This window comes from Polypterus senegalus, chromosome 1 (genome assembly GCF_016835505.1).
Source record: "Polypterus senegalus isolate Bchr_013 chromosome 1, ASM1683550v1, whole genome shotgun sequence".
Taxonomy (NCBI): domain Eukaryota; kingdom Metazoa; phylum Chordata; class Cladistia; order Polypteriformes; family Polypteridae; genus Polypterus; species Polypterus senegalus.
The window spans coordinates 279,650,715-279,722,803 of record NC_053154.1 but is presented as its reverse complement, the minus strand read 5'-3'; the positions used below and the strand labels follow the sequence as shown (position 1 = coordinate 279,722,803).

The window sequence follows — 72,089 nt, the reverse complement described above, 5'->3', positions numbered from 1 at the left end:
TGCAGGGCCTTTGATCACAGTTTATGTTTATGTCTTTGTCAAAATTTTAATAATAAAACAATAGAAGTAATCTTTATTTTTTGCACTTAATACTTTTGACTAACAGATGATTGTTAGGCTTTAAGAACTATTAGTATATCTGCTGGTTTCAAGACTTTATTCACAATGTTCATATGAAAAGGTGCCAGAAATAATTGGCATTGCATTATCCCACTTGTCTATTTTATACTTTTATAGCCTTTTGTTTCCAATAACAACATAAAAATAAGTCATAAAGGAAGACACTGCTGATGCCAAACTTCCATTTCCTTGCAGGAAGCCACCTGTCACAGACTGGAGCAGATCTTCCCTGCTTCTAGTAGCACTTGACTTTACTTTTACACAGTACACAATTGCATTAGCACTGGTCACCTCTTTGAGTCCATGATGTGACAGGCAGGTCTGCTGGGCCTTTGAAGCCTTGCTGTTGAGAAGATTAGATTGAGATATGCAATCTGAGCAAACCACTGGAGTAAACTGAAGTTACTGCCATTTTCATATAACCAGTGTGAGGTGGAGTGTGCTTATGACAAGGCATATCGTCTTGCTTGAAGTATCCATTTTAAAAACTGTGGCTATAAAGGTATGCAAATGGTTAGCAGTAAGGCTTAGGTACATGGTCGCATTATAATGATGCTCATTTGGTGTTAGCAGGCTAAAAGTGTGCCAAAAAACACTTGTCTCACCATCGTATTCCCTGAATCAGCCTTCATTCTTGACACAGGGTATCATGGATCCATGGGTTTGTGCCATTTATTCCAGAGAATTTGATCATGCTGCCTAGACGTCACAGCTAAAGTTAAGAATTCTCAGGCAAGGTGACATTCTCCTATTCTTCATTCATCCAATTTTGGTCAGCTTGTACCCACTGTAGCCTCATTTTTCCTATTCCTAGCTAGCAGACATAAGTCTTCTGTTGCTGTAGTGTAACCACTTCAAGTGATATCCTTCTGTGTACATCTGAGCTGCTATTTGAGGATCTGTGGCCTTCCTCTTAACTTGAGTGAGTCTGGTGGCCATTCTCTTCTACACTTGCTCTTTAACAGACTGCTTTTACTTACACCAGATGTTTGTCTTTATATTTGTACTCTTTAAAGGTTGTACTGTGTGAGTGTCCTATGCTACCAGCTATTTTTGAGTTGCTGGCTCCATCCTTAATGCCACAGTCTAAAGATACTTAAATAGCATGTCCTGCCTACTGCAGTATTTGATGGAACAACAACTAAACCTTCTGACATGTCTGCCCGCATGATTGGCCTTTTGGAAGAGCAGTCAGTGTGTTAAGGAGCTAGCCCACCTAGTGAAGGTGGCCAAAGAGGATAAAATCTCCTAACACCTTACACCAAAGTACAAGGCGGTAGCAATGTTATCAAAGGACAGACGAGTTAATTCAAAGGAAGCTGTGTGTCTAAAGGAGGTCAAGTGTCCATCTTAAATGTGATGAAACCCTTGCCAGTTCAAATATTTCTTTGTTTTACGCTATGATAATCCTAAAATGTGTGTCATACAGCAAGAATCTATGTGAGGCATCTCTAAAGGATAAAAGGAGAAAAAAAATAAAGTATTAAAGTAAAGAAATAAGGAGACACGGATTTGTGTTACAATGTTAGAAAGTAGTTAGCAGACCTGCAGAAAATATTCTTGATCGAATCTCCAAAATACTAAAGAAAATGGAGAAGCACATTGATGAAGAAAGCATTTATTTACATTTTTATAAAATCTAAAATGGCTTTGGCTTTAAGAAAGGAATTGATTGAAAAATCTAAAGCAATTTGCAATAATTTGCAATATAGAATATATTGCAAATTGCTGCAAATACAACTAGATGAAACAGTGGGAAATGCTGCTGTCCAAGTAAGGCAAAAGTAAATTGAATTCCAGAAACCTACTAAAAGCTTTTTTTTTTTTTGCTGTTTATTTCTTAAAATGTGTTTTTTTTTTTCTTTGTTAAAGCCAAATAGTTAAACACATGAAGGGTGGCGCAGTGGTAGTGCTGCTGCCTCGCAGTTAGGAGACCCAGGTTCGAACGGGGTCATGTTCTCCCCATGTCTGCGTGGGTTTCCTCCCACAGTCCAAAGATATGCAGGTTAGGTGCATTGGTGATTCTAAATTGTTCCTAGTGTGTGCTTGGTGTGTGGGTGTGTGCGCGCCCTGCGGTGGGCTGACGCCCTGCCTGGGGTTTGTTTCCTGCCTTGCGCCCTGTGTTGGCCATGACCCTGTAGTTCGGATATAGCGGGTTGGATAATGAATGGATGGATAAACACATGAAATGATGATAGTTAGGGAAAGTGAGCCATTACTTAGAAAGGAAAGGAAACGGCCATTGAACTAAATGATCTGAAGGAATGTTGCTGTCACCAACCTGGACCCATCCTGGTGGAGCTATTGAGAGTGCCTGAACTCAAAGACAACCAAGTGTGACTGAAAGAATACAATTATGAGGGTTTATAACATAGGGAAAGGTAAACAGAAAATGGTGAACGTAAAAGACAACATGAAATGACCTATCTGTACACTTCAGTGCCTCTGCTATTATGTCTGGTGGACCAGCCATATAGCCATGTAAACACAATCCTCTCGCCTCCCATGGCACTCCTGTCCACACTCTGGCCTCTCATCTCCTCTGGCCAGTTTAGTGTGTGCCGGGCCGTCCATCCAGGGTGTGAATCACTTCTTTATGGTCGGCTTCTCAATCCAAAAACTCCGTTACAATGGAGCCTTCATAAAACACGCTATGGTGCATCTGCAAATTCAACTACTAGTTTGCTAGATCTCCTTGCTGTCGTTGTCATTGTGCTGACTGTTATTGATATTGTGTGTGCTATGGAACGCAAAGTTATTACAAGTGAGTGCTTGGTTATTTACCGTATACTGTTGTTATATTCATATTTTTATAAAGTAAAAAATATACTTTCCCCAGTATGTCACAAAAACAAAAAAATGATATATTCAGGAAATAAAATGCAGATTATAAAGCAGGTTAAAACTGAAAATTCCACATAGCAGAATCATTATTTGTTTTAGCACCAGGTCATGACAAGAGCCATCTGAGTGCTGACAGAGAGATCTTACCTGCAGGCTCAATGCTGTCTTCACGTCACCTTAAGGGCTGTGTTTCTCCACCTTTTTTGTAGTTGCGACCCACCTTAGTGAATTGAACGTTTCTCCTCGGATTAAATGCATTGGTCTGGGTGCACGGCCTCTGGCAAATCTCTGTACGGGTTAATTGGATCATCTCCCAGAGTTGCAGAAAGTGAGGCAGGTGGTGTTGCCTCTGAGCCCACATTTGTGAGGAGCAGCTGGGACAGTGTGGAATTGCAGGGAAGAACTCAAGTAAAATTGGGTAGTCGGTAGTGGTGTTGTATGGCAGCCAAAGGAGGACACAGATGATAGCAGACAGTGATGACTACTACACCTGCCCAAACCCACCGCAGACTACCACTCATACCCTTACAATATATGTCCATATGCATCATTTGTTAAATATACTTCCAATAACAAAGTTTCTTATAACAAACTAGATAGATACTTTATTAATCCCAAGGGGAAATTCACAAAATCCCATAATACGTTTACCTTTTTATCCAAGTATTATTGTATATTGATGGCATTGAACTTTGAGATTACTCTGGGCTAGCCATTTTGTTAAAAGGACCTAAAGTAAATGGATAATTTTTATGGCTTATGGGGCTGCTTTAGTACATTTCTGAAGTTGCTGTCACCAGATCTGTCTTTAAAGCTTAGCTATAGCAGCACCAAGACTGAAGTGCATCTGGGATGGACTTTAATTCAGTACAGTTTTACCACCTGCTACTATGCTCTGAAATTTGGGGTGGGAGGCAATAACCTCATGCCCCCCTCACAGTCTCTTATGTCCCCTTAAATGTGAAAAAAGGAATGAATCGAACAAAAGGCAACAAGAAAAAAGAACCAAGTCACCGGTCAAGTGAAAGCCCAGTCACGAGTCGTCAGTTCAAAGCAGAGTCGACGTGCATTTCACAAGAAAATTACGGTGGATACAGCAGCTCTCGTACTGAACCTGATGCTGGATCCATGAGACAGTGGCATAAACCACTGTGTCCCCCGTGCTTCCTCTCCCCAGGTGCGTGTACGTATGCTGCAATAACCCGGTTATTCACAGTAATCTGGTTTCTGAAATGCTATATAATCTCTTATTTTGATTACGGAAATCAAGTTATTGGCCGGGCAGCACAGTGGCACAGTGGGTAGCGCTGCTGCCTCGCACTTAGGAGACCCAGATTCGCTTCCCGGGTCCTCCCCGCGTGACGTTTGAATGTTCTACCCGTGTCTGTGTGGGTTTCCTCCAGGTGCTCCGGGGTTTGTTTCCTTGCTTGCCCCCTGTGTTGGCTGGGATTGGCTCCAGCAGACCCCCGTGATCCTGCAGTTAGGATATAGCGGGTTGGATGATGGATGGATGGAGTTATTGACCTCTGAGAAACCTCATTACCAGAAATAGATCTTTGCAAATAATGCAATTGTGTGGTTGTGTAAACCCTTTACCAGATTTTGTAGTCTGCATGTTTGTTGCACTCTGTCAGCCTGCACGTGTGTTTGCTTTACACAAGCTTTCGGCAGCCACAGGTAGAAGCATCCACAAAATGCATTTCCAGAGGCAAATAGATAGATACTTTATTAATCCCTATTCAGGCGAGCGCATCGTTCCTTCTCCTGCATGAAATAATCTGTTTCAGAATTTGCTAAATGTGTGTGGATGCACCGAATGAACTCAGCAACACTGTCCGAGAGCAGTAGGGTAACACCTTAAAAGTAATGCATGTTAAATAGTCAAATTACCTTTTAAAGTAATGAGTAACCTAATTCATGTCATATTGAAGTAAAACTACCAGCATTGTTGTTATTATTCCAGCAGCTCTGAGCGTATGGTAAGAGTCACACATGCAGGTATGCCAGTCCTTATCAGGGCTCAAGCACACGGCGAAGCAGAAAAGAGTTTGCAGCATGCAATCTGGGAACAGAAGCCTATATGTAAAGCATCAATTTGACTCATCATTTATAAAACACAAAAAAAAGTTGTATTTTTTCTGATTCATGGTGGCTGGTGATGACATTTACATTTATTTATTTATTTGCACAGTTTAATTACATTGGAGTGTTTTGACAAAGGAGGACTCCAGGGGCCTCATGTATAAACGGTGCATGTGCACAGAAATGTTGCGTAAGAACTTTTCAACGTTCAAATCACGATGTATAAAACCTACACTTGGCGTAAAGCCACGCACTTTTCCACGGTACCTCATACCTTGTCGTACGCAAGTTCTCCACTCGGTTTTGCTGACTGGCGGCACTCAGCGTCAAAGCAGTGCTACTGTTCCTATGTGGTTACTCTTTTATTTTACTGGCGCGGCTTTATAAATACACTGAAACTAACCGCATATTGTTTATTAGTGTAATGCATCTGATTGTAATTAACTTGTAACAATATAATGGTCCAGGGAATAGCCATAGTATACCAAATACCATAACTGCTTTAGCGTTGTTACTCTCACTGCACCACCTTCTTCTTTCTGCTGCTCCCGTTAGGAGTTGCCACAGTGGATCATCTTTTTCCATATTACTCTCACTGTATCTTAGTGTCAATCACAGCAGCAGCTGATCGGAAAGAGAATTATCGGTATACAGCTTCAAGCACACGCTGCCTCAGCCACGGCAAAATGTTTCAAAGCCTTTCCTGTACGGACCTCGCAGTTCAGAAACCGTTTCATCCAAAAAACTATAAACGCACTCAATCAATTGCTCCTTGTAGAACTGTTTGTACTTATAAGTACAATCACCCCACTGTAAACTTGCACTACAGTTATAATATCGCACAACCTGAGCCACTTTATAAAGCTCATATTTACATATGATGACGATATCATTTTTAAGATGAAATGCAGCAAAATATGTTTATTATATTGTACAGGTAAAACTTTAACTTCATTTAAATAATCTGTATTCTTCACTGGGACTGGCATGAAGGATAGAATAATTAAACATGTACTACGAAGATAGTTCAATGTTCCTTAAATGTTTTGAAGAATCGGCGCTCTAAGCTAACAGATGGCTTAACTTCTATTACAGAGCTGATTGTGTGGCGATCGGTTACTTGGAGAATGAAAAGCAAGGACTGCAGGGGCAACTAGGCAAGATATATTGAATATAAAACAGAAAGAGAAAATAACGACACAGCTAAAAACGCAGCGGCAAATTTCGACAAAAGTTAAACGCTTGTGTCATGAGCACGAGGTGGCTATGCAGTGTCCGCAACGGACGTGGCCATCCACCCTGCATAAGATACCATATTGACATTGGCAGGCTTAAGGGGCCACCGATTCTTTCTCTGACCAGGGCCGCCACAAGCCTAGAGCCGCTCCTGAGTACTGCAATAAATAATTTCATCGAAGGCCGCACACAATCACTGCACCGTGAAACCCATGTTTAATAACATGCTTTAACTCCTTTCATCATGAAAATTATATCATGTATACATCCCAGTATTTTAGTTATTCAGAGAGGTGTAATATCACAAATGTAATGGATTCTGTGTCCAGTCGGAGGAAGAGAGCCAGTTTAAGAAGCAAGTAGTGATTCACACACACAGAGCACATAGAAGAACAAATACAAAACAAAACATTTAACGTGCTACTTTAATTACGATGTGATTTGAGAAACTGGTTAATTAAACGATTTTAAGATGATGTTTATGATGTTCTACTTTAATGACAAAATAAACTACGTGATTAAAGTGGAATTTTCGAGATTGAAGTTGACATTTCGTGCTTTTTTTCCCCTTGTGCCTTTTTTTCCTCTGTATTCTAATAAGCTTTCATATGACATTCAGACAGTGGGCTACGACTCGCCTTTTCATGGTGACTGATATCTGAGCTTTCAAGTTTCTCCAACAGGCTATGTCACTCGATCAACTTCCTTTTGTTGATTATACCAGGTTTAATTAAACAAATAGTATGTTTTTCCTTTGCCTCCACTTGGTATTTGCTGAAATTCTTATATTTTCCCCCGTGCTTTTTCCATTGTCTTTTCACAGAAGGCTGAGCTTAAGGGAGATTTATATTGATTTGCATATTCAAAGAGGCGTAATTTTGGGAGGAGTTGGGGCGGCACATAAGGAACATGCACGAGCGTTACTTTTCACGCTGACCGGGATTTATGTAGCGAAAGAATGTGGAAGTTGGAGTACGTACAGATTCCTGCATCTGGATTTTTCTGTGCGTAAGCACATTTCGGCTTTTGTGCTTACGCCATGTTATAGTGCAAATTCTACGCACGGCGTTATGCATGAGGCCCCAGATGATTACTTGAGCATGTAAATGCAGATTTTTAAGAAACCAAGTTGCTGCCATAGCCGGCTTATTCACCATAACCTGGTTTTGTGTGTGCATGTAAACGCATCCACTGATTTCTAACCATGACAAATTTCCTGCCTGTGGCCCATCTAAAATTGTTTTTAAAAAGCGTGACAGACGTATAGGGTCATGATTGTCACATTTACAGAGTACGGTGAATTTCTTACTTACACCACATGTTTTCTGTATTCATGAGTAATTTGACCAAATTAAGACTACTTTATAGTTAGTGTCTGTCTCTGGCCATATTTAAATAAAAACGAACACATTCCAGTGACCTGCTGCATTCGTCTCCCCTGTAATTAGAGTTCCATTTGCAGCCATGACTGCAGGTTCATTCTCATTTCACAACCTAAGTGCAGCACCATGAAAAGAAAACGTCCAATTAAACTGCAGATTCAGGTTTCTGATTGCCATGCTGACTAAAATGAACTCCCTCAGATGGCACACCAATGCCCTCCAAACAGAGCAGAGGGCACTCTCATATGTAACCTATCCTAGGTGGGCTTAAGGTAGATGTGGACCTAACCAACTGCTGGGACTGTCCATGAATAACTTTTATGAGGAAAAAAAATTATATTTATGCCTGTTATATTCATTCAAAAAATTGTCGGCCATCATTATGTACATGATAAGCTTTATTTTTCATCAGAACCGTCACCCCTATTCACCAATGAACAGCCATCTTTATCTGTTAGCTGTTTTGCCCAGAGAGCAGGGTCCTCATTTTTAATGGTCGTGTTGGATGGATAGAGGCCCACCTACATTTTCATCTGGCTTGTCAATGTCACTAGAGAGGGGGACCTATAATTTCATTTGCCCCATTTTCACGTTCCTCTGCATCTGAAAATGCCTCAGGGGTGGCTGCTAGGGCTGCACTTGGCGCACTTGTGCTCCCACAGGAAGAGCGGAGAAGAAAGGTAAGTTTCAGGAGCTTCTCCGTGCATTTTTTTGTGTTTCTTCTTTTTGCTTTCATTTGACTGGCCATTTTGTTGTTGCAAGCCTATGCTATTAACATTTAGGTTTCAATACAGTTAATTCAGTTGCTTCTTGAATTCTTGCAGTTTCTCTGACCGGCTGCTTGCTGTTCATGGTCTAGGCATAATAGAACAGTCAATTTTTCCCACAAGCAAGGGAGTAGTGGTGGTGCTTTCAGACAAGCACTAAAACTTGTGCTTTCATTTAGTTTTTTTTTTTATTAATAAATCCAGGAAACGTAAGTAACACTCAATAGCTAATGTGCATCTTTCAGACAGTCCTCTTCTGAAGTGGCTGCTTACCTCTCTGATTTGTTAAGTCCACACCTGTTTACATGGCAGTCGTACTTTGGCTTTGTGACGCACAGTAACACAGACTGGCAACATATCAACTGTGTTCCCTGTGCCACTGATCGGGTGGTGACAGTGACACCCACTATCCCTTGTAGTATCCTTTAAAAACTGCCCACCAGCTCTCTTTTTTATCCCCGTGTCATCACAGTGACTTTTATGCTGACTTCCAAAAATGATATACAGTATACATGTATGAAAGGCAGGCATCGTATAGAATGACAAGGCAATATATAGAATGCTGAAAACTGGATGGCAATGTATGAAACGATTAACCCTTATCCAGGAATGCCATTTTTATAACGTTGCAGACGCCCCTCTTGCAGGCCATTTTAAACTGGTTAAATCTGCCTAAAAAGCAATACAATAACTTCATAAATTTTTATTACCTCTGAAATTAAGTAAATGTGATGTAAATTTTCAATGGTTTACATGTTACCTTTGTAACAGTAATGCGTGTTTAGTGTTCACCAAATCATATAAAATACAGTCATAGTAGCACTAAAACAAGACGTCCAATTCGCATACTGAACAGTCACTCAGAATCTGCCTCAACTTCAACTTGTTTGCAGGCCAGACACACAAGGGAACGCTCTTGATGTTCCTGGCAAACCGGAAGTTTGCACTGGGAGCAAACGGCCTTTATCTTTCTCTCCCTGGTCCTTGGGCACATGTGACAGCGTCGCTTCTTAGCTACATTTGCTGCATCTCCACAGGGCTGTTTCATCATCAATTTTTGTTTCCTCATCACTTGACACAGTGTCACTTCCATCAGCATTGTCCTCTTCATTTGAGTTGTCTGATGTATCAAAATCCGACAACTCCTTCATTATTTCAGCCAGGGCTTCACTTGCATTGAATTTCTTTGTTGGTCGTCAACTCATTGTTCATAAACACATCAACTGAACTTGCTCCTCAACAAACTATACCAGCAATGTCTCACCAAAGAAAATACAAATTTAAATCGAAAATTCAAATATAAAATATAAACAAAGCAAAAATGCTCGTACAAAAATGGTAACGTTTCCATGAATAGGGGGGTCTCGGAGAACCCCAACTACTTTGTGCTACTGTAGCACTTATTTGCACTAAGCTATTGAGAAGCAGATTTTGGCACATTTTTAAAGGCAACACAGAATGAAAAGTCAAAAAATTTCATGGCCGTCGTATTACCTTGAAAGGGAAAGAATTTGAAAATCTACGACTGGGGGTCTTGAAGACCCTCTTCATTCATGGATTAGGGTTAATATGTCACACATTACCTAGGCATTCTATATGATGCCAAAAGACAAACCAGCAAAGTATAAAATACTCCCGCTAATGACGTTTCTAACGTCACGTGGCAACAAGTAGGTTCATATTTTATTTTGTCTTGTTTTCCTCAATAAGAAAGTCCTATACAGTGGAACATCGGGTCACGAACGTCTCGGAACACGTACAAATCGGGTTACGACCAAAAAGTTCATCCAACTTTTGCATCTGTTCACAACCACACACTCGGGTGACGAACAAGCCAGTTTCCCTTCCGGTTCGTATGCGCCGATGATTTCCACACGCGTTCAGTCTCTCCCTGTGCATTCCCTGTGCATCGAGCGAGCAAGAGAGAGAGACGGCTGGCCGCATAAGGCCGAGAAGGCAGTTAAAGAATGCATCAGGCTTGTTTTTAAAGAGATTGATTCAAGCATTGTCTTAACCTCGTATTTAATGAAGACTTTTTTCTATTGGATTTTAACCTCCACTTCACTTCTGTTTACAGCGATCGGTTCGTAGCGTGCATTGTTGCAATGTTACTTTTCTTGGTGGTTAATTAAATTACGAATTTTTCAAATGTTAATTTTTTTCCCTGTGCTTAAAACTAATTAAAAAAAAGGTGTTTACAGCTAGCAGTTCGTAAGGCTATAGCGCAAATTCTTGCAGTGTTAGTTTTCTCTGTTGTTCAAGGTTTTCTCAGTGTTATTCAATGTTTTTACATTTAGTTTACTATTACGCTGTGCATTCTATGGTATAATTAACTATTTTTGTGCTTAAAAATCATTAAAAAATATAATTACATACAGTTCGTACGGTTTGGAACGGATTCATTGTATTTACATACAATCCTATGGGGGAAATTGGAACGAATTACGGTCGTGACCCGAGGTTCCACTGTACTTTATTTTGAATGTCTTTCATTTTCATATACGTCTTTTCAATAAAAGCCTTTTCAGGTATCTCTCTTAATACTTTGCCTAAATAGCATTTGTCATTCTATATAATGCCTAGGTATTACATACAATGCCTAGGGAAAGTATATATAATATTAAAATAATTTGGATATTTCATACTTTGCCCAAGAACGGCAGGCATTCTATATATTGCCTAGGCATTCTATACAATGCCTGCCTTTCATACATTGCCGTATTGTATTTTGTTTTTTTAACTAATAAATTGTCTTACAGTCGTAACACAGTAACATATCTGCTTTTTATAAACAATACAAGTATGTTTACTTCAATAAAATAAGCATTGCATTACGTTGCTTATTACTTTAAAAAATAACCTGACTATGAAACGGGCATTACTTTTAATGCGTTACCCCCAATACTGATTAATGTACAGTAAGTAAGACTGTCTTCATATTATGAACAACTACTTGGAATGTGATGTAAACATGTGACAGCATGGCTAAACGCAATTATTGTTTTTGGTCTATCAGCCCCCCGAGACATAAATGTCAAATTACACCCGTGGCTCCAAACTATTTATGTTCGGAAGTTTAGTGTCAATAAACAGCCTCTTCATCTATTTAAGTTATAGTGGCAAAAAAATGTAAAAGACAAATGCATTTCTTTTGTGCCAATGAATTGTCTTCTACCACACACTCCTGTCCAGGGCTCTTTAGAGTCGTTGTGGGGGCCTGAGGTGCTCTGTGTCTCTCGCTCAACTCATTAGGTAACGGCTCTGATCCCCTCAAATGAACAAGCTTTATTTTACATGGTCATCACGTGCCAAGATTTGTATTGTTGGGCCTTAGGTGGGCACCAAGGCGGAGCAGTGGTTAGCTGCCCAACACTGTCTTTAGGTCTTGCCTGGAGTCGGTTTTCTTCAGATACTCTGGTGGTCCTCCATATATCAAAAACATGAATGTTGACTTTAAGTTGGCCTTGAATGTCAGGGTTTTCTGTGGGCATGTCCAGTGATGAAGTGGCATCACACCCAAGGTTGGTTCCTGCCTTTACTCCATACCCATGGCCTCATTATCTAATTGTTTCACCCTTTCTATGTGTCCAGCACTTGGCCAGGGTCTCAAAAGACTGACAGTACCTGGCCATCACCCTGTCTCGTTACATTTTTATCTCCAATGCCTGCTCAGCATTCTGGGCCGAGTGGTTAGCACTGCTGACAATATCCTGGGTTCATATCCCACACATCCTGTGAACATACCAGTGACGCCCCATCCTGCACTGGTTCTTGCTTTGCCCCCAGTGCTTCTGAGTCAGTTTAAACAGATTTGATAATATTATGCAGGCACTGTAAGCCACTGCTAACACAAAGCACAAAATTGAATATATAAACTGACTAGCGATGGTAGCCTTCACCAATGGATAGACTTGTACTCCTCGGTGAGCCCAGCAGAAGCAGGTCCTTCCTTCTCTACCCACTGATCACCGTGGGAAATCCCACTGGTTCCTTGGAAGTCCAATTCCCTCCTCCTTTCTTCCCTTCCCCCTTCAACAGACTCCATGTTTACAGGAAAGGAAACAAAAACAGCCCGATGCCCTGCTGCTAATTTATCAGCGTGACCTGCTGTGTGGTGACAGAGGCACTGCCAGGCGACAAATCCCAGAGCCTGAAGCACATGCCGATTCGGAGACACTGCACAGTGAAGCTCCAGCCTCTCAGAATTGCCAGAGAAATACAACTAGATATGGAATCTGGCATTTGTGTCTGTTACATTTCTCTTTTTTCTCTTTGACAAATCGATGAAGAACCAGATTCCCTGAAAGAGGATGTGAGTCACTTCCAGAGCCAAAGAAGCCACCCACCTGCTTGCTCACTTTATTATCCAATTCTTGCCTGCCATGATGAGGTCACTGAAGAGCACTGAGGTCTCAGTCTGAATGTTTCCCAGAACTCCGTCCTTTGCTTTCTAAGAGGAAGGTGTGATGTCTGAAATGGAAGTTGATTTCCACAGTCCAGCCTACTGTCTCATCGATTTTCAAAATGCTGCCTGTGTTCAAGTGGCACACTGTTTGGATCTGAGTCCAAATCCTGCCTTCTATTTGTGTTTGATTCACTGCCCCGCATTTGCAGTGGCCTGCTGTCCTCTTTTGGATTCTGCTCAATGCCAACTGCTGCCAGGATAGGCTGTGTGGTAAAGTCATGAAGTATTTTAGGTTGTGTGAATTGCTAACTGGGTAACTCTTAGAGTAAAAGTGAACATTTCTAAATATATTGTGCCAGGAAAGGGGGAAATCCAGTGGAGAGAAAGTAGAGTGAGATATCTGTAGGGTGATTTGTGGAGTACGGAGTAAATTGTGGTTCCTCCTTAGTCCATGGACTCTTTAAGTGGAGCCCAGACAGGAGAAATGAGTCAGTCAAGGGTACAGAAGTCACACATGAGGATCAAATGGTCAGCTTTATGCTGTAAAGCTCAGAGCTTTAGCCCCATGCCACAGTGCGGTGGGCTCTCCAGAGAGCTGGTTCTGCAAGATCATAGCTCTGAATTTGGGATAGTGTTGACCAAAGAAAGACACTATGTAAAGTGTGAGTGTTTGTTTCTGAAAATGCATTCGAAGCTCCATCAATGCCTCTGCTTCCACTACATAGATAGAGATAGATAGATACTTTATTAATCCCAAGGGGAAATTCACATACTCCAGCAGCAGCATACTGATAAAAACAATATTAAATTAAAGAGTGATAAAAATGCAGGTATAACAGACAATAACTTTGAATAATGTTAATGTTTACCCCCCAAGGGGTGGAATTGAAGAGTCGCATTGTGTGGGGGAGGAACGATCTCCTCAGTCTGCCAGTGGAGCAGGACAGTGACTGCAGTCTCTCACTGAAGCTGCTCCTCTGTCTGGAGATGATACTGTTCAGTGGATTCTCCATGATTGACAGCAGCCTGCTCAGCACCCATCACTCTGCCACAGATGTCAAACTGTTCAGCTCCATAGAGCTTGCCCTCCTCACCAGATTGTCTAGGCATGAGAAGTCCCTCTTCTTTATGCTGCCTCCCCAGCACACCACCGCGTAGAAGAAGGCGCTCGCCACAACCGTCTGATAGAACATCTGCAGCATCTTATTGCAGATGTTGAAGGATGCCAGTCTTCTAAGGAAGTACAGTCGGCTCTGACCTCTCTTACACAGAGCATCTCTCTTGACAGTCCAGTCCAATTTATTGTCCAGCTGCACTCCCAGGTATTTATAGGTCTGTACCCTCTGCACACAGTCACCTCTGGTGATCACGGGGTCCATGAGGGGCCTGGTCCTCCTAAAATCCACCACCAGCTCCACGCAGTAGTAGTTTGTTTTCGATTCATGTGATTCTGTGTAAAGATGCGCTTTGTTTTTTTTGTCTCTAATGTCCTATTGCTGTCCTTGAACAGACCTGCAGTAGTGAGCTTTCAGGCCACAGCCTCACAGCACCGAGGGAATGGTGGCCAAAACGTCCATATCTATCTACCTATTGTCACAGAGGATCTGGGCTCACCTGAGGTATGCAGTACCACCCTGGGATAAGAGGGGTCTCTGTCGCTAACGGTCTTTTTTTTTTTTTTTTTTTATTTTAATTAAAAGCAAATAACAATCCATGCAATCAAATCAGATTTAACAAAACCAAAATTCAACTCCCACCCAAAAAAGAGAGGAGACCCAGTCAACAAAGCAAATCCTTGAAAGCTGCAAGGAAGAAAGAGTATCCTTTTCCCCAATACAGAAGCTTATTCTAAAATGTTATTGATTAGATCCTGCCATTTGAACAGATCCTCTGAGCGAGAATTTGATTTTTTCCAATATTATTTGATGTCAGTTACCCACTGACTTAAAAGTGGTGGGTTAGGATTCTCCCAGTTGGGCAAAGGGAAGTCTCTGTGCTAGTAGGAGGTAAAGGCGATTACGATTTGTTTGTCCTTCTCCACTTTATGCCCATCTGGGAGTCCACCAAACATGACTGTTAGTGGATTAGAAGGAATTGTAACACCAAGGCTACCGGTCTTGTCTCTTTTTTCCCTTGCAGTGCCGAGAAGATGCCTAATGAGGGCAACTGACCCAGAGAAGCCTCACTCCTTCCAGTGCTGATGATAAAATAGCAGGCATCACATTTCTGACCAAAGCACCCAAGAGACTTGAGCTCCCCCAAAACCTGACCCTTTTTGCATTTAGATGCTACCACAGGATGAAACTCGAGGAGGTTGCCTGTGGTTGTTTGTATTTGAGTGCCAGTCGCAGACTTCAATGGCTTAATCTTAGCTAGTTGGAGGCAGCCATGGCTGCTCCTGTGACTGCAATCGTCTCGTCTAGTCTGACACACCCAGCATCCCAGTCTGACCAGACAGTGGCTCACCCTGACGAAATCAGGCAGGTTTGAATTTTGCCTTAAGTTGTGAGGTGGACTCTGTGTGTGTGTGTGTGAGAGAGAGAGAGAGAGGGAGCGAGACCTGAGAGCCAGTGAGTGCTTACCTGAAAGCACAATGCATTGACGACAGCCATTTGCAGGGCTTCCTCTACCAAGTAGGCAAACTAAGACGTCAGCTATGGTGACAAACGTTTATGGGAACACTATATTGTAAACTACAATAGATATGCAGCCAATAGCATCATGAGGGGGATATCTTTGGTATCCTGCCCATGATTTTCCTTGCCATGCCCCTCTCTATCGTCACACTCTCCCTCCCACCGCTTCTTGATGTGACATCCATATGTGAGGTTTGTGAAACTCCAAGAATTTCCCCCACTCTCTCTTTGTTCTGCAACATTATGTATAGCAGTTATCTTCAAGACTCTGTGGTTTAGGTGGCACATTTTCACTTTTGCTAAGGACGACGAAAAGACGACAGTGGGCACTGGCTATTAGGGGTAAGAAAGGTGGGCATTTTGGAGCTGACAAACAGGAGATGGTCATTTCTCTGATGTTGAATCATTTACCTACCACAGTAGAATGGACAACAACAAGGAATAAAAAGGACAGAGGCTGTGGCTTAACTCACCGTGCTGGTAAAGTCTTTGCATGGACATTTTGTGGCAAGTTGTTGGCTGACAGTGAAAGGGTCAGACTTGAGATACTTTGTAAATTTGAATTACAGAGACATGTAATTTGTTATGGTTCCTTATCATCTAATCTGACATCTTCAGATGATGAGATCAACAGCTGCAGTGGTCAAATTTGAAATCCCCTCTGACTAGAAATCATGTAATGTGGCATGAGATTAAGGTAACAAGCTCAGCCTCAATTGTTGCTCCCCGTGCCTTTCCTCTAAACTAATAACTAAATTTAATGGAGCAAAATAACATCACCATCCCTCATCAGCAGACTCTTGGGCCAGATACCAGGGCCACTGACTAACTCAGGCCAGTTACTTTTATTTAATATCCATGGATGTGGATATATTCTATACAGACATCCACCCACTGGGCTTCTGGTTACATCTTGAGGGTGGGATGGCGCTGTGAGAACTCCAATCAACCCCTCTCGTTGCTCACAATACTTAATTTCCTGATCGGTCCTATCAGAGGCATTTGTGCTTCCTTGATTTTATCTTTACATATTTTTCCAGTAGTCCTGGCCTGATCCCCGTCTGTGTGCAGGTTGCATGTTCTCTCTGTGTTGGTGTGATATTCTGCTTTCCTACTGCACCTCAGTGTATGAGTTAGGCAGACTGGCAACTCTAAAATGGCTTAGTAGGTATCCATGAATGGTGGAGCTGTGAGCGTGCTAGGAAATGACCTGGGACCCCGCCTAGGTTTGGTTACAGGGATAGACTCGGACCCCATGCATCCCAAAATTTTATTTTAAAAAATGAAAAGATAGAGGGAAGGCACCCACCTGTACTTCAGAACAGGTCATCCACCTGAACCTGCCCAGTGCATGGATGGGAGACCATCTAGGAAAAGCTTGGATTGCTGCTGGAAGAGGTGTTGGTGATGTCAGGAGGGGACACTTGGACTGTGTGTGTGGATCCCAATGCCCCGGTGCAGTGACAGTGACACTGAGCTGTAAATTTGGAGCCATCCTTCAGATGAATCATACAACTGCAGTCCTGACAGCGTGGTGCTTCCTGATGTCCTGGCTGAATTGCCCAGCATGGCCTAATCATTGGTTCTGTTGCCACCTAATAGGAAATGTGTGCTGAACACACTGGTTCAAGAATGGCAGCCATTAAGTCATCCAGGTAGATGCCACACATTGGCTCCCCACTGTTTTTATAAAGCCCTTTGAGTGGGTTAGAAAAGTGCTATATTAATGTAATTCATTTATCATTATTATTACAATACAATGAATGATTGAATATTTTTTTAATTCTCAAGTATCAAATAGATCTAACTTCACTTTATAAAGTGCCTTTTGGAAGGCAGTACCACAAACCGTCTTACAAAATTTTCCAACTGCCAGTCCGTCAGACAGCACTCTAGGAAAACGCCCGCCACGGAATTTTAAAAAGCAAAGCGGTGTCATGGAAAGGGCACAGTGAGGCAAACACACTCTGGATACAAAACAAAACTATAACTTGGCATTGCATCAGGAAAGGGGGCCAAATAAACACATACATATACTTGAAAGGTGCTATACAAATATATTAGTATTATTATTTATTATACTGCATCAGCAGAAAATAACGAGTTGCAGATGAAAAAAGGAGTCCTCTGCCAGGACTTCGCACTCACATCCTCCTCCATCTCTCCATCCATCTTCCACTCTGGTTACCCACGGTGGGCCTGTGCCTGAACTTAGCATTGTGAGGGTTCTCGGTGAGAGGGGCCACATGAAACAGTTAACTGAATCCCCGTAAGCCGTCACCTTTTGTTCTGCTCCACCCATGAGACTGGGTAACGGGTGAACGTGCCTCGGATTGATGGTACAATGCAGTGGATTACTTCGGGGGCACCAGTTAAATTGGCCGAGCCTCCTCCTTTGTCCATCACTTGGAGGTCCCTGCCCTCTAAGGTAAGTTCTTTGTGTTTGCTCTGACTATTTGTTGGCTTACAATACTTAAATCGTTTCGCTGGGTCCTAAGCTGGTTTTAACTCTGGGTGTTCCTGAGGTGAAAGGTTATTGTGTTGACCCACTGCATGCCAGCCCCCATCTGACACCCCCCACCCCACCAAGCTTAGCTTAAGGTCATTGGTCCTGCATGCTGTGAACTTAATTACATATCCCCCACCCGCCATCCCCCACCTGCCCGCCCTCATATCCGAGGATCTCACAATGCCGCATGAAAAGTGTGATAAGGGAGGCTTGAGGGAAAATGTGGATCTGGATGTGCCCGGACCGGTTTTCACACATTTGTCGGTCGTCTTTCTGGCTGCCTTTTCTTTTTAAATTTTTTTGTATTGCACAACAGAGAGATTGGTATTTTAAAGGCATGGGGGGCGGGGAGCATGTTTGGAAACAGTTAATCCACCTCTGGAAAATTCCTTTTTAATCTGTCAGCTTAAGCAGAGAGCAGCATGGCACTGGGTTGGTGCTCCTGACACTGTAATCCATTTTCTGTCTTACTTTTCATTTTCAGGGTTTCTTTGGTTGGTTTGTCGGAAACCAATCCCCCAATATGCCACCGTTGACAGTGTATAACCATCCTGTTATCCCATCCTGGTTTGTTCTGGAATTCCTGTTGGCTTTGTAATGCCTGTCGTGATGCACTTTATATATAAAACAGCCAGTTAGGCAATTGGAACACCAACGAGCGATTTGTCAGCCCAGCCAGGGCACAGAGGTGGGACCGCACACCGTCTGCTGTCTTTGGGGGGTCAGATGTGGGAGAGCCCGACAGTTAGAAATCGCCTCTCATTCAGGAGGACCACTGAGGTCAGAGGGAGTGAAAAAGTCACAATCTGTAACCCGAGCAGCCTGCAGAATGAAAGGAATTCTGGAGGAGGAGGGCAGCATGGTGGCACAGTGCTAAGCGCTGCAGAGTCCTAGGTGCAAAAAATGTGTCTGGTGCTGGCGTGTTGTCCCCATGCCAGTTTTAGGCTAGGTGACCCAAAATTGGCTAAGGTGGCTCTCCAGTGAAATTAAAGCCGGCACATGATGAACATGTATGCTTGGAATGTATTGGGCAGGGTGGCACAGTGGTTAGAGCTTCTACCCCACAGCTCCCGTATCCTAGGTTCAAATTCTATGCATAGAGTCTGTGTGTTCTCTCTCTGCATTTGCACAGGTTTTACTCTTGCATCGCCAAGGACATGTCACTAAGGTTAATTATTATTATTATTACTTATTCTTTGGCTGACATGTTTATCCAAGGCAACTTACAACATTTGCGATACAACTGGTTACATTTTATTTTTTCCCAGTTAGAGCACAGACAGGTCATAGTGTATCAGTAGCAGGAGTTTAACCCACAACCTCAGAGTTTGAAGTCCCAGCTTTAACCAGTCTGCCAGTTGGATTTAATATAATCTGAAATGCCAAATTGCGCCCATGTGAATGTGCCCTATAGAAAACTGGCACCTTGTCCAGAGTTATTTCCTTCCTAATACTTGGCACTGCCCCCTTAATACAGAACTGGATTGAACAGGTGTGAAAATGGATGGATGGAGAAGGAGGTGACAGTGTGGCTGCTGAGCTGAGGTGCTTCACTGTGTCCTCCAGCTTTGCAGATCTTTACGGTGTTACTGGTGCCATGCTTTCTGTCATGATGTCCTTACTCTTGTTTTGTAAAGCTTGGTGTGGTGATAACATAAGAATACTCTGTCAGCACTGCATAATCTAATTCTGGTTCAGGGAGGGTCAGAGTCAATCTCCGCAGCATTGAGCACAAGGCATGACCTGACCAGGATGGTGTGCCAGTTCATCGTAGAGCCCACTCACTCCCACACTGGGGCTAATTTAGTGCCAGTGACTAACTTAATGCGAGTGTCTTTGAGGATGTGGGAGGAAAAACAGGCTAAAGCAGTACTAATTGCTGCACCACCATGCCACCTTTGTTGTGTAATACTTTCTGAAAGTGCACAATAAAAAATAAAGACCAGCTGAATCCTGACTCTACTGCCTCACAGCCCCCAAGGACCAGGAGTTGATCTGTGGCCTCACTGTGTGCAGTTAGCCTGCCATCCCTGAGCTCATGCTGATCTTCTCCAAGACCTTCGTCTGGTGCAGTGTGAATAAGTTGGTGTCGCAGTGTGCAGGGCTGGCTTCTACCTTGAACCCCATGCTGTGATGACAGGCTTCAGTCCTTAGAAATCCTTCAATAGAAAAAAAAGGCAAATAATATGTTAAGTCCGCGTTTCTCAACCTTAAAGTATTTGCGACCCGAGTTTTCATAACAGTTTTAATCGCGCCCCCCCACAACATTTTTTTTAAATTTAGATGCATATTTTATTATACCTACTTAACTTTTATCGACATTTATCTAACTGTATATTTATTGTTCTAGTATCAGAATGTAGTTTAAGTTAATTTGTTTTGGTTTCAACAGATGTTTTTTCATATTTTTGATTCTTCTTTTCTTTTTTTCACATCTTTGCGCCCCCCTAGGGGGTCCGCCCCACAGGTTGAGAACCACTGTGTTAAGTTACAGTCAGGTCCGTAAGTGTTTGGACAGTGACGTTATTTTCAGAATTTTAGCTCTGTACACCCCCACAATGGATTTGTAATAAAGCAATCAAGATGTGATTGAGTTGTAGACTTTCAGCTTTAATTCAATGAGTTAACAAAAATGCTGACAAAAAGACAGACATTTATATAGGCATTCGGACAGACTAATGTAATCATATATTAATCATTTTCAATTTTTAGTTGAAAACCCTTTACTGTCAATGACTGCCTGAAGTCTGCAACCCATGGCCATCTACAAGTGCTGGGTTTCCTTTCTATTGATGCTTTGCCAGACATTTACTGTAGCTGTCTTCAGTTGCTGCTTGTTCGTTACACTTTCTGCCATCAGTTTTGTCTTCAGCAAGTGAAATGCGTGTCCAATTGGGTTGAGGTCAGTTGATTGATTTTTGCCATTGAAGATTATTCTACTGTGGTGGGCTGGAGCCCTGCCTGGGGTTTGTTTCCTGCCTTGCACTCTGTGTTGGCTGGGCTTGGCTACAGCAGACCCCCCCTGACCCTGTAGTTAGGATATAGCGGGTTGGATAATGGATGGATGGATAGAAGTTTATTCTACTAATTTGCGTTAAAAAGCACTTGGTTTGCTTTCGCAGTATGTTTTTGGCTCATTGTCCATCTGCACTGTGAAGTATCGTCCAATCAGTTTGCAGCATTTAGGTGAATCTCAGCAGACACTTCAGAATTCATCCTGCTACTTCTGCCAACAGTCATATCATCAATAAACATTACTGACTGACTTCCATTGGCAGTCAGACATGATCATTCCATAACACTGTCTCCACCATGTTTCACAGATGAGGTGGTATTCATCAGATCATGAGCCGTTTCTTCCCTTCTCCATACTCTTCTCTTTCCATCATTCAGGTACATATTCATCTTAGTTTCTTTTGTCCAAAGAAAATTGTTCCAGAACTGGACAGGCTTTTTAAAAATGTTTTCTGGCAAAGTCTAATCTGCCCTTCATATGCTTGATGTTTACCAGTGGTTTGCACGTTGTGTTTAATCCTCTGTCTTTACTTTCATGAAGTCTTCTCTTGACTGTAGGCTTTGGCAATGACACATTTACTTCCAGAGAGAGTTCTTGGTTTGGCTAAATGTTGTGACGGGCTTCTTCTTCACCAAGGACAGAATTCTGCAATCATCCAGTACAGCTGTGGTTTTCTAGACCTTCTGGTGTTGCTGACTGAGTTCACCAGTGCGTTTCTTCTTTTTAAGAATTGATTTGATCACTCCTCATATTTCTGTTATCTCCCTAAAGGGTGTGTTTTGTTTTCTCAGCCTAATGATGGTCTGTTTATATTTGCATGAACAGCTCTTTGGACTTCATATTGAGAGTTCACAGTGACAGCTTTCAAATGCAAGTTCCACACTTGGAATCAACTTCACACCCTTTACCAGCTTATTAGTTACTGAAATAATGAGGGAACTGCTCACATCTGGCTATGGAACGACTTATCAGTCAAGTAGGAGGACCCAGTATAATAAAATGGCTGTCATTCCTTGATGGCTCATACAATATTTTTGATAAACTCCTGTCAAAGAAAAGACAAAGAGCCACAAAAAGGTTTGGGGCAGCCTCCTGTATACTTGAACCTGGCTTCAAGAACGTTAAATTGGTTGCACAGTTGTGTACAGATTGGAGTCCAAAACAGAACTGACTGGGTGAGATTAAGATGGCGGTTTTAAGGTAATGCAGAGAAAGTGAGGTAATCATAACCGGGAACAGAAGTGACATCATTGAGGCCAGGTGGAATTTCCCGTAATTGGTCTGCAGTTAAAAAAAAAAGAAAGGACTACTGCACCTCGGCATCACCTGGTCTGGCGTGGAATTACCGTCATCCCAGCCTTTTAGGTGCCTTCCCAATGCACACGTGTGTGACACCTCTTAAATTAAAGGTGAAAGTCTACACTTCAATTACATCTTGATTGCTTTGTTTTAAATCCATTGTGGTGGCATATAGAGCCAAAATTATAAAAATTGTGTCAATCTCCAAATACTTATGGACCTAAAGATGTTGAATGGAAACTGAGGATTCTCATGCTCTGACTCTGTAATGCAGTAGAGAGACTGCACCTGGAGTACCGTGTGCCATGTTGGTCACCACTGTTCAAGAAAGACATAGCAGCACTTGCAGCTGTGCAGTGGAAAACAACCAAGTGTATCCTAGGACTTAGGGACTTGTCCTGCTCTGGTAGATCAGTCTCAAGTAGAGGAGATGGCATGGGGACCTAATCCAACTGGTGACACTAAACTGAGTGTGGGTGAGCACATCTTTGTACCCTGTGATGGACTGATGCCCCACCCAGTGCTGGCACTTAAGCTCTGGCCCCGGCACAGCTGAACTGAATTTGGCTGGTTTAGAAAATCGATTTTTAATTGATGTTTAAAGCTGAAGAGGCCTAATCAGTGATACTGACACTCAGCACAGTCTGTTTTTCTGCCTCAGTAGCCATCAGAGGGCATGTGCTCATTCAAAAGTGACCGAACATGATTCTGTACCTTTTTTATTATTCCAGGCATTTATCCAGTGTTGTGGAATCTGTTTCCATTGTAATTTTGGTGATGTTAAAACATTCCAGGGGTGTTATTATTAATCATGTGTTACTGTGCTCCATCGTAGGTTTCCATAGATGCTGCCATTTTGCTCTTATTTTATATTCCTTTGCTAGCCTGGGACAGCCTGAGGTTGCAACGTAGCCATTGTGATGGTACAGAGTATTCAGAAACTGTTCAGACTACTCAGACCCTTTCACTTATTTCACATTTTGTTTCCTTGCAGCTTTGTGCTAAAGTCATTTATATTCACTTTCACAGGCTGCAGTCAATATCCCCCAATCGCAAAACGCAAACAAGATTTTACAAATGTTTTTCAAGCTTTCAGATGCTTTGCTATGACCCCTGAAATTTGGCTCAGGTGCCTCCCGTTCTATTACTCATGACTGAGATGTTTCTACACCTTGTCTGGAGTCCGCCTGTGGTCAGGTCAATTGACTGGACATGATTAGGAAAGGCACACACACACCTGTCTGTAGAAGGTCCTACAGTACAGCTGAGCAAAAGCCAAGCCATGAAGTTGATGGAATTACCTGAGGAGCTTATAGACATGATTGTGTCAAGGCTACAAAAAATTCCTGTACCATTGAAGGTTTCCAAGACACTTCATAAATTCTTAAATGGAAAGGACTTTCCTAGAGCTGGCCATCTAGCCAAACTGATCATTCATGAAAGAAGGCCAATGATAAGGGAGGAGGCCAAGAACCTGAATTCTGGTTGAGCTCCACAGCACCTGTGTGGAGATAGGAGAACCTTCCAAAAGGACAACACTCCTCTGATCTGGGCTTTATGACAGAGTGGCCAGAAAGAATCTTCTACTCAGCATGACACATGGAAGCCCGATGGGAGTTTGCAAAAAGGCACCTAAAGGATACTCAGAGTGTGAGAAATGAGATTCCTTGGACTGATGAAATAGAGAAACTTTACGTCTGGAGAAAATCAGGCACCATTCATCGCCTGCTCAATACCCTTCCAGCGTTAAGCATGGTGGTGGCAGCAACATGCTGTCAGATTGTTTGTCAGCAGCAGGGACTGGGAGACTAGTCATGGTTGTGGGAAAACTGAATGGAGCAAAGTCTATAGATATCTGCAATGAACAACGTTGGGCCTCAGCCTTGGGCTTTCAATAGGACAGTGGCCCTAAGTACAAAGCAAAGAAATCACAGGAGTGGCTTAGAGACAACTCTTTGAATGTCCTTGCCAGAGTGCAGACTTGAACCCGATCAAACATCTCTACAAAGACCTGCAAATAGCCCACCATCAATGGTCTGTATCCAACCTGACAGAGCTTGAGAAGAATGGTAGAAAATCCTCATATCTAGATATGCACAACTTTTCACGTGAAGCCCTAGAAGACCCCAGGCTGTAAATGCTGACAAAGGGTCTCCAGCTAAGTACTGAGTAAAGGTATTGAGTACTTGTATCAATAGTCATATTTTAATTTTTTGTTCTTAACAAATTTGCAAAAATATCTACAATCCTGTCTTCACTTTGTCATTCTGGGTATTGATGAGAGGGAAAATCGATCGATTTTAGCTTATGGCTTTAACATAAGAAAATGTGAAAAAAGTGAAGGGGTATGAAAAAATTAGCACCTCTTTAGCAAAAGGTTAGCATCTCATGCCAGCTGCTGGTGCTGCACACAAAGTGGGGTCTCACAGAGCTCGGCTGGTGTCACCAGGATGTGCCCTCCTTACAGCAGCTTAGAATCTGACGTGTTTTGGAGTCCATGGCAAAATGGTGTGAGGCCTACTAAAGGAGCCATAAAAGCCAGTCAAGACCTTGGCCAACTCATAAGAGACTTGCCTAGTCCAGCTTACTCCACCTACATTACATCTACTCCACCACATTAAGATCTCAAGATGCCAGTCTGCTTCTGATTCCAAGGATTAATAAAATAACAGTGGGAGGTCGAGCTTTTAGTTACAGGGCCCCTAAACTGTGAAATGGTCTGCCTGCTACTATAAGAGATGCCCCTTCAGTCTCAGCTTTTAAATCCCAGCTGAAGACTCACTACTTCAGTTTAGCATATCCTGACTAGAGCTGCTGATTGACTATGCAGACTGCATCTCTGTTGTTAGTCATTAGCACTCAAACATAAGTAACATGATAGTTATAATTGGATACTAACCCTCGTCTATTCTGTTTCTCTTCTCTGTATTCAAATGTGGCACATGGTGCCACGGCCCACCTGCCAAGTTGTTTTGCCTGCCTAAGGTAAAGTCATCTTTGATGGAGGATCGCAGCGTTCATCAGGTAGAGGGGTCCTTTCATCAGATTAGCTGGCCCAACACTGTCTCGACTGTGGAATGGCCAAATGGTGGAGGCAGCTTGATGGCTGAGGTCTCCAGGACTCAAAACAAATCCAAATCATATTATGTGATATCATCTACTGTTAAATTCTGATGCATCTAAAATTTTTATTTTTATACTGTGTTGAGGATTTGTTCTGTTCTCTGTATTGTATTGTATTTTGTTGTATTGACCCCCTTCTTTTTGACACACACTGTACGCCCAACCTACCTGGAAAGGGGTCTCTTTTTGAATTTCCTTTCCCAAGGTTTCTTTCATTTTTTTCCCTACAAGGGTTTTTTTGGGAGTTTTTTCTTGTCTTCTTAGAGAGTCAAGACTGGGGGGCTGTCAAGAGACAGGGTGATCTTGTGTGATTTTGGGCTAAACAAAAATAAATTGTATTGTATTTAATTGTACTAATAACAGGGGCCAACTATGTCCAAAAATGGACAAACTGGTATTTAAAGTTTAAAATATCTGAACATATACAAAAGAGGGAGAAACCATAAAAACTCTGGTTTGTTAACAAAATGCAAGCATACATCTTTATACACGAATAAATAATTAACAAAAATAATGTCATCCAACTCTACTCCCTGCATCCTCACAAATCCACTGACCTCCCTCTCATTTACACACATGTATTCTGTCTTGTTCCTACTGACCTTCATTCCTCTCCTCTCTAGAGCATATCTCCACCTCTCCAGGGTCTCCTCAACCTGCTCCCTACTATCGCTACAAATCACAATGTCATCAGCAAACATCATAGTCCATGTGGACTCCTGTCTAATCTCGTCTGTCAGCCTGTCCATCACCATTGCAAATAAGAAAGGGCTCAGAGCCGATCCCTGATGTAATCCCACCTCCATCTTGAATGCATCCGTCACTCCTACCGCAGACCTCACCATTGTCCCACTTCCCTCATACATATCCTGTACAACTGTACGTACTTCTCTGCCACTCCCGACTTCCTCATACAATACCACAACTCCTCTTGAGGCACCCTGTCATATGCTTTCTCCAGGTCCACAAAGACGCAATGCAACTCCTTCTGGCCTTCTCTAAACTTCTCCATCAACATCCTCAGAGCAAACATTGCATCTGTGGTGCTCTTTCTTGGCATGAAACCATACTGCTGCTCACTAATTATCACCTCACTTCTTAACCTAGCTTCCACTACTCTTTCCCAGAACTTCATGCTGTGGCTCATCAATTTTATTGCCCTGTAGTTACTGCAGTCCTGCACATCCCCCTTATTCTTAAAAATCGGCACCAGTACACTTCTTCTCCACTCCTCAGGCATCCTCTCACTTTCCAAGATTTCATCAAACAATCTGGTTAAAAACTCCACTGCCATCTCTCCTAAACAACTCCATGCTTCCATAGGTATATCATCTGGACCAATGACCTTTCCATTTTTCATCCTCTTCATAGCTGTCCTTACTTCCTCCTTGCTAATCCGTTGCACTTCCTGATTCACTATCTCCACATCATCCAACCTCTTCTCTCTCTCATTTTCTTCATTCATCAGCCTCTCAAAGTACTCTTTCCATCTGCTCAACCCACTCTCCTCGCTTGTAAATAAGGTTCCATCTTTATCCTTTATTACCCTAACCTGCTGCACATATTTCTCAGCTCGGTCCCTCTATCTAGCCAATCGCTACAGGTCCTTTTCTCCCTCCTTAGTGTCCAACCTCTCATACAACTCATCATAGGCCTTTTTGTTTAGCCTTAACCAGCCCTCTATTCACCTTGTGCCTTATCTCCTTGTACTCTTGTCTACTTTCTGCATCTCTCTGACTATCCCACTTCTTTTTTGCCATCCTCTTCCTCTGTATACTCTCCTGCATTTCCTCATTCCACCACCAGGTTTCCTTTTCCTCCTTCTTCTTTCCAGATGTCACGCCAAGCACCCTTCTTGCTGTCACCCTTACTACATCTGCTGCAGTTTCCCAGCTGTCTGGTAACTCTTCACTGCCACCCAGTGCCTGTATCACCTCCTCCCTTTTTCAACTTCCACCATTTGATCCTTGGCTTTGCCCTCACTCTCTTCCTCTTCTTGATCTCCAACGTCATCCTACAGACCACCATCCTATGCTGCTTAACTACATTTTCCCCTGCCACCACTTTGCAGTCTTCAATCTCCTTCAGACTGACTCTTCTGCATAGGATGTAATCTACCTGTGTGCATCTTCCTCCACTCTTGTACGTCACCCTATGTTCCTCCCTCTTCTTAAAATACGTATTCACCACAGCCATGTCCATCCTTTTGGCAAAATCCACTATCCTCTGACCTTCATTCCTCTCCTTGACACCATACCTACCCATCACCTCCTCTTCTCCACTGTTCCCTTCACCAACATGCCCATTGAAATCCGCTCCAATCACCACTTTCTGACCCTTGGGTATACTGTCCATCACTTCATCCAACTCACTCCAAAAATCTTCCTCACCCTTTGCACACCCAACTTGCGGTGCATATGTACTAACAACATTCATCATCTCACCTCCAATTTCCAGCTTCATAATCATTACTCTGTCTGACACTCTTTTAACCTCCCAAAACACTGTTGACATACTGTTCCTTCAGAATAACCCCTACCCCATTTCTCCTCCCATCCACACCATGATAGAACAATTTGAATCCACCTTTGATCCACCTGGCCTTACTCCCCTTCTATTTAGTCTCTTGCACGCACAATATATCAACCTTCCTTCTCTACATCATATCTGCTAACTCTCTCCCCTTACCAGTCATACTGCCAACATTTAAAGTTCCTACCCTCAGTTCCACTCTCTTTATTTTCCTCCTCTCCTCCTGCCTCCAGACACGTCTACCCCTCTTCTTCTCCTTCTTCGGCCAACAGTAGCCCAATTTCCACCAGCACCCTGTTGGTTAAAAGTACTGGTGGCGGTCGTTGTTAACCCGGGGCTCGACCGATCCGGTGTGGAAATTTGTATTGTTGTCTACATATTGATTTGGCAAAATTTTACACCAGATGCCCTTCTCAAAAGATTCCTGAGCTTCTGGTGTCCAGGAAAAACTGATTGGCAGATTTATTTGTTTCACAGCTTCAGGAACCTTCCTGAGACAACTTATATCAATGAGCTCATCATTAACTTTGATCTAGTAATTTTGCAGGCTAAAAAATTATGCACGTTTTGTGAAATGTATTCGTTTTTCTTTTGAGGGTGCAGAAGAATCTTTTCTACTTAACCAAAGTATCGTTCCATTTTCTGAGAATTAATCAGTTTATCATTGATATGCAATGCTGAAAATGTTATTAACAATTGAGTGAGGGTCAGCCACAGTATTAGCCAGTCATGTGGCCCCATAGTTGTATTGAAAGGCCCCCGTCTTGTCCTAATTTGGGCTATAGAGATATATTAGATTTATAGTCTCATTCTGTTACACATGTACTTCAGAGGCAAATGACACACATGCAGGGCATATTGCCCGCTTGTGGCCCGTCCGATCCCCAAGTGTTATATGCAGGACCTTGTGACCCCCGGGGGTAGCCAACCTCCTTGGTTGGGTGGGTCTTTTTGGACTTTTTAATCAGCTTCCCATTGTGTTAATTTCCAATTTATGTTACATATTTGACTGGGTTAAGAGTTTCTTGTTAATAAGTTCAAATAAATAGACATATATTTTGTGTTGTATATAGTGCATAGTTTTGCCTCTCATTCTAATTCTTAAAACAATAACAAATTAATGTTTATTTCAAAGCAGAATGCAGCCCATGATTTTATTCATACATAAAGAAATAAATCTTATGAAATAACTTTAAAATAGAACACAATTTTTGATACTAGTAAATACTACAAGTTATTACATGAAAAGCTACATGAGTGTTTTATTCAGATTCAGTAATGTAATTTTCAACTTTTGCAGGTTTTATTTCAAAACTACACTATTTTTCAAGGCTTTTAATATTTCATAGTGGGAGGCACATTTTAAAATAGCTCATTATTTATTTCAAAAGATCTCTTTTTACCTCATTTTTTTATCTATCTGTCTTTAACTGTATATATATATATTGTTGCAGTTTTTCAAAACGTAATGACTCATTAATATAAATATCATTGCTCTTTTTCATGTGATTATTTATTTTGTAATTCACTTTTTATTCATTTCATTTTGGCACAATTCTGTACGCTCCTGCCAATCGAGACTTGATGCCTAATTTCATACCCCTGACTCTAACAGTCCAATGTTCTTTTAGAATAGCGAGGGACACACAAGCAGAGTTTATTAGCTGTCAAAGTCTCAACAGTAGCAAACTTACCGTATACAGTATATATATTCATGTGTAAGTCGGGCCTTGAAACCAGAAAAACTGATCAAAAAATCAGACCCCGACTTATACGCCTGTTCAAAAATACAACACGTAATTTTTTTTAACATCTTCTTGCTTCCTCCAATCTCGCACCAGTTTCTGAGATGCATCAAATTTTGTTGCAGCAGCACAGTTACCGATTTCTTTCGCTACTTCAACAGCTTTTAATTTAAAACCAGCTTCATATTTTCTTCTGATCGAATGCTAGGTAAAGGAAGCTGTTACGATGAAGATGCCATGAGGGTGTGAGATACAAAAAACACAAATCAGTGCAAACGTCGCTTCGGAATAGTTCGGGTATTACTGTGTGGTCACGTAGACACAATACATAGAGAAAAAGGCAGTGTGCTCCGTGGTTACTCTCTCAGGTGGGCTTTAGCATATCATAATCTCTTGGACCAATAGCATGAGTTTTCCGCATTCGACTTATATGACCAACATTATAAAATACCACAAATTATACAGTAAAATCAAGGCGCGACTTATCCACGGGAGAACTTAAACGTGAGTATATACGGTATGTTAACTCGCAAAATATTAGCAGATAATGAAGAATGGTGGTCCGCGACTCTTTGCAACCCCACGGAGTTGTCTAATCAAATGGCAGTTTATCTAATAAAGTATTGCGGAATACAAATAGTTGAAAACTGAAAGCTTCACCTTGTTTTCTTGATTTTCTGGAATAGCTGTTCTATATACTGGCTATGACACTGTGTCCCTGTCTTTCTCTCTCTTTGTCTTTTTTTTCTGGTGGTATGATGTGCCCCCCTAGCTATGTCCTGTGCCATCCTAGTGGTGTACTGCTGAACTAGAAATCCAGAAGGGAAAACAGCAAAGATTGAAGGACTGAGAGATGAGATTGTAAATGAGGAATGAGCCAAAAATTCAAAAATCAATAAATCGAAAGGCCAATGCCAAAACACTAAGCTAAATCAGACGTCTGGAGAAGTTAGATTGAGAGCCAGAATACTAAATAGCAAAGGTATGTGCACTGTTTGAACATCCGCAATCTTGGATGAAGTCCTGAATGAACGTCCGGCTTATAAAAGGATCTGGTGTTTGATATCATCCATCGCAAACTGACCACTGCTTCCTTGATGACTGAGGCATAAAATGGCAGCATAAAATAAAAAAGATTAATATAATTTAAAATTTGCATAATCAAAGCCAATATGAGCAAAATAATAATAGATTCTGACTGTTTGTGATTGAAAACTCTTAAAAATGCATCTTAAGCACTGTATCTGTGGTTTGTTTCCTGTTGTTGTTGCTGTGTTGTTTAGGCTTATGGCTCTTTTCTAGAGTATAGGTCATCAATGATAGTCCTGTCATTATCAGCTGTCTCCACCCTAGTCCTGTTAACTTAATGTCACTCTTCAGGTTCCTTCTCTGGTGTTTCTGGGTCACCCTTGTTTCCTCTCCCCATGTAGGTTCCAGGTTAGGGCCTGCCTAGTGACACTGTCTGCAGGGTTCCTCAGGGTGTATCCTAGCCTTCCCCACATCAATAGAGGTGGGTAGTAATGAGTTACATTTACTCCGTTACCTTTACTTGAGTAACTTTTTCAAACAATTGTACTTCTAAGAGTAGTTTTACTGCACCATACTTTTTACTTTTACTTGAGTACATTTGTGAGGAAGAAATGCTGCTCTTACTCCGCTACATTGGGCAACACTCGAATCGTTACTTTTTTTCCATTAGATACCCTATATTTTGCCAGAGAGAAGCTGCCAGTGGATCTACTGCATGACTTTTTCACCAAACAGACATAGGAACAATAACCACAAGACTCCGTTTCACCAATCAGACGTAGCAAAAATAACAGACAAGACTAACCACGTTTCACCAATCAGCAAAAATAACCACAAGACTCCGTAGCGTAGTAAAATAATCACACGGCAAAAATAACCCGTTTCGCCAATCAGACGTAGCCATGCATTCACATGGCCACACAAACGGTGGCGGCATAGCAGCACAAACTCCTCACAGACAGCGGACAGGAAAAGAAAGAATACATGAAAAATGAGAGCCGACTCCTGCTGAAGCTTAACCATCACTTGACTGAGTGAAGAACAAGCACGTTTTAACCAAACATGCACAGACACAGACAGTCAAGGTAAAGTGAGACTTCATGTATGTGTAGAAGCTGTCTTGTCCTAACGTTATTTTCTATTAGCTGTGCTATTTGGAGGGCAAGTGAATATGCAGTATTGTACTGTCAGTGTACAGGATATCTTGTCACTGTAAGTAGTTTACACTGTTCATGTTACCTACTGTAGGTATCGGCTTTAAAAGCTTTGTTGTGAAAAACTGCGATTTGGAACTTTGTTTTATTTGTGCATCTTTATTTTGTAAAGATGTTATTTATTTTTACTCATTTTTTTTATTTTATTATTTGGAAATAGCAGAAGTTGCACATTATTTTATATTTTTGTCTGTCTTATTTCAACATTTCTAAAAAATAAATCATTTATTATGATCAAACAGTTACTCAGTACTTGAGTAGTCTTTTCACCAAATACTTACTCTTACTTGAGTAATTTTTTGGATGACTCCTTTTTACTTCTATTTGAGTAATATTATTTTGAAGTAACGCTACTATTACTGGAGTACAATTTTTGGCTACTCTACCCACCTCATCTGTGGTCATCTGTGATCAGTATATCTGTTGTCACAAGTCAGCATTGCTGATGGCTTTCAACCTGGTTAATTAACCTCTAGCTCTTCTTCATGGTAGCCTTAGTAGTTTTCCATGTTTCTGATCCGTACGTCATCACTGACTTAACTTTTGTATTATATAGCTTTACCTTTGTAGTGTGGCCGATTTCTTTGGAACTCCGGATGTTTCTGAGCTTGATGAATGCTACTCAGGCTTTGCTGATCTGCATTTTCACATCAGCATCTGTTTCTCAGTTTTTGTGTGTTACACAGAGGTCAAGCACTCTACCTCCTCTTGGGCTTTTTCCTTACTTCTTACTGGTTATTCACTGCTGGTGTTGGCCATCAGGATTTTTGACTTGCCTCTGTTGATGCAGACTCCCAGCTGGGCTGAGACTTAAAGCAGGTCTAATGAGTTTTTTTTTCCTGCATATCTGTTGTTGGCTGTGAGAGAGAAGAGCAATATCATCTGAAAAATCAAGGTCTTTAGGTGGCATCCGCTAGATTCCATTCTTTTTCCTGCTGGTTCCCTAGCTTAAGTATATTTTCCTTTTTCTTATTTTTAAATGCTCATTTGTGTGTTGTTTGTTTTCATGTTATTTTATAGCATTTTGTTTTATTTAAATATTTTTTAATTGTTATGCATTACTGCAAAAGTACAGTCCTTGTGTTTTGCATGTGAAACCCCAAGAGGCGGGGCCACCATGATGTCATTACTGTGGGACCGCCCCCAGTCTTTATAATGAGGTTGAGTCCCTTTGTTCCAGTAGAGCAAGGTTAAGATTTGTAGAGTGCAGATCTTTTATAAGCACTGCTTGGCCGTTTATGGTTTAATGAGTTTGGCCTTTGGGTTGCATTTTGGACTTGGGTTTGCCTTCGGTTGCCATTTTAGACATACCCCTTTTTGCCTATTTGTTTCCTTTTCATTGTTTTTCTTTATTCTTTCTGATTAGAGTGCATATATTCTTTATTTTTTAAAGATTCTTAGTTTGCCTTTGTCATATTAACCCAGAGGTTTTATTGTTTCCTCTCCCTTCAAGAGCATTGTTGTGGTTTTGGGACAGGACAACATGGGCATCCCCCTTTTTTGCTAGACTTTTAGTGACACACAAGGCCTGTTAAGACAGCAGATTTAATGGGAGTGACAGAAATTCAGCTTCACCCCTACCTGCATTCCTGAGTGAATGGCTGAACTGCACCTCGTACCAATACTTTGGTCAGCCGTGTACTTCATCTGATAACAAAGGTGTAAATCACACCTCCGCAGAGACTCCTTCAGACAAAAAGGTGCCCAGATGGATTTTCATCAAACTCAACTCCGGTTCAGTGGGATTTACAAACTAATGTGCCTATAAGCAGGCACTGGACGTGTAACTGGAAGTGATCTTACTCTAACCCCCTGAGGTTACACCTCCCTTCAAGATTACCTGCACTCACCTCATCTGTTGTCTTTGGAAAGATCAAAGCTGACAATCAGGCCTCTTTGGGGGGAAATGTAAAAGGCAAGCCTCAGTCTTTGATGGAGCTGAAAGCCACCCACTGTCTGCAGAAAATAAACACCTCATAAACTTTGTTTGGCCTGGACGCTTCTCTCCATAGAACACCCTGAACTAGCTGTAAGATCTGCTCTGCGCCGGAGACTGAGAAGTAACTATTATTTCTAGAAGGGAACTTCAGTGCATACAGAAAGAGTAACGTTATTCCTATGAGGCTACAGAGAGCACAGTAAAGAGCATAATGTCACGTGAAGAAGGCAGCATCACATCACACCACGAACACTGGACCATGTAGCAGACACCAAGAGTGCATTCCAGTACAAAATGAGTCCTTTATTTGAACCTGGAGCAACAACACTGAAAGTCACAATCATCATCCTTAAAGTCCTGGTATCGGAAAATTATATATCTCTGCCAAGAACTCTAAATAGCCAGTAAGCAGCCAGCCAGCCTCTTCTGTGTCGTATGTTTGTCTGTCAGAGTCGGTCTTGTGTCCTGTCTTCTATGTTGATTTATATGCAGCTATCATGTTACTATAATCCTTGTGCTTATCAATAAATTGTATTATTCTATTTCTTAAGATGAGTGGGCTTCATTCAAGTCAATAATGTAAGGGATAGAGACCACCTGCTGCAGATAAAGGTAAGAAAAATAAAGTGGGAGCCTTACCATTGTATTTAATTAATTACTGGCAAAGGTAAAACTAAAAATATTTCTGAATAACTAACCAGAATTCATCTACTCTTTTTTACACATCCATGTACCATTCCCTATGTTCATTGGGTGTCTCTGGGTGGGCACAAAGCAGAGGTCCTCACTCATTTCATATAGGGACATTCAGAAATATGTTTGCACTTTTAAAGCCAGTGCCACGTTTTTGGTCTGTGCTGGCATGAAAGCCTGCCTCTTGATTTTGGGGTCTGGCTGCCTGGGTACGAGGCCCATAGTGCTAATGAGTGACTAATGAGGGCTTGCTGTAGCCATTTTATAGATGCTGTGGCCTGCTACTCCTTTCGCCATCTTGTGCACTGCTAATCACAACAGTAAGAATTGGAGGCCTTGTCTCTTGCTAGCTGTGTGTCCCTCCTGCCTCCTATTATATCAGAGCCTAAAATATTTTTTTTCTTTTAGATGACCTAGTAGTGAAGAGCAACAAGTGAGCAACTGGCAACCACAAGGTTGTCCCTTCACATCGGATTCACCAGCCCATAATTTAAGGATGTCTAAGATGTTGTGTTCTCCTGTACACTTGAATGTTAAAATAAAGATGGTCAGCATTTCAGTGAGCCAAACTAGAAAGCAGCAGTTATGAAGAGCTACAGCCAGCACTGTAGTGTACTGGACTCTCAGATACACGTCTATGGCTGACTTTCAGGTCTCTGCTGTTTTCACCGTGTTTAATATTTGTATTGTTGTAATTAGTTTTGGTATTTGGTGCTCTGTTGTACTAGGGGGCTTTGCCCCCTGCTCGCTTAGCTTGCCCACACCCACACCCCCACCCCCACCTGCACTACGCGGCAACCACTTCGCGTCTCTGCCGCTCGCATTGTGAAGAGATGGGCTGAACGCACCCTAAGGAGATGTGACCGCTCCTCCGACACCCCCTCTTAAATGGCGATACAATGGGAAATACATACAGTTTTTTTTTTTACCTCCTCTTTGCTTGATCAACTGCTGTCTTGCTGCTGTGCCGCGTGATCTGCATCTCACGCGGCGCACTTCTGTCGTATCACTTATGTCCATATATTCAATCTCTTTTCGTTTTTACCTTTTCATCAATATTACATTGAATTTTGACTCTGTGTTTGGACTTACATCGTGAAAACGCAACGTATTACTGACCGTGAGCGAATATCGTTTCTTTCTGTCTACAACAAAGGTGTCTGACATAACCACACAGGACTTTTCCAAATCTCTTTGCATTTTTTGTCTCATGGGGCTTCCGGCCCTGGGCGTGGCCACATCGTTTGGCACGAAGACGCGTCTCGTGGGACGTGAAAGTGTCTCTGGGACAATCACGTCTCATCTCCTTCAAAGATTTTTTTTTATCATAGAGAGATATAATGTTGTAAATTGTGGTGTAAATAAATGAGGTATAAATGGTGTAATTGTGTGAAGTCAATCATTAATTGAATAACACTGCTCAACAAGCATCTTGCTACTGGGAGTCTTTCACCTTTCCTTTAACAGGTTTCGCTTGCTGACTCCAAATCTGAAAAATGTTTTCGTCCAGCACGTCCCGTTTTTTAGTTCTGATGTTCCAGGTCTTGGACAACTAGGGTGACTGGACAGTAAAGGCGGATAACCATTTTGATAAATACCGGTAATTTCACTAGGGATGCCATTGAGATAAAAGAATTCGCCACATGTTACTAACAGCTGTGAGTTGTTTACCTTGTCATTATTCATTTTATTTAAAAACTCAACTCAGACATTACGGTGCAGTAGGCAGAGGTTTTACTGTTCAACATAACATTCCATTTCAGGACATTTTGTTTGTTAGATTCGCCATTACTCTGAAAATTTTGTCAAGGCAACGGACAAAAACGGCGATGCTTTTCAGCATTTAAGAGATAAGTTTGGTCTGGAGAAAAGTGAAGCCAAAATTAAGGAAGGTGTTTTTGTTGTTCCTGATATCCGTGAACTGATGATTGACGATGAGTTCAAAAGGAAACTGAAGCCCACTGAATCAGCAGCATGGGAAGTGTTCGTGCGGATTGTCCAGAATTTTCTTGGCAGTCACAGAGCAGAGAATTAGGCCGAGCTTGTGGAGAACCTGCTGAAAGCGTATCACCTTATTGGAGCCAGAATATCACTGAAGATGTATTTTTTACATTCTCATCTTGACTATTTTCCACCAAATCTGGGCAATGTCAGTGTTGAGTATAGGCAAATATTTCATTAAGATATAAAGGTGATGGAAAACTGATATCGGGGAAAATTCACTCCGAGCATTATGGGTGACTAGCGTTGGTTCTTGCAAAGAGAGATGGATGTGCAGTACAAGCGCAAAAGCGAGTGCCTCCAACATTTTTGGGCATGCTGACCTCACTTTTATATTGAGGTAAATTTGCATAAACATGTTTTAAAGTGTCTCTGGTATCGTCTTCTGGTTTGTTTTCAGAATAAACACATCAAAACAATTATCGTGTTAATAAACTATATTATATTGATATTCAAAAGTGTCAAATCATCAATGATGTGTATTTCAAAAACTTGACATGCTAGCTTAATCCCAATTTTATATATGAAATCAGTGTAAAAATTTAATAAAGAGCTGCTCTGAAGTTCCCAGTAGCAAACAAGAAATATTTTTTTGTAGACCAGTGTAATAGGTAAAGCTGGTGTTTGCCATTAAGAGGAAATAAAAACAATCAGGAAATCAACAAAATTACAAATTGAAAGAAGTAATGTGGCTTAGTGCGTAGGATGTGGACTGTGAAGAATGAGGCTGTGAATTCAGTTTCCGTCACTAAGTGCCTGTGCGCTTATTTTAGACGTTCAGCCCTAACACAATCAAAGAGTGTCCTTTCAGCAATCATTTATTTACTCACTAGCCTCCCTAATTCAGTTCAGGATCAATGAGGGAGCTGATGCCTACCCTGCCAGCCCTGGACAGAGGGCACAAGTCCACCAGCGGGTGTGATAGCACCTGACCAGTTTAGAGGTGCCACTTAACCAAAGCTGCATGTCTTTGAGGTCCAGAAGGAAAACTTTACATGAACACGAGCAGTACATGCAGACAACGCCAAACAGATTCCCATCGAGCCAGTACTTATCACTGTGCCACCATGCCACCATGTGCCTTTTCCACTCGACTACAGAGCTCTGAAGTAGCTGTGTTATTACTATGAAGTGGTCTTTAAAATCCAATCCATTTTAAAGAGCACATTTCGTCTTTTAAAAGGTCCATTCCCTTTGACTGCATGCTCATGACACGCTTGACGTTTTCATCGGTGATGCAGACCTCGCTTCACCTCAGTCAAAACACACAGAAAATACAAAGGATTTGTTTTGACGTTAAAGCCATAACTGCAAATCCTGCTGAACAATAGCATCAAAATAATGAAATTTCATGGAATCTGCCTCGCAGGCTGCCCCCTTACCCCCTCCCACCCTGTGATGCTTAGGCGATGGGAAGTTTACAGATGTTACATTCAGATACACTGAGCTTGCTTCGACATCCCACCATCTGACTGTTGCCCGCCAGCGTCGGATTGGATGCTTCCTCTCAGGCATTCATTACAAGTTGATACAGTGCGCTTACTCTATTTTTTTGGTGTTATAATATTATATGCCCCCTAATCAGACTGAAGGGATCAGGCCAAGACATGTTCAGTCCCCTTGCACAAAGTCACAGCAGGTCACCTTTGTCTTTATAAAATAAAGTCCATTAGATCCTTTTGTGAACACACAGACAACAAACTGGGATTATCAAAGAGAGGCACCCCCTCACCCCAGCCCTTAATCCCACCAGCACCAACATCAAAGCAGCCTAATGACGTGTGAACGAGCTGAAGGCGTCCTCATCCACCTACTGGCTCAGCTGAAGAGCTACACTTGCACACTGGGGGGCTCCTGGACCACCAGGGCTTCATACACAGCTAGTTCAACTTTCAGGAGAATTTCAGCAGCCCATAAAAATACAAAGGCTTCCCAGAATTCAGTTCTCAGAGACTGAAGTGTTGTTGTCAGTGGTATCTAAGTGGTACAGAGAACATTAATCAATATTACAGCCTTTGAAATGAAAGCATGGCCGTTTTCAGTTTCTGAGTGGGACGGAGCAACCGAGTGGTCAAAGGACGGCACTTTAGGCCACAGTGTTAGCTCTACCACAGTGTATAGGAGAACTAGGGCAGCAAAGTCATGGGGGCTTGAAACAATACCGACCCTAATTTACAATACAGGTGTCCGACTCCTGACGACCTGTACAAGCCCTTTACTGGTGGACTTCCAACTCCCAGGATGCACTGCACTCCACTTCACAGAGCCTCTGTTTATGCAGAATGTTCTTGATTCTTTATTTTCATGTGGTGCAAGGTCTCCCTTCTACTTCTGATTTAGGGATGTTTCCCTTTCGGCAAGTTTGTGGTTTATTTTATTTTCCATCCTTATTTCGACATTTGGCTCTGCTGCCTTGCAGTTAAGAGACCTGGGTTCGCTTCCCGGGTCCTCCCTGCGCTGAGTTTGCATGTTCTCCCCGTGTCTGCGTGGTTTTCCTCCCACAGTCCAAAGACATGCAGGTTAGGTGCATTGCTGATCTTAAATTGTCCCTAGTGTGTGCTTGGTGTGTGGGTGTGTGGGTGCCCTGTGGTGGGCTGGCGCTCCACCCAGGGTTTGTTTCCTGCCTTGCACCCTGTGTTGTCTGGGATTGGCTACAGCAGACCCCCGTGGCCCTGTAGTTAGGATATAGCAGGTTGGATAATGGATGGATGGATTTCGACATTGGGTTAATGTGTGATATTTTTGATATATTCATAGGTTTTCTTTTCCATCTCCTCCTTTTTTTTTGCAGAGTTTTACCAGAGGTTTGTTTCTCTGCTCTGTACCCTCACTGCACCAAATCATTCGACTGCACAAAAATATTTGAATGCTTGATTGCCGGTCAGCATGCAGTTTACAAGCTTTGGTATTTCTTGAACTACATATTTATAAGTATTGTAGGCATGTTTTCCATTACTACGACATTGTAAAATTATTGTTATTGTAGCAGCCATCAGACTGAAGTGCCTATCAATCACATGGTGCCAAGTATCTGCAGTTCTCCCACACGGGGAGCCAGCTGGTTGGCAGCAGACCTTCTAGAAACAGCCTGACTGTTCCACAGCTGTTGGGCACAGGCTATTTAAACAGAGGCATCATGTACATTCTGTAAAAAGGTCTCAGTTAGCCTAAGGGGCGTTCATAAGATTTGTAAAGATTTACATAAAAAACAAGAATAGTTGTGTCAAATACCTGAAATATTAAAATGTGTGCTTCCGTAGCAGTCACATTGTCACACACATGCACATGAGAAACAGTTCACTGGCTGAAATAAATCCATTTCTCCGCCAGACCAGGGGATGGCACTATCCTCTTTCCCAATGCAGACCATCAGAAGAGCCCACCTCATAAAATGTCTCTGGCAGAACCTGCCACCCTATGGTGTCACTTCCACTACCAGTCCTTCAGAACCTGCCTCCCCATGACATCATTTCCGCTTCCAAACCCGCCTCTTCCTGTCAGTCAGCTATATATTGGCCATCTTTCCCAATGTACTTTTGGACTCAGGTCTATAAGGCCTATTGTAGTTTTCGTCTTTTCATCAACCAACTTTCAAGTATACGGCATGGCTACACCAAGCCTTTTTGTGTCTCCTGTTCTTTATTTCACAACATCTTCTTCACGACCGCTGACCTTGAAATATTCTAATGCAATACCTCCATGCCAATGTTTGGTTTGGCCAGTGCCGATTTTAATCTTTTTTGGAGTGGGTATTAGAGGGCTGGGACCAGGAGCGGACTGGGTCTCAAAACCGGCCCAAACATCCTTCAACGAGGGAGCTGACGAGGTCGACCCACTCTGCCCATTATTCATTGTAATTTTCTTAAGATTTGTGAGGAGGGTGCGGCTCGCTACTTGCAATGAGCCTATGATATGAACTCCTATCTAAACTGCTGCCAAACTTAATCTGTACACACACGTTGTTGTTGTTTAGACACAACTTAAAATTTGATGACATGCTTAGAAATAAAATTTAATGAAAAATAAAAATTTAGTAACACGGCTTACACATTATTAGAGTACATGCCAAATGTCAAAGTCATGTCCAAGTGCCATTATTGCACTGGATGGATGGATGGATGTTATAGGAATATTGTACTGGGTGACATGTAGGAGTTCAAAGGACTGACAGCTTGGGGAAAGAAGCTGTTATTGGACCTGGCTGTGCCGTTTCTAATGCTGCGGTATCTTTTACCTGATGACAGGAGGTCAAGCAGAGAGTGTGGTGGGTGAGAGGCGTCTTTCACAATGGCGTAGGTTCTACGCAGACAGAGTGTCCTGATGTCCTGGACTGAGGAAATGGAGGCCCCTATGAACCTCTCAGTGGTCCTCGCCACACGCTGCAGAGTCTTGTGCTCAATAGTGACACAGTTTGTCAGAATGCTCTCCGCAGGTTCTTCTGTAACAGGTGGTAAGTATGAGTTGTGGTATTACTAGACATCAAGGTAAGCTGAATGGTTTATCAAATGTGTGTGTTTTTATATACTTGTGAGTCAGGAGGCACCAGACAGAAAAACAGAAGTGTTCTTAAGTAATTCACATGAACACAATAAAATATAATCTGTTCTAAAATGCCAAGTAAAATTTATATTCATTTATCTAACATCTGTAGTAAACTGGTAGTTTTGTTTGGCATCATCCATTAAGAATTGTGAAATTCATTGTAATACAATACAATACAATACAATACAATTTATTTTTGTATAGCCCAAAATCACACAAGAAGTGCCACAATGGGCTTTAACAGGCCCTGCTTCTTGACAGCCCCCCAGTCTTGACTCTATAAGAAGACAAGGAAATACTCCCAAAAAAACCCTTGTAGGGAAAAAATGGAAGAAACCTCGGGAAAGGCTGTTCAAAGAGAGATCCCTTTCCAGGTAGGCTGGACGTGCAGTGGGTGTCAAAAAGAAGGGGGTCAATACAATACACAGAACAGAACAAATCCTCAATACAGGATACAAATAAAAAATTGTACAAGTACAGAGCAGAATTTAACAGTAGATGATATCACATAATATGATTTGGATTTGTTTTGAGTCCTGGAGACCTCATCCATCAAGCTGCCTCCATCATTTGGCCATTCAACAGCTGAAACAGTGCTGGGCCAGCTAATCTGATGAAAGGACCCCTCTACCCGATGAACACTGCGATCCTCCATCAAAGATGACTTTACCTTAGGCAGGCAAAACAACTTGGCAGGTGGGCCGTGGCACTGAGTGCCACATTTGAATACCGAGAAGAGAAACAGAATAGATGAGGGTTAGTATCCAATTATAACTATCATGTCACTTATGTTTTAGTGTTAATGACTAACAACAGAGATGCAGTCTGCATAGTCAATCAGCAGCTCTAGTCAGGATATGCTAAACTGAAGTAGTGAGTCTTCAGCCGGGATTTGAAAGCTGAGATCGAAGGGCCATCTCTTATAGTAGTAGGCAGACCATTCCACAGTTTAGAGGCCCTGTAACTAAAAGCTCGACCTCCCACTGTTATTTTCTTAATCCTTGGAATCAGAAGCAGACTGGCATCTTGAGATCTTAATGTGGTGGAGTAGGTGTAATGTAGGTGTAGGTGTAATGTAGGTGTAGGTGTAATGTAGGTGAAATAAGTTGGACTAGGCGAGTCTCTTATGAGTTGGCCAACTAAGGTCTTGACTGGCTTTTATGGCTCCTTTAGTAGGCCTCACACCATTTTGCCATGGACTCCAAAACACGTCAGATTCTAAGCTGCTGTAAGCAGGGCACCTCCTGGTGACACCAGCCGAGCTCTGTGAGACCCCACTTTGTGTGCAGCACCAGCAGCTGGCTAACCTTTTGCTACAGAGGTGCTAATATTTTCATACCCCTTTATTTTTTCATATTTTGTTATGTTAAAGCCGTAAGCACAGAGTAGAATTTAACAGTAGATGAAATCACATAACATGCAATGTTACACATAAGAGTGAATATCTGAATCCGCTCATAAACAATTAAAACTATCAGATTATAAACAGAATGTTGTATATGTAATGCTCCATCCAGGGTAAAATAGCTGTGGAAATAACAATAATTCCACAGTTACTAAACTGTTACATAAAAGATGACTGGGTTTAGCGTGGCACCTTTTACGGCTTCTCCTAGGGCAGCAAAAATGCGAGAGTCGACCTTGATTCCAAGCAAATCATTTAACCAGCCACTGGCATAAGTGTGGGGACAGCGGGACTCAATTTTGTCTTCTCATACAGTACGTACATTTTTGAAACTTCTTACTGCAGGTTAGAGTCACAGAAGTTAGCGCAGGGCTAGCTATTTAGTCCATCTCAGGGCACACACACACACACACAGCATGGCATGTTAGGGTGACCAACTAAACCCAACATGAGCAGCTTTGAGACGTTCGAGGAAAAACCACACATACAGCGACCAGCCGGAGTCTGAAGCCATTTCATGCCACCCCTAAAGAAAAGGCAGTCAAGGAAAATAAAAATTAGTTTGAGTTGTGGTACAAATCTAAAGACATACAGTTCCAGAGCCATGCCATCCAGTGCCATGAGGGTGAGTTTTGGAACTGGTATGATTTTAGAATCTAGAAAAGGGCCTAAACTTAAAAAAAAAAAAAAAGGTTTGAGGCCTACTCACTGAAAAGGGGCCTTTTGGCCTAAAAATCATTAATAAGGGAGAGGGGAACCACCAAACACAAGGCCTACAAATAGCTATGCTTTGGCTTAAAGTTGAATTATTTTGAGTTAACTACAGCAAGAATATTGAAAATTTAAAAAGAAATAAAAAAAAAAAAAAAATGCAATGAACAAAAGAAAAATATCAAAACTATTACAAATGATCTTCCATGTCTAAAACCCAAAATACATTATCCAAGAAATGCAAAGCCTGGAATAAGGGGCCCAGGAAAACCCATGTCAGCACTCCTCCTTTATAGACTGGAAGCTGTTAAAAAACCAGAATTCACATGTCACACGGTGGGTGTTGCCTAGCAACCAAACCTGGAGAGCAGCCGGAGCAGGTGCAAATATGCGGAAGATGAACTTTGAATGCCTTCCCACTGTCCCCGTGGTTGTGGGTTCCTGATCTCAGATACTTTATATGCATACACGTGAACACGCAAATGAGGACGCAGGTTCAGTAATTCAGTGATGGTGTGGTAGAGATTCACAATTCCACAGTCGACTTTGCAATGAACCACCTTACCGAGGGGACGCCCATACTGTGATTCTCTCTGTTTTTATGTAAACACGGACAGCCTCCCCGTCTCCTCTAGCCATCCTCACTTCGTCTGGGCCTCCTGGAATTTTGTTTTCCCTGTTGTCTTTGCCTTAAAGGTCTAAAGATAAAGTTCACCTAAAGATAAAGCGTTTGTGAAATGGTGAGCTATCAGGGGAAGGCGCTTATCATGCCCACCACCCCCCCCAAAGCCAGTCCTTCTACTGAGAGCAAACAAATGATGTCAGCTCTGTTGTTCTTCTCAACAGCTGTGTGAACATGAGGATTTAAAAATGCTTGGAGACCACACACAGGATGAAAGATACATGTGAGCCATTGATCTTGTCTGATTTGCGACAGCGGGGCAGCCATGCAGGTGTTTTATAGCAGCATGATGTAGCACCATGTGGCAGATCGCCCAGTTTCAAATAAAGGGACTCATGAAAAGAATGGAGGGCCAGGCCAACCTTCTCAGATTTTATTAGTGCTATTTCCCTGCATCTTGTTTTTTGGAGAGGAAAAAGAGCATTCAGAGTATAAAGTCTGGAACTTATTTTACATCTAATAGTTCATTGAATCCCCTCCCTACATCTACTAAGCAGCAGCACCCTTTTCATTCCCGGACTCATATATCACCTTTGATTTATTTGCCAGAAACGCCCTACACAGGGAATTCTGATGACACCAAGAGCCCTAGCTTTGAATACTGGGGCAGGTTGCTCCCTGTGTGGAGTCTACATGTTCTCTGTGTGTCTTTGGATTCTCCTCACATCACCCAGGATGGGCAGCTCAAGTGATTGTTGTACTGGAGTGTTCTTCACGATGGACTAGCGTCCTGCCCCAAGGCTGTTTCTGGGCTTTTGCTCAATTTTGTATTTTTGACTCCTGTCCCTGCAACTATGAAATGGATTAAATTATTACATGAAGTCCACTTTTCTGAGGAATAGCAGATCCACAGTGATTAATGCTGCAGTTTTCAAGTTCCAAAAGACTAGGCCTGAATCCCACACCCAGTCAATGTCAATGTGGAGTGTACACATTTACCTCTTGTCCACTGTGTGCGTTTACTTTGTGTATTCCGATTTCTAGCTACATCTTAACACATGCAGATTAGGCTGAGCAAACATGGGTGTAGCAGAAAATGGATGACTTTTCTGATCGTCCTGCTTGTGAGTGTCCTGAATAAAAACCAAGATCCAGGCCTTAAATGACCTCTTGGGCACAGCCATCAGCAGTGTGTCTGTCTTCGGAGGGAGTGTCGACCTTGTCGAGAGGTTTACTTACCTCGGCAGTGACATTCATGACTCTGGTGACTCTTCCTATGAAGTCAGTAGATGGATTGGGAGAACATGGGACATGAGGTCGCTGGTGCTTCCTGTCTTGCTATATGGTTGCGAGACATGGAGGCTATCCAGTGACCAGAGACAAAGACTGGACTCCTTTGGTACTGTGTCTGTACGGAAAATCCCTGGGTCCTGTTGGTTTGATTTTCTGTCGAATGAGCGGTTGCTCATGAAGTCCTGAATGAGGCACATTACCTGCATTGTGAGGAAGCGTCAGTTACGGCACTTCGGCCATGTGGCGTGTTTCCCCGAGGGTGATCCAGCTCGTAAGATCCTCATTGTTGGGGACCTGAGTGGGTGGACCAGGCCAATGGGTTGCCCATGTAACACCTGGCTGTGGCAGATAGAAGGTCATTTCCGGAGGGCAGGACAAGACCGCATGTCTGCCTGGGGGGTTGCCAACAGGAATCCTGAGCTGTTTTGTCATGTGGTGGGTGCGGCAACTCACTGTACCAGTGCATGCTCCCCAACTTGACTTGATTTGACCTGCAGATACAGTATATGCATTATGCAGGCTTACTGCTGTTGGTATAGAAAAGGCCCTGTACTGTTCATTTACTCACTTCAGCTGAATGATTTGTTGGCTGAAAGTCCTCAGTGTTAGTGTGTCAGACAGATGATGTGCAGCATGGTTCATAATGGCAATTAGTTTTGTTTTAATTCTCTTTTGCTACAAATTCCAGGGGATCCAGAGTGTGTCCCATCACTGAGCTTGTTAATTTGATGGGCCTTTCTTGAAGCGATGTAACCAGCCCAGTACACCACAATGTAGAAAATCACACTGGCAATTGTAAAGCTGTAGAAGTTGTGAAGGATGTCACTTCCCACATTAAAGGACTATAGTGACCAGACATAGAGGCTCTTTGGTGCGGTGAAAGTCAATAACCAGTTCCTTTGGTTTTGCTGATGATAAGATGCAAACGATTCTCTTTGCACCAAGAAACAAACTTCTCCACCTGACACCTCTCCCTCGGTCTCATCCCTTTTATCAATAAACCCCATAAGAACAGAATTATCTGAAAATGTGACACGAACCTGTGTTATATTTATAGCCAGAGGTGTACAGAGTGAAGAGAAATGGCGACAGGACTGTTCCTTGTGCTGCTCCATATCAGAAGCACAGTCCTTGAGTCTCAGAAAGTGCAGTCTGCCTGACAGATAGTCCATTATTCAGGTCAGCACAGGCTCGTCCACCTGCAAATCTCTGAGTTTACTCTTTAACGTGGCTGGCTGAATGGTACTGAAGGCACTGGAGAAATCAAAAAACATAATCCTCACAGTGCTGCCAGCTTTGTCCAGGTAAGAATAAGCCTTGTTGAGATAGATAATTGCATCCTCCACTCCAGTTCAATAGGCAAACTGCAGTGGGTCCAGGAGGTCTACCACAAGACCAGCCTCTCAAAGGTCTTCAAGATGCGAGACGTCAGTGCCACTGGTCTGTAGTTATTAGGTGAAAAGATGCCTGCCTTCTTTGGAACAGGAACAATGCAGGATGATTTCCACAGCAGCGACACTTTCTGGAGCCATAGGGACAAATACAGTATGTGAGTGAATTGACATAGTGCTGCAGAATAATACTTGAGACGTATGGATGTTCATGGTAGAAAAAAGCAATTAAGTTGGCTATCTATACTAATAAAAGGCAAAGCCCTGACTGACTGACTCACTCACTCACTCATTCACTCACTGGCTCACTTATCACTAATTCTCCAACTTCCCATGTAGGTAGAAGGCTGAAATTTGGCAGGCTCATTTCTTACAGCTTACTTACAAAAGTTAAGCAGGTTTCATTTAGAAATTCTACGCGTAACGGTCATAACGGTCGACAACGTCCACCATGTTAAACATTCTTATTTATTGCCCCATCTTCACGAAATTCTGTAGGTGGGTGGCTTCCCTGCGCTAACCGAAACCGATGTACGTACTTATTTCAGTGGTATGACGCCACTGTCGGCTGCCATATTGAACTTTCCAATGGTCTTTGTTACTTATAGGCCCATCTTCAAGCAAAGATTATCCCCGCATTAAATAAAATAAAAGAAGGTGATGGCTGTTCATAGGATGGTCTTCTATCTGTCATGGTATCTCAGTACTCAACAGAGCAAAGAGTATTTAAAAATTCCTAATTCCTTCTATGGTACCTACTGTGGGGAGTTGGTGTATATTGCTCTTATCAAATGCATTTCCTCCACGGTCCAAAGATGTTCTGGATTGCTCTGGAGTGAATGATTGTACCCAGAAGGATATGAGAGTACCTGTCCAGCAATGGCAGTGCCCTTGAGCATGCTGCTGCTGGATTAGCCTCTAGCTATTTGTGAGTGGTGATTCATAAAATGGTTGGCTGCATAAAAATCATCCAAAAATATCTTCCCTTTTAATGGTTAATGCTACAAAAATAAGATGAAGATACTCTGAGAATGGCACATCATTCCCTGGATGCGTTGAGCGCTGCCGTGCTGTTTAATGTCAATGCAGTTAGACATCAGTATGCACAGAAAGTCTCAGGGAATCAGCAAGGAATGACTATGGCTGGTGTAATCCTCAAATGGAGAACTCTTAAGTGTTTTGTCTCTGGTTAATAAATAAGCGGGTTAGGAAGATGGACGGATGGATAGGTACAGCCATGAATGGATGGCTTTACATATAAAACTAGCTATATGTATGAAAAGGTCATTTTGTTACAGCGAAACTAACTAGACTTCTAGCATGTAATCCTAGACCTAGATGACACTCATAATCATAAAACATTTTTCTCCTCATAAACAATAAAATAATAACAAGCAGTCATCCAAGAAATTACATTCTTCCAAGTAACATCCCCACACTCTTCTCATCCATGCACATTATTCTTTTTAAACACCCAGTATGTTTATTCACACACACACACACAGTTTGTCACCTCTATCAGTCACCTCCCGCCTGTTTCTTCTTACTTGGTTGGGACAGCCACCATAAGGAGTCTGTTTCCATGCACAGATTGTGTAGCGCACCATCACAAATAGATACAAATGGCAGCAAACAGTTACCTTCATGTTAATAAGCATTTACAGAATTGTACTGTTTCAGTTCAGTATTTTAAAATTATAAGTCAACATTCTTACCTGTGGGAATTTTATGTATGTGCCTGCACTATGGTAATGTATATATAGCATTGGTTATTTTCTTGATGTATGTTACTATGGCCCTGGAATAATGTATATTCTGTATCCCTGCTGCAGACAAATTTCCCTCTAGGGACAGTAAACTCTAGCTAAACTTAAGTTTTAAAAAATAACCATAGTTGCACAATACACAAATGTGTGCTGAAAAAGAGCAAGAGGGTAATAAAATATACAGAAATAGAAATAGCAAATAATGGGGATGTGGTATGAGCACTGGGGCTTTCATATTGGGGCTTAAACTTCAAATAGTGCTGCAAATCAAAGCAACAAAATATGGCAAGATAGTATATATTGAAAGCTGAAGGCCAATAAAAAGGAATTTACTGTCTTCTGCAATTCCTGCCTCGCCTAATTTACATGTTTATTTATCTACAGTTTTGCCCAAAGCATGAATTAATGTTAAGCCCATTTGACATGTCTGTCTGTTTCCATATAGTCCTGATAAACCCCTCTTATTTAACAGGAGTGGCAGAGGTATATGGGACATCTGAAGGGAGGTCTGTCATAAATAGATAGATAGATAGATAGATAGATAGATACTGTAGATAGTAGTACGCCTGCAGAGACCAATGATCTGTGTGCGTGGGTCTGCAGGAGAGAAATACGAGTGTGTCTTTGATTACAAGGGAAAGTGTGTGTGCATGTCTACAGGGGGGCAGGTTAGGGGTAGACGTAGATGTATGTGTGTGTATCAGCAGGGGCAGAAGGACTTCACAGCTCTGGGGAAGTAGTTGTCTTTCAGTCTGCTGGTACGTGTTTTTATGTTTCTGTATCACTTTCCCGAAGGAAGTGGTATAATTAGACTATTTCCCGGATGGGTGAGATCCACAGCTATACATTTGGCCCTCTTCTGCACCCTTCCAGAATATACAGAGTCCAGGTCTATTGGAGGACTTCCCATGATCCCCTGTGCTGTTCTCACCACCAGTGCCAAGTCCTTCCTGTCCTGTGCTGTGCAGCTGCCGTACCACACTGTCATACTGTGACAGAGAATGCTTTCTATAGCGGATCTTAGAAGTTTATGAGTAACCGAGAGGAGAATCCAGCACGTGTCATCTTCCTGAGGAAGAAGAGTCTTTGTTGGGCCTTCTTTACCAGGTGAGATGTGTTCAAAGACCAGGTCAGATCCGATATAATGTGGATACCCAAGAACTTGGTATTGTCCACACACATTACAGCCTCCTCATGTATGAATATAGGAGCATGTTCTGTTCTTCTGGACCTTCTCTAGTCCACAATGACCTCTTTGGTCTTGCTGGTGTTCAAGATGAGATTGTTGGCTGAGCACCATAGTGCTAGGTGTTGTATCTCCTCTCTGTAGTGAGTCTCATCATTGTCTGATATGAGACCCACCACGGTTGTATCCTCTGCAGACTTCACAACCATTTTCAGAGACAACTTTAACTGCAGCCAGCTTCTATGACGTGGCATCTATAATGTCACAGTAAAGACCAGACCCATACAATGGCGGGGCCCATGAAAACCAACAATAAAATGGTGGCATCTCTCTATTATTAAAAAAAATCTTGGGACGAGACTTTTTTTCCCCGCAATGAGACGTGATCTTTTGAAAAGAGATCTTTTGAAGAGAGACACTTTCATGTCCCGCGAGATGGTCAAGTCACATCATACTTACAACCTTTGGAAGCAAGTCCTGTGAGATGGTGACGTTTGCAAGTCATGCCCTGCTTACAACCATTTTCAAACAAGACCATGGTCATCTGACCTCTCAGTTGTTGGAATGCTTTTGGTAGACACACTTCCTGTGCTCTCAGCTCTTAAAAATTTTATACGTGTTAGATGACATGTCAACGACTAAGCAAAGAAGAAAGAGCAGTGCACCATGCCCGGGGCCAGAAAAAGACAAAGTAGAATTTCATAAAGGATTCAAACATTGGTGCGATACACATGTAGAGCAAGTTAGAGATAATGGAAGTAGGAAAATTCAAAAGTCTCAAAAAAATGAGAGTAAAGCTCACATTAGCACAAACAAATGGAAAATATTACTCGGTGAATAACGGAACACTGAAGAGATCAAATAGTGTTTGAGGATGTCTGGGGGAGAAGAGAGACAAGGCAGTGAGTCAAAAGGACAGCTGCTGTACAGGCTTTTCAACGTTTGGAGTGCCACACGAAATGCAGATCACGCAGCACGGCAGCAGCAGCTGATCAAGCAAAGAGGAGGTAAAAAAAAACAACTGTTATTTGTTTCCCATTGTATCACCATTAAAGAGGGGCTTCGGAGGAGCGACTGCGTCTCCTTGGGTTGCGTTCAGAAACCCCTTCTTCACAATGGCGCATAGCACTGGCTTGGGGAGAGGTTGGCGAGTGAAGCGACATTATTTGATTATCTTGCTTTATTATTTTAATTTTGTACTAGCTAACACAGGTTAAATACTAAGTAATTAATGTCAATGTTTATTTATAGAGCACATTTAAAACAACACTAATTTGCTTTACATGAAAACATACAATAAACATACAATGAAATAAATAGAATAAAATACAAAGAAACACAATACAACCAGCAGTTAATTAAAATAAACCAATGAACTAAAAGGAGGGCACCATCAGTAACACTGAAGGTCACGGAATGCTGGGAAATAGAAATGTGTCTTCAATCGAGTTTAAGGTGACTCCTTAATGTAATGAGGTAAAGAATTCCACACATGAGGTGCAGCAGCTGCAAAAGCCCTGTCTCCCTTAGTTTTGCATTTAGTACGAGGGACCACAAGAGACAACTGACCGGTAGATCTAAGCTCTCTGAATGGTTGATGTATAACACGCAATTCAGATAAATAGGCGAGAGGAGACCCATGTAGTGATTTAAAAACCAGCAGCAAAATTTTTAAATCAATTCTAAAACTAGCTGGCAGCCACTGTAAAGAGGTTAAAACTGGAGATACAGATACAATAATTTTTTTCTGAACCAACTGCAACCTGCCTATCAGGGATTTACTGATCCCAGAATACAATGAGTTACAGTAATCAAGCCGAGAAAAGTTAAAAGCATGAGTAACTTTCTCCAGATCACTAGAACATTAAAGAGCTTAACCCAAAATAGACTTCATGTTTTTATTTAATTTGCTACTGTAATAAAACACAAAGAAGCTCATAAAGCATCTGGGGCACCAAAGGCAAACCCTGTATATTATAAGAAGCGCAAAAGGCACCAAAGAAAACGCGTGATAACACAAAGTCGAGACCAGTCCATTTGTATTGGGCGAGACTGCCCCAGGATGGCGGTGGTTCCGTTTATGGTGGTTTCTGGAAGGAAGAGGTGGACACAGATGGGTGACCCCAGAAGTGATATCATAGATGGTGGCACGTCAATCTTACTTTCTACAGAGGGGGAAAGAAGTAGAGACACTGTTATTGCTTAGTGCCCTCTGTTAGTCCAGGGTAACATTGTCGTCATCTAACCCGATAAGTTCTTCCTCAAACTCATGCATGTGACACTACATAGGTTGTCCATTATGATAATATGCACCCAATTCATTTCCCTTGCAGCAGCCTCTTCCTTTTTGGTTACAGCTGCCTGGTTTTGTTGTTTCCTCTGAGCATCGCTCATCGAACTGATCACTCTTCTACCACATCGGCCTGGTTAAGTAGCTCTAGTCTTGTCGTATTGGGGCTTTGGTTCCCTATGTGTACATCAATTTATTGTTCTTTTCACTCATCCATTACCCACCATGCAAAGTTAACAGTCATTAGTATTACAACTTAAACTGAGTGGGTGCAAGAAAGTCGCTATGTATAACATCATACAAGAGAACAGGCCAATAAGACCAATTTTATTATTTTTAGACCCTAATTTGGTATTTTTATTATCATTTTTGATTTTTTTTTTTTTTACCCTCATTCTATATGTTTTGCCCAAAATAAAATTTTTCTTTGCAACCTTAGCAGCCCGATGGACACACACACACAGACACTTGAACTTTTATTAAGGTGGATGAAGAACACTGCTAATTTATTCATATTATATATAAAGTACATTGTGAAGATAAGATATGTGAGGAAGATAAAATATTTCCAGTCCCTGTTTAGTTTCAGGCTTGTTTGTATTTCATAATAAAGCTGAGGTGATAACGGCAGTTTAATAGCTGTTCATGCGGGTCAGTCATCCTGTGCAGTTGGCTCAAGAATGAACGTCTTCTTAAATAGTAGATGGACCAGAAGAGACCCGAAGTAATGTCTCTGTAAAGTCTGAAATGACATGGAACTTATAGACTGCAACCCAACAAGAACCTGTTAGTCATTCTCTGTGCCATACATACATATATATATACATATATATATATACATACAGTATATACTGTATGTACAGTGTGTATATATATACACACATATATATACCTTGTTAATAGTCATTATTTTCCTGTATAAATCGTTGGTTGTTACGATAAAAAATGTCAGTTAAATATATCATATAGGAGACACACACAGTGATATTTGAGAAATGAAATGAAGTTTATTGGATTTACAGAAAGTGTGCAATAATTGTTCAAACAAAATCAGGCAGGTGCATAAATTTGGGCACCGTTGTCATTTTATTGATTCCAAAACTTTTAGAACTAATTATTGGAACTCAAATTGGCTTGTTAAGCTCAGTGACCCCTGACCTACATACACAGGTGAATCCTATAATGAGAAAGAGTATTTAAGGGGGTCAATTGTAAGTTTCCCTCCTCCTTTAATTTTCCCTGAAGAGTAGCAACATGGGGTCACAAAACAACTCTCAAATGACCTGAAGACAAAGATTGTTCACCATCATGGTTTAGGGGAAGGATACAGAAAGCTGTCCCAGAGATTTAAGCTGTCTGTTTCCACAGTTAGGAACATATTGAGGAAATGGAAGACCACAGGCTCAGTTCAAGTTAAGGCTCGAAGTGGCAGACCAAGAAAGATTTCGGATAGACAGAAGTGACGAATGGTGAGAACAGTCAGAGTCAACCCACAGACCAGCACCAAAGACCTACAACATCATCTTGCAGCAGATGGAGTCACTGTGCATCGTTGCAACCATTCGGCGCACTTTACACAAGGAGATGCTGTATGTGAGAGTGATGCAGAGGAAGCCTTTTCTCCGCCCACAGCACAAACAGAGCCACTTGAGGTATGCTCAAGCACATTTGGACAAGCCAGCTTCATTTTGGAATAAGGTGCTGTGGACTGATGAAACTAAAATTGAGTTATTTGGGCATAACAAGGGGCGTTATGCATGGAGGAAAAAGAACACAGCATTCCAAGAAAAACACCTGCTACCTACAGTAAAATATGGTGGTGGTTCCATCATGCTGTGGGGTTGTGTGGCCAGTGCAGGGACTGGGAATCTTGTCAAAGTTGAGGGACGCATGGATTCCACTCAGTATCAGCAGATTCTGGAGACCAATGTCCAGGAATCAGTGACAAAGCTGAAGCTGCGCCGGGCTGGATCTTTCAACAAGACAACGACCCGAAACACTGCTCAAAATCCACTAAGGCATTCATGCAGAGGAACAAGTACAACGTTCTGGAATGGCCATCTCAGTCCCCAGACCTGAATATAATTGAAAATCTGTGGTGTGAGTTAAAGAGAGCTGTCCATGCTCGGAAGCCATCAAACCTGAATGAACTAGAGATGTTTTGTAAAGAGGAATGGTCCAAAATACCTTCAACCACAATCCAGACTCTCATTGGAACCTACAGGAAGCGTTTAGAGGCTGTAATTTCTGCAAAAGGCGGATCTACTAAATAGTGATTTAATTTCTTTTTTGTGGTGCCCAAATTTATGCACCTGCCTGATTTTGTTTGAACAATTATTGCACACTTTCTGTAAATCCAATAAACTTCATTTCACTTCTCAAATATCACTGTGTGTGTCTCCTATATGATATATTTAACTGACATTTTTTATCGTAACAACCAATGATTTATACAGGAAAATAATGACTATTAACAAGGTCAGAGCCCTCTCAGTGGGCACGCGCGCCATCGCCCAAGCACAGAGTTCGTTACTATAAAGCCAGAGGAATGCGGGGCCGGGCTGCTCCCTCACCGCTCCCCTCTTCACGCGCTGGAGGACTTTTCTCACATCACCCGCCCCTCTGCCCAGCAGCCCAATGGGAGCGCGTCCTTCCTCTCCTGTCTGAGGTAAGGCGGGCGGCACACATGCTGCTTGAGGGTGCGGCACGGACTGCAGCCTTTTGAGTCTGTGATTCCCGTGGTGGGGTTGGAGGGGATGTGGTATAGCGGGTCCACAGCTCAAAATTGAAAAGGCCAGTTTTAACAGATAATTGCCGCACTCGCGCTTAAAGGGTTATGGTAGAGTGGCCTGAGCGGTTTCCGGGAGCTTTGTGATGCGGGCAGTCCTCGCTTAAGCGCACAGGTGAGGAGTCGTCCGCATCTGTAATTATTGCCGGGAGTTGCTAATCGCCACACCTGATCCACGACCCCTAATATATAATGGAAGCTTTGGGGCGGAGCTTAATAGGGAAGACCTGCGTGAAACACTTGAGAGGATCGAAGGGATGACAAAGGACAGCACAGTTAGTTATGAAAATGAAATCCTTAAAGTGTGGAATTCTCTGCCAAATAATCTTAAGTCAATGAAGGCACTTGAGATTGCTTTCCTTACTTTGTTGGGAACATCTTATGCTTATGCGCAGCTGTTTTCAGCTTTGAATTAAATCAAATCTGACACCAGAAACAGACTAACAGATGATCTGAGTGCTGCATGTGTTGCTCTCAGACTTACAAAGTATGAGCCAAGGTTAGACAAATTATCAGCATGCATACAACAGCAAAAAGCACATTAATTGTTCAAAAGCATACCGAATGCAAACTTTTACCTTTCAACAAAAAGTTGTTTGTATCATTGAAAGCTCCGCTATTATGTTTTTCTTTTAAGACAAAAGATCAATCAATCAATCAATCAACATTTATTTATATAGCACATATTCATACAAAAAAATGTAGCTCAAAGTGCTTTACAAAATGAATAGAGAAATAGAAGACACAATAAAAGATAAACATAAGTCAACATTAATTAACATAGAATAAGAGTAAGGTCCGATGGCCAGGGTGGACAGAAAAACAAAAAAAACTCCAAAGGCTGGAGAAAAAATAAAATCTGTAGGGGTTCCAGACCACAAGACCGCCCAGTCCCCTCTGGGCAATCTACCTAACATAAGTCAAACAGTCCTCTTTGTATTTAGGGTTTTCATGGAAGGACCTGATGATGATGGTCACGTAGACTTCTGGCTTTCAGTCCATCAATGTTGGTGCATCATGATGCTTTGAGTAGGTGGTGGTGGCGCAGGCCACCACAAAGAAACCGGAAAAAGAAACAGAAGAGAGAGTAGCGGTCAGTATGGATTTTGGAGCCACTGTGAATAATTATTATGAAGAATTGAACATACAGAGTATCAGGATTAAGTTAAAGTGAAGTTATAAAAAGGCCATGTTAAAGTAAAGATGTTAATGTATGAGTGGCTTTTCTAAACTAAAAGCTCAGTAGATAGACAGACAGAGCATCAGTATTGGCAGTTCAGTCCAATTTATCATCCAGCTGCACTCCCAGGTATTTATAGGTATGCACCCTCTGCACACACTCACCTCTGATGATCACGGGGTCCATGAGGGGCCTGGGCCTCCTAAAATCCACCACCAGCTCCTTGGTTATGCTGGTGTTCAGTTTTAGGTGGTATTCAGGTTAAATTGCCATGTTGGAACTTTGCGATAAATAAGTGGGTTTTGAATTGCAGTTTGGGCACTTGGTTTCTAAATGGTTCGCCATCACTGGTATATATATATATATATATATATATATATATATATATATATATATAGATATATTTACAGTGTCTATAAAAATGTTTTCACTCCTTCAAAGTTTTTTCACATTTTATTGTTACACAACATTAAACCAAAGTGGATTTAACACTAGAATTACCAGAGCCTACGAAAAAACTCGTAATTCCGTCCCACCTTAAACTGCTTCTTAAATCCCTTCACACCTCTCCGCCAGCGTCCTTTGTTCTCTAAATGTGCTGATAAAGAGAAGCTAGGAGCAGCCGGCTATTCCATCCCCCACCAATTTAGAACGTGCACGAACTTCTCTCAGCTCATGCCTTGATTGAGTATCTGGGAGTGAAGTGGAGTTTTAGAGTGGAAATAATAGATCGTTGTTTGGAACACACGCATTTCATGTCTGTTCCGTTTCTACAGTAATCTGTGTCAACACATTGTTAAAACAGAAACGTTTTTTATATTCTAGTAGTAGATGACAAAATGTAGGCATAAACTATATAATGTATGAAGCCTGAAGTCCAAATAGCAAAGAAACATTTTCACAAGAATAACACAATTGCGCTTTTATTCAAAAATATAACTGCAGAAACAAAAAGCCGCCTAAACATGTGACATTGACACCACTTTATTGTAACTGCCTCCGTGGCTCGATAGACTCAGCCCCTGCTTGGAAATCAAAAGGTCACGAGTTCGATCCTGCGCCCCTCTGTTTTGAGAAGTAAACTGCTCTTGTCTTACTGTTTTAAAATAAAAGCATACATTTGATTTCAGTATGTAACAGCCGGTGCAATTTATGATCCTTGTAAAGGCTAGCTTTTTTTTTTTAATTCACTTTTCATTCTCTCAGTCGCGTTCAGAATCAATCTATACAACCCCATCTGACACGGCTGTTTTCACTAAAGACGCGCTATAGCTCTGCAGTGTACCACGATGCATACTAACGCCAAACACCCTCAACCTAAAGTACCCGGTTCTGACACACAAACGCTGGCGAAGCTGCTTTCTTCGTATCTCACCGTCACTTGCTTTTTTTTTATTCAGTTTTATTGAGTGTTCCTGCCAGTCCCCGCATGTTGCTGTATGCTGTTTCTTTTGTACTCCGGGACATGCAGAGGAAAGAATGGTAAAGACCAGTAACTTCGGCGCTATATGCAATCATCAGACACTCCCCATCTGCCCGTGTCGTTCAAACACAGGAACATATATTGGTGTAAAAGTATAACAAAAGTGCACTTTTATTCAAGTGCACTTTTCCCATCGCCTTTTCCTGTAAGAAGCAATGTACACACTTCTCTCTATGCTGTGGTTTCTATTACACACCTTGTGAAATGAAGTGTCTGCGTGCACTTTTCGTGGCATTACACGTGTATTTTTTGAGCATGCCCGTTTGAGCAGTATAAAAAGTATTGAAAAGTATAACAAAACAACGGGCAGATGGGAGTGTCTGATGATTGCATATAGCGCCGAACTTACTGCTCTTTACTATTCTCTCCTCTGCGTGCCCTCGAGTACAAAAGAAACAGAATACAGACGCGCTATAGCTCTGCGTTGTACCACGATGCATACTAACGCCCCCCCACCCGGTTCTGACACACACACGCTGGCGAAGCTGCCTTCTTCTTCTTATCTCACCGTCACTTGATTTTCTTTTTATTCAGTTTTATTGAGTGTTCCTGCCAGTCCCGCATGTTGCTGTATGCTGGATATGTTCACATGTATTGTCTCTTTCTTTCAGGTGTGTAATAGAAACCACAGCATAGAGAAGTGTGTACATTGCTTCTTACAGGAAAAGGCGATGGGAAAAGTGCACTTGAATAAAAGTGCACTTTTGTTATACTTTTACACCAATATATGTTCCTGTGTTTGAACGACACGGGCAGATGGGGAGTGTCTGATGATTGCATATAGCGCCGAAGTTACTGGTCTTTACCATTCTTTCCTCTGCATGTCCCGGAGTACAAAAGAAACAGCATAGAGCAACATGCGGGGACTGGCAGGAACACTCAATAAAACTGAATAAAAAGAAAATCAAGTGACGGTGAGATACGAAGAAAGCAGCTTCGCCAGCGTTTGTGTGTCAGAACCCTTTAGGTGGGGGGGCGTTAGTATGCATCGTGGTACACTGCAGAGCTATAGCGCGTCTTTAGTGAAAACAGCCGTGTCAGATGGGGTTGTATAGATTGATTCTGAACGCGACTGAGAGAATGAAAAGTGAATTAAAAAAAAGCTAGCCTTTACAAGGATCATAAATTGCACCGGCTGTTACATACTGAAATCAAATGTATGCTTTTATTTTAAAACAGTAAGACAAGAGCAGTTTACTTCTCAAAACAGAGGGGCGCAGGATCGAACTCGTGACCTTTTGATTCCCAAGCAGGGGCTGAGTCTATCGAGCCACGGAGGCAGTTACAATAAAGTGGTGTCAATGTCACATGTTTAGGCGGCTTTTTGTTTCTGCAGTTATATGTTTGAATAAAAGCGCAATTGTGTTATTCTTGTGAAAATGTTTCTTTGCTATTTGGACTTCAGGCTTCATACATTATATAGTTTATGCCTACATTTTGTCATCTACTACTAGAATATAAAAAAAGTTTCTGTTTTAACAATGTGTTGACACAGATTACTGTAGAAACGGAACAGACATGAAATGTGTGTGTTCCAAACAACGATCTATTATTTCCACTCTAAAACTCCACTTCACTCCCAGATACTCAATCAAGGCATGAGCTGAGAGAAGTTCGTGCACGTTCTAAATTGGTGGGGGGATGGAATAGCCGGCTGCTCCTAGCTTCTCTTTATCAGCACATTTAGAGAACAAAGGACGCTGGCGGAGAGGTGTGAAGGGATTTAGGAAGCAGTTTAAGGTGGGACGGAATTACGAGTTTTTTCGTAGGCTCTGGTAATTCTAGTGTTAATTTGGCTTTTTAGTCACTAATCAGCAGAAAAAGTCTCTTTAATGTCAAAGTGAAAACAGATCTCTGCAAAATGGTCTAAATTAATAACAAATCTAAAACACAATGATAATTCATTCATCCATCCATCCATCCATCATCCAACCCGCTACATCCTAACTACAGGGTCACGGGGGTCTGCTGGAGCCAATCCCAGCCAACACAGGGCGCAAGGCAGGAAACAAACCCCGGGCAGGGCGCCAGCCCACCACAGGATAATTCATCACATAAGTATTTAAAGTCAATATTTGGTCAATCAATGTCGAAAAAAGTCCAATTAAATCCAATGTAATTAAATGTTGTATAACAATAAAATGTGAAAACTTCCAAGGAGTGAATACTTTTTATAGGCCCTGTATAAATACATAACTAAAGTATAATCATCAATATTACAGTTTATCTTCAAGAACAGTATGAAATGAAAGACAATGATATATTTTACTGTATATATTTAGATTTTATAAGTATCAGCTGATTAAGTGTATCTGTCAGAGTTTTTCTCCATGTGCTCCAGTATTCCTGTGCGTCTTAACTTAATGGATGACTCTGAACTGACCCTGGACGAGTGAGTGCGGGTGTGTGAAGGAGTCTGTCCAGTGATGGACTAGTCTCCTGTGTGGTGATGGTTCTTGTTTTGCATCCAATCCTGCTGGGATAAGCTTCTGTCTTTCCAGAACCCTTAACTTGATTAAGAGGGTTTAAGAATGTAGTGTTATGTAATGCAAATGATAGAAACACGCACAATGTTAATACACTTTGGTTCAACCAGCCCATGTGAACCTGTGGTTGATCGTTCAAAGTACACTAAATACAGGAATTTGTCAGGAGTGAAACTGGAGTAAAGCTATTTGAGATTAAAATGCCTCCCAACTAGCCACTCCTTGAACAGACAAATAGAAAAATTGGACTATGAATGAAGGATTTATCTAATATATAGTATTGTGTTAATCACTTAGTCTAACTAATTGACTTGATTGTGGCCTGCATCCATGCATAATCACAAATGTACTTGACTATAGCCCATGACCAGTTCTTTTCATACACTACAGAAACACAACCCTGAAGTACAATTTGGTTAAACTGGTCAAATGGTGGAGAACGAAGAGAGGCTGAAGGGCTAAAAAAATCAGAGGTCTCAGCTGAAATATCTAGTGGCTGCCACATAAGTATTGTCATCTCCAGTTATTGTATTTTCTGTTCCTTTGACTGTGTTGACTTACCAAAATGCAGTTAAGATGTGCACCTTTAAGGGAGAAGAAATACTATGGACTGGCCAATGGGAAGGACAGGGTATTAATTAAAAGAGACCAGATGTCTCCAGCAGAGGAGATCGGATTACTAGTACCTCACCTCTCAGGTCGCCATTAGGGTCCTACCTGCCAGAACTCTGCACAATAGTGAAGTCACTTGGATCTTTCAGGAAGTCAGATCTGTTCCCCCAAGGTTAAACAGTACATGACATTAGCAATGTACTGAAGGAAAACATGGGGGTCCATCATATGGAGAAGAGCATACAGCCTTGGAGCAGTGCTACCTGTTTTTCCCATTAATTATGTCACATAATTTTAAAATGGCAGAAGAGACTTCATAAAGGTCCTGAAAGTGAACCAGAGGATTGCTGCCCTCATCAATGCACATTGAGTTTGCTGGAAAAGTGGAAGTATGGCCAGAAGAAGAAAGGGAAATAGGAGAAGCTGTAGAGTGGGTGAGGAAATCAGTCAAGTTGCCACACAATCGGCACATCTGCTTCTGTGAGGAGTTTACTAGAAATGGGATTATTATGTTGTGCGTTTACAGCTGTGTTTACTCCCACAGCTTCCCATTGCTGTCTAGAAACCAATGGCTGCTGTGCTTGGAAGATCTGACTCCACGGCCTCCATGCAAGCATCAGGGGCTCTCCCATCACTATGAGTTTAAAGGTGTATATATGTCTGTGACCACTCTGGTGCATCTGGCAAACAATGACATGGGACTCCAGAATTAGTTTTTAATGCCAGCCCTGGTAACTTTTATTAGTCTTTCTTGACAAGGTCACCCATGAACTATTTGGAACTGTAGTTCCTTTATTCTCTGAAGAAGCTTAGTAAACTGCCCCTATTTTTGTTTTTCTTTCTTTCATATTATTAAATGTGACTGCAACTTATTTGCTGATCTTCTTTAGCAGTACATGCTCCTCCAAAGAGTTCATTGGAATAGATCTCGCCACCTTCAAATGAGGTTTGTGACATGAGTACTAGGAAAACCCTGGGGATGGGGACTAAGAACTGTGATGTCTCAGAGTATGTTCTGCTTTCTTTCCAGTAGAGTACTGCAGATGCCCTGTCAGATGGACTGGCACCTCGACTAGGATGAGGGATGAATTCTGGTCAGGCTGGGAGGCCACAATGAATGGACATTATATGTGGAAGTGTAACCCAGCCAGAGTGGTTCTCAATTACTATCCCAGTCTTGATGAAATAATAATGAATGTTCTTGTGGGGGGTCTGGCAGGAGAGGTTCCTCTCCCAATAGGATGGATGGACAGGTCATATGGGGTACTGAAGTTCAGAAAGACAGCTTGGTTGGGGTCCATGGGTGTTCTGTGTTTAAGACAAGGGAAAAAATATCTGGGATTCATTCAGAGTTAGACTGCTTCCTCTGCACAGACTCCAGATAGTTTAAGTCATTGAATGCCCACAATGTTGTGTAGCATACATTCATAAAAGTGTTTCAGATGTATTGTGAGAATTTTATTTTGCAGGTGTAATCCTCTGCTTGCTTCACCATAGGACATGTGGCTGTAGAAATTAACCTTTTCAAACCTCTGCCACAAGAAGCAAATTATAATGAGAGAGACAGAAATCACTTACTCTTCTTATTTCACATTTGTTTGGAGACAAGAATTATTTTTATAAATGAATAGTGTAAGTGACGTGATAGTGATAATGGCATAACTTTGTCCTTTAAATTGTGGCCAGGATTGAAAAAATCCCAGTTAAAACTATAAAATGACATCAAAAACTCAGAATCAGTGTCTCCATGATGGGACAGTTAACTTCGTAAGCTGGAATGTTAAAGGCCTGAATCAGGAATTAAAGAGAAAGAAAGTACTCTCTCACCTAACAGGTCTAAATGCTAAAATAGTATTTTTTTTTACAGGATTGAAAAAATCGATCAGTATTTTATGAATTTAAAAAAGCAAAAAAAAAGAGCAAAATATTCTGAGGAGCACAAATGGCACAGAAGGCAATACCTTCAAAACAGGTAATCCGAATAACAATTACAGTCCCAATACAAAATCCAAGAGGAGAAGTCAAAAAACAGAGGAAAGGGTCACAAAAAAATCCAGTTAAACAGTAATTATCAAAAATAGCAAAAATCACAGGAGAAACTCACCAAACATCTTGTGCATTCAATGAACCCACAGGGGACAGTGGGGTTTTCTCGGCCTTTATAGTGCTGAGGGCAGTACCTTGCAGTGATGGGCAGATGGCCCAGCCTCTTGGGGGACCACCCCCAAAACATATGGTATATGTTAAACGATATGTAAACATTAAGAAACTAAATGATAAGCAATATTAACTTTAAGAAAAGAATCAAAAAAACAAACACAAAAGAAGTAAAAACAGCATTTGGACCCAAGCCAAGAGAGTAATCCTGACTGAAATATAATGGCAGCATTGCTATCAGGAAAAGAGCTGCAGAGACACAGTGAAGCACACTGCACAGGCTGACTGATCATTTTCATCATAAGCACAGGTCAATCACTCCAAGCACAACAGAAAGCCATATGTGACCAAAGAACTGGTGGTGTGGGCACGTTACTGGGCTTCAGGTTCTTCAAATGGCAAGTGGCAAAGTGTCCATGTGCCATGGATAGCCAGAAAAAAAGAAAAAGAACATGCAGTGTGTCACGAAAAGTGTTGCAGTGACAGGGACTCAGCAGAGTGACCTGGGGTCCTGTGTTTCATGACAGGTGCTTCTTTGAGGACTGAAGATCCAAGTGTTTCTAGCTTAATATAATATTAATGCTGCCTCCAGGTTTAAGCCCCAGTCGAGTCACATTCTGGGTGGTCCTCCACATATTTGCTTCGGCTTTCCTCCGAAGAAATGAAAGTTAGATATACAAGCACCGCAGCACCTCAGTGTGAGTGCTGGTGTGGGCCTGTGTGAGTGAGTCCTGTGACGACTGGCCTCCTGTCTAGATCAACTGCCTGTCTTGTGCCCAGTGCTGCTTTGTGACCCAACATTGGATTTTTATAATGTACTGTAATAGAAGGGTAAAGACCTACCTAGTCAGACCTCTGTCTACATTGAGTATGAACACTCTCCCCTTGTCAATGTGGCTTTTCTCCCAGTACTCCCATTTCACTCCCATGTCTGCTTAGGCAGATTGGCAATTCCCAGGGAGGCTGATTGTGCTGATGTGCTCAGTGATGGATGGGCACTGTTTCAAGGCTGCTGTGACTCGCCATGATAATAAATTGGATTAAGAAGGTTTAATAATATAATATAATATAATATACTCTATATATACACATATAAAATCCTAAGTCTAAAAGTAGAATGATTTTTTGCAACGATTTTGTATGACTTTTTTGTCACGCTTTAAATTGGGCTTATTTTAAAACTTACATATATATGTTTGGTATCATTCTTTTCAGAATTTATTGAACTTTAATTAGGTGGTGTTAGATTTTCAGATTCTTATTCCATTTTTAAATTATAAACTAAAAAATATCAAGATGACACTTAACCAAGAGTGCCAAGAGATTTAACCACGCCCGGGGCCAGAAATAAAAGACAAAGAGTAGGACAGCTGCTGTACAGGCTTTTAAACGTTTGAAGTGCCGCACAAAATACAGATTATGCGGCACAGCAGCAGCAGCAATCCAGCAGCTGACAGAGCAAAGAGGAGGTAAAAAAAAAGCTGTATTGGTTTCCTATTGTATCACCATTTAAGAGGGGGTTTCGGAGGAGCAACTGCGTCTCCTTGGGGTGCATTCAGCCCCCCTCTTCACAACATGAGCAGCAGGCTGGCCGCAACTGGGGGTTGCCAGGGGGGCTTGCCACCCTAATATAATATAATATAATATAATATATAAACATCTACACGTGGAAGTGTGTGTCTGTCCGGCCCGGAAGTGAGAAGTGGAGTCGCGGTAAAGGCTCCACCTCCAAGGAAACAGAAAACTCGCTTAGCCGCTAATAACACAAGTGAGGCCAGCACGTCAACAAAACGAAACCTCAGAAGAAAGAGAAAGTCGGCAAAATGCTATCCCTTTTAATTTTCCTCCCAACACTAATACACAAGCGATGCGAGCATGCCGGCAAAACAAGTCCTCCTGGGAGAGAGATGTCCAGAGTAGTTCCTTTCAATTACCTGACATCTCTACGTTTCAGTTTTTTTGCTGATGATTTCAATAATTTTTAAGACCCCAGGATTATACAGCTAGTCTAATATAATATAATATGGTGCATGTTGCTGACTTACAGAGTCACCATCCCAAGTTTGAATCTTATACGTTGCTATTGTTGTCTTTGTGAAGTCTGGATGTTATCCCAGTGTTTTCCTCTCAACAGTCTGGTTTTACTCCAACTTTCCCAAAAATATCCTGGTTAGGTTCATTGTGAATGTAACTGTGGGTGTGCATAAGTAAATCCTGGGACAGGCTGGCAGCATATTCAAGGCCACTTCTTGTCTATTGTTCAGTGCTTCTGGGATAGACATTGACTGACCCCCATGACCCAGAAATAAATAGAGCGGAGAATGGAATCTTATGCTATGTTATGCTATTAGTGTAGCATCTCCCTGTGTTCCTGTACCAGATCAAAATAAATTGAAATCCCCCTTAATAAAAGGATAAGTGTCTGTCTGTGTGTCTGTCCAGTTGCTTTCTCTATGTCATTCCAACTCTCATATCACAAACATTTTTAGTAATAAACTGCAATGCATTTGTCATTCTAACAGATGGCGTGTCACAAACATTAACACTGCTTTTACCAAATGGCATAAAACAGACATTGCATAGTGCACTGCAAACATTAACACAAAGGCCTACGTTGATTATTTAGATTTCATCCCATCTTAGATGGGTAGCACAGCTAGTGATAAGCATCAAAGCACAGAAAAGAATAAAAAAAGATTTTTTTTTCTCCCATGTCCATTCCTGGATTAAACAAATTCATAACGGTCATAAACATTTTGCGGTGTTTCCAATAGCAATAATAAGGCACTTGGAATCTTTCTTTCGCTGTTGTGGTTTCCTGTCCTGTCATGCTACGATCTTTGAGATGCTCCAGTGCACAAAACCCCTAAATGCTGTATAATTGTGGTGTACAGCAATGTCACTGGTTCTCAGCTCATGGCCTCTTTGCTCATTATTTTTTGGAATTCTCTTCCTGTAAGATGGTGCGAAATGAGCCAAAAAGGGAAAAAAGGAAGGAAAAGAAAAAAAAAATGACCAATGTTATTTTTCGCATTTTACTGTACCACAGCAATTTCCAACAACTATATGTTACTTTTTTCCGTCATTTTTTTCCTCTGCCGGTGCTGTGCAGAACAATTCTGGCTCTTTCATTCCTGACAACATTCTTCTTTATCTCCAGGTATATTTGCATATTTCCTGCTCTCAGGGGAATCTGTTCACATCATCTGGTGAAACAGGGCGCAGTAAGTATAGTCCTGTGATCTCAAGAACTGATATTTTTAAAGAAAGCTAAAGCCCATCATGCCAGGTTCTTTCAGATGCAGAACAGGTGACCAACGTGCACTATTCAGGAAGGGGATTCACCCAAATGAACTGCTTCATCTATGGCAGGCCTTTCAGCCCGGAGCTGTCGAGTTCTACCACAAGGAGTCTGTGCCTTCGTGTCTTCTGCTTTTATTGTCACACTTTTATTGCACAAGGGTCTTGTTTGCTGCCATACACCCTCACAAGCTTCACTCTCGCAGCATTCCTCAGCACTGCCTAGTATAGACAGGGTATTGTTACATGCAGGGTGACTCATATATCCAGGAAAAGGCTGGTTTGAATATGGCTCTGCTGTGAGGATGGTCATGTCTGGAAATAATTCTGCAGCCAACAGCGGATGCAGGACTCACTCCCTCGCCTGAAAGATACCGATTTGCATCTGTCACCACCTGCTAATGCACAGAGCATGGCAGGCATGGCCAGAAATGAGCTGTGCTGCTGGCCAGATACACCACCAGAAACGAAGAACCTCAAGGAGACTTGAAAGCTCCCTCCTCCAAATCACGAACCACAGTTAATATGGAATTACAGAGCGCTTTAGCTTGGTCAGCAGAGCTGAGAGAGCTGTCATTAATGAAATAAATAAATAAATATGTATATATAGAAGAAAAAAAAAGATTATCTGCTTGCTATTCGACATTTTTTCCTCTATGAATAGTGTGCTTGTGGCAGGAGGCGTTTCTCTTTAATATTTGCTGAATGCTTCACTTCTTGCTAAATGTGTTTTTCAGTATGAATATCTAAGAGGAGGCAGACGCTTCCACAGGTCTCGGATCGCTGATCTGTTTCCACCGTATATAGGACAATTGTATTGTTATATCCTAGAGCAATTTTTTTGAAATGCACTTGTCCCTATTGTTCTTTACAAATATGCACTTTTCAACAGTGAGTTAATCTTTATTTTATATAGTGTCATTAATAGCATGTCCATGTACAAGGCATCTGACAGAACAAACAAGACTGAAAAATTCACAAACAGTGAAACGTAGTAGCAGCTCACATTACATGTAAAACTCCACTAACTGACACTAGGAGAAGAAGTTGGGGAACGAGAACACTGCAACGTGAAAATGGAAAAACCGAATGAAACGTTGCTTTATTATGTAGACTACCCAAGACTTGGAAGCCTCAGACTCTGTTTTCATGAAAAATCACAGACATTAGTCTCTGCTGTGGTCTTTTGTCCACACCACCCCAGCATTTTCAACATAAAAAATAACTGAAGACTTGTGAAAATGCTCTCTAGAGTGGTCTGTTTCTGAAAACGCAACCTCAGCATTCTAGTGTGGGTGGCAAAAATGCGATTTTTCAAAAATGCAGGCTCTAAATTGTGCTCTGCTTTGTTTGTGTTTATCACACAGGTAGCTCTTACCTGATTGGCTCCTGCTCATTACATCTCATTCCCTGATTGGTCACTTTTCATGAAAGGTAGATATGTTTCAACACAGCAAGACACAGAGGAGTTGCTTTCCATGGAGCTCATAGTTTTGCTTCCTTGTACGCATTGAACTGTGTTGTGTACAGTGTGAATGCTGCATGCATGTTTAAAATGAAAATAATTTATCAATCTCAACAGTTTGTCATAAATCCTGAGGCCAGTGGTATTGCCACCCTTTCAAGGATTCTTCTGCCAACTGTGAATGCCTAGTGTAGGGGAACATATGCGTCATATGCTTTGGCTTTAGTATGGACAAAGACCCTTTCACACAACTCCAGACTCCAAAGGGTGGAAGTAGGCTGAGGTATCTTAGAAATATTATAGTGTCCTGAAATAGAAGCACCATGTAGAAAAAGTGCTGTGAACACTTAAGAGAAAAGTTAAGGGACAAGACCCTGAAACAAGCAGGCGCTGAAGATGGCTGAATCAGAGGCTTGGCAGAGCATCACCACAGAAGATAACTCAGCATCTGATGATGTCTGTGAATCGCAGAATTCATGTAGTCATTACATGCAAGGGATATATGACAAAGTATTAAATACGCCTGCTTTAATATGCGTGCCATTGCTGTGCCCCCAACATTATGGTACCCTGAAATGGGGGGGATCACGTAGAAAAAGTGTTGTCATTTCTACATGATGTGACTGAAATGTTTGGAAATCCCCTTAAATGAATGCCTGCAGTGGGTGCTCACTTAATCACGTCTGAACTGTTTGATTTGTAATTTTAAACTGTGGAGCACAGGGGTACATCAAGGGCAAATGTGTCTTTGTCCCAAACGTTACGGAGGGCACTGTAAATGACGTGCAAATGAGTGTATGGTTTAAAAATGCTGTTTTTAAAAGAAGACATGGCAGTGTAGACATGGCTTCAGATGCAAAGGGCCATGGGGGCTACCAGGGGACAAACATGCTCTTTCACTTTCAGAAGGGTCAGTGGCAGAGAAGCAAAGAGCAGTGGAGATATCTGAAGCCCAGTTCTATCAGGACAATTCCAGTGATATTTAACTGGAGCCTAATGGCTAAGATGCTGAACTTCAACTCATAAATCCACACCATGCAGTCAATGAATGATGTTGAGCAACTCACTTTGGGCTGAAATCTGAAAGTAAATCATTCCATCCATATGTGATTTGTAAGTTGCAGCGAGAAAAAGTTAAATAATAAATTGATGTCCCCTACTTCTTCAATTTATACTTTCTTCTTCTAGGACTGAGATGAAGCTAAATATTTGATGTGTTTTGATTTGGACATTGACCGCGGATGGATCTTAACACACCTGGGAAGACATTCGCCGGCAGGGAATGGCGGGGTACTAACTTTCTCCCTCTGCTTTCTTTCAGGAAAAAAGACGCTCCGCCACCATAAGCCGGGTTTGCCCGCAGTGCGTTACTTCCGCCCTTCCTCCTCCATCTTTTCCTGACGTCATCGATCCCATCCTCCCTCATGGTTCCTTCCCAGCATTCCTCCACTTCCGGCTCCTCCCTCATAAAATGGCCGCCGACGCCATGATTCGGGGTTGCACATATGAACTGTTTAGTTTATATTTTTGACCAGCTTTTTTTTGCTTTATTGTGGATTGTCTACAATATACGGGGCCGGAAAACCCCAAACCTTTATGCTGTGTGCTTCTACATCTTTTACAACATGTCTGAGAGGAGTGGGTTGGCAGGTGGATTTGCTGCTAGCAAGAATTTCCAAGGACCATGGGATGAGAAGTCAAGCAAAATGACACCTGTTATTGGCTAACTTGCCTGAAGAAGGGTCCTGAGTTTCCCCGAGAGAGGGTCCTACGTTTCCCCGAGAGCGTGCATATTGTAATCTTTTTAGTTAGCCAATAACAGGTGTCATTTTGCTTGACTTCTCACTACATTCATAATGGCTAACACTGTACCACACCCTACTACCAAGGACCATGGGGTGGATTTGAAGAGGACCCAGTCCTGATTCTAAAACCCCACAAATCCATGGCAGAAATCCATTCTTGGGCACACCATTGAAAAACGTGGGGCTGGCATTTGCAATGGAAGCCCAGAGATATTTCTATAATAAGGAGTAATGAGATACTAAATCAAACAGCCCAATTATGTGGGCTTCTTTATAAGCCTTCTTTATCTGACATTGTGGTCGTGGAAACTGAAACTAATTCTACAGTAGTAGCATCAGACTCAGGATAGAAACCAGCCCTGGATTGCATGCCAGCTCCTTGCATGGCACACTCACACACACTATCATAAAACGTTAAATTAGTGCTAACCGGCACATTGTAGGGATAACAGAGTAAAGCAGAGCACTCTGATCATGTAAAAGTTCTGCATGGAGTTGAACACAGGTTCCATGAGCTCAGAGGCAATAATTCTAACCATGGCAACTCCTACTACGTTTAGCCTAATTAAATGTCACTTAAAGTGTAAACACTGTTGTCTCACTGCTCTAAAGTCTGAGGTTCAAATCCTGTGTGGTCCGAGTGCTCAGAGCCTGGACTCGGGGAAGACAGCCATACAAAACAAATGAGAGTTTAATAGATCAGCAATCAACTCTAATGATGGATTTCAGGGCGTAATGTGTAGTTGGGTACAAAACTGGGTAAAACATCGGAAGAAAAGGTGGTGTCCATCAGAGGCAGTGCTGGGGCTGCAGCTACTTTTAATAAACATTGATAATCTACACAAAAATCTAAACAAGTTGGTTAAATTTGCGGCTGACACCAAGCAAGGTAGAACAGCAGATAATCTAGAATCAGTTGAATCATTATCTGAACAGCATGCAGATTTGTGGCAGATGAAATTTTATGTAAATAAATGTAAGGTATGCATGAAGGAAGTAGAAATGTTAAATTTGAACACACAATGAGAGGTCTTGAAGTTGAAAGTAAGCCTTATGAGAAAGAATTAGTCACAGTGGACTTGTCACTGTCCACATCCAGACACTGTTCAGGCACCTTTAAGAAAACAGAATGTTTGGTTATATATTTCAAGGTGTGGAATACAAGGAGTTCATGCTTAAGTTATACAAGGCACTGGTGAGGCCTCACCTGGAGTATGGCATCCATTTTAATGTCTTCTCTGCAAAAAAGGCAAAGCGGTGCTAGAGAAGGTCCAGAGAAGGCCAGCTAGGAAGATTCTAAGGACTAGGAGGTATGAGATATGAGGAGACATTATAGGACGTGAACCTTTTCAGTTTAAGATAATGGAGATTAAGAGGTACTATGAATGAAGTTTTTAAAATTCTGAAAGGAATCAATACCATGCATCTAGGCTCTTAGTTTAAGATAAGTTCAGCAAGAGCATGGAGACGCAGTTGAAAACTTGTTAAGGATGGCTGTGGTCATCCAAGGGAATAACAGGCTTAAAAGACAGAGAATTTGTGGAGCACCAACTTGGCCATGCCTGTTTATTTTGTAGTCCAAACAAAAACAAATGCACGATGGAGTAAAAGAAAACAAAACAATCGACCACGAAAATGAGGTGGCTGGAAGTAATTAAGCTTCCTGGTCTGCCTTGGGGAAGTCGTGGAGCTCCTTAGCTGTGGTCATTCAGGGTAGAATTGACACCTTCTTCCCGGTGGTCATGTTTTTATAGCCCAGAGACCGAAAGAGGTGGAGTCAGTTGTCCTCACTGGATGGCAGGGATGTGGGGTCGGGGGAGGCAAGTGAGGCAGATACTCATCTGCCATCATGAAAAGTAAAAAAAAAACTAATAATAATAACATAAAATAAATGTGTCCACTGGTCTGTACTGTAAATATGTTTTCTGTATGATTACAATAATTTTAATCATTTTTATAGTCAAAATCGCTGAATTGGCGCATTTCCTGTTCAAATATAGGGGAGAAACGCGAGGTGCGGCAGTGACAAGCCTCACCTCACCTCGGACTGCACTCTCCCTCACACACGGGGTTGATGCATGCATTTGGCGCATGCCTGTTACTGTCTCTGTGTATGTCGCCAATCCTTCTATATAAAAGCGGTCAGGATTGTCCTTCCGTCCCGTGAGTGCTACGCAAGAGCGGAGTTTCACACACGCCCCGTCCATTTTGCAATGCACGATGGGATTTGTAGTTTCGTTTTTCCAGGTAAAAGATGATTTTCTACTCCAGACTGTGCGATATCTTCTTCTTCTTTCTTACTATATAAAAGCGGTCGGGATTGTCCTTCCGTCCCGTGAGTGGAAAGCGTAGCGGTATTCCGCTTATCACAGACTTACTACTTGTAGCTTGCGGTACGAAGCGACATGATGTGAGCAGAGTTCTGGTGCTCCCATTGATTCCTTGCTTTTGTGCACGATGCGCTGGAAAAATAGACAAAATTATGTCTCTGGAAATAATGTTGATGGAGTACAAATGCCTCACCGCGCAGTAAATATCAGGGGGTTCAAAAGGGCGACATTAATATAGAAAAAATGTTTAAATTTTATCACAAAAATAACAGAAACTACGAGTATTAAAGTAATACCGCTCAAATGCAATATAACCAAATTAATGAGTTTGTATAAAATATCAAATTGATCTACATATTGAATTGCCTTAAGAAGTGGTCAACTTAAAAGTCGGTCGCCTTAAAAGGCGGCTCAGCCTAGTATAACACGTTTATTATACACCCTGACTTTCCACAGTCTGGCTAATATCTTTAATGTGTGTGTGACATATTTATTCTTGCTGATCTGCAGTGAGAAGACACAAGGTGAGGCAGACAGTACTGTGCCGCACTGAAGGGGGTGCATGTAAGCCCAACAGGTGCTTATTGCTGCTGTTGTTTTACGCAGAGGCGTCAATAAGTTAGCAATATCAGAAAGCCAAGTGCACTGCAGCAGTCCATTTATTTTTATTTTTTTGTTCCGACTGACTGTCAAAATGTACTATTT

The 72,089-nt window shown here is 41.8% G+C and overlaps 1 long non-coding RNA gene across 2 annotated transcripts; it reads left to right on the top strand.

The window, feature by feature from the left end:
• The first annotated feature begins 17,818 nt into the window (after positions 1-17,818).
• LOC120519152 lies at positions 17,819-35,351 on the top strand. Of its 2 annotated transcripts, none has more exons than XR_005631397.1 (4): positions 17,819-17,900; positions 33,393-34,282; positions 34,430-34,490; positions 34,980-35,351. It is a non-coding gene; the product is annotated as an uncharacterized LOC120519152 (long non-coding RNA). The 2 variants fall into 2 exon arrangements; XR_005631398.1 differs by lacking the exon at positions 17,819-17,900 and adding an exon at positions 30,598-30,678.
• The last annotated feature ends 36,738 nt before the right edge of the window (positions 35,352-72,089 follow it).